Here is a 72,089-nt window from a genome sequence, read left to right on the forward strand (position 1 = left end):
GAGGACGAGTGCGTATGCGAGGTGGGCGACGAGGAGGAAGAGGAGGAGGAGGGCAAGAAAGAGGAAGAGGAGGACGAAGAGGAAGAAGAAGACAAAGAGTGGAAATATCTGATGAAATTCGAGCAACAGTCATAGACCATGTTCTTGTCCATGGACTGACAATGAGTGAAGCAGGACTTAGAGTGCAACCCAATTTGAGCCGATTTTCTGTGTCCACCATAGTAAGGACATTCAGAGAAGAGAACAGGCACAGTATACTACTGTATTTTTGTAATTGCAAATGTACTGTACTACACAATATGCAGCTGTTTCAATAGACATTTGTAAAGTTAATCACTGTATGTATTGTACTGCATGAATATGTTTTGTAACTGCACAACTACCTTTTGTAGAATTGCAAGGCTGCCACATGCAGGTGCAAGGACAGCTATATTCACTCGGGAGCAAGAGGCCGTTATAGTTGGCATGGTCCTTCAAGATAATGCAATACGACTCAGAGAAATCCAGGAACGAGTGATACAAGACAACACACACTTCCAGGGAATCGACAGTGTGAGCATTTCCACAATTGACCGTGTCCTCCATCGTAACACGATGCGAATGAAACAAGTATACAGAGTACCTTTTGAGCGCAACTCACCAAGGGTGAAATAACTGCAAGCTCAGTATGTGCAAGTAAGTGTACATTCAGAAACATTTACTGTAATCCAGATTGTCTACAGTACTAACACATACTATGTGAATGACATTACTCTTCAGTACATACAATGTATGTGAATCAGAAGTGCATACAGTAGGCCTAATTGTACTCTACAGTATAGCACTGTCTCTGTACGACTTACAAAATCCTACATACAGTATATTGTATTTCTACACAGACAATATTTGACTCCTGGAATCCTTGGACAGACCCCATGAGTTAATCTTTGTCGATGAAGCAGGCTTCAATCTAACAAAGAGGAGGAGAGGCCGAAACATGTTGAAGTCCCTGTTCAACGAGGTGGCAATGTCACAATCTGTGCTGCTATCAGCAACCATGGTGTTCTACATCACCATGTTACACTCGGGCCATATAACACCCAGCACCTTCTAAGATTTATTGCCAATCTAAGATATATTTTATTTGAGCAGCAGGTTCAAGAGCAGCAGGGTCAAGAGCTAAATGAGAATCCCATTCCCACCTATGTGATAGTGTGGGACAATGTCAGTTTCCACCGAGCTGCTCAGGTAAGGGAATGGTTTAACATCAATGGGCAGTTTATGAACTTGTACCTCCCTCCATACTCGCCTTTCCTCAATCCGATTGAGGAGTTTTTCTCCTCTTGGAGATGGAAAGTGTATGATAGACAACCATACACCAGAGTAAATCTGCTGCAAGCCATGGATTTAGCCTGTGGTGATATAGGTGAGGAATCATGTCAGGGCTGGATATAGCACACTAGAGGCTTCTTCCCCCGTTGCCTCAGGAGGGACAATATTGCTTGTGATGTCGACGAAGTGCTCTGGCCTGACCCAGCCCAAAGACAAGAAGAAGCACATTGATCGATTTTTGTCCCTTTTAGTATTGTATACTGTAATACAGTGCATTGTAGGCTGTATACTGTACAATGGACACATTTTATGGCCCTGAACATTGTGCTTTCCATTTGTTAACAGTACTGACTGCTCAATAGATTTTGACTGGTTGCAGGGTCATATCAACAAAGAACAAGAATTACAGTATCACAGAGACAAAGGACACGTTTGTGAGATGCAGGGTACAGTACTGTAAAAATAGGGGTACAAGGAGGAGGAAGAACAAAAAACAAAATTGCAAAGAGCAAAGCAGAGTAGTAATTTCTGATCAATTTTGAGCTACTATGATAGAACATGTTTTCGTTCATCAAAGACAATGACAGAAAAAATATGAATTTTTTTTTAGATTAAAAATGTACTTCTCCCTGAGAACTGTATGTTTTGAACAATGTGTTTTCTATTTTTCAGTGTATTGTTTACTGACTGCTTGAGAGTGTATATCATTTTGATCACTTTGTTTATGATTTGAGAGCAGTGTTTGATTTTGAACACAGGTAAAACTGTTTTGAGGCGAATGTTTCATTTTACGAGAGGAGTCAGAGCTTTTGTAAATAGCGCTTGAAGATGAGGTTTTGGTGTTTAATGTTTTCAGGAAATGGAGCAAGGTTTCAGAAATTGTGTTTTAGCGATTGAGAAAAACTGTAATATCTTCGGCTGTGAGTGATGAAAATATATTGGCCTCAGCGACAATAATTGGAATAATTCAATGGATATTTTGTGCATAAGATGATGACTAAAGTGTCTTATTAGGAATTTTCAAATCTGACTTTTCTATATGGCCATGTATGTATTTTTTTCTTTCTCACCCCAACCCAATTCCTCAAATCATAGCATCTTATAAAAATAAAAAAAACGTATCACCAAACTCCAAATTAGGTTACATATCATTATCAGGCCTAAAAAAAAAAATGTAGAGCCATACCAAAGAAGTGCTGTGTAGGTCAGTTCACTGAGCTGAGTTCTCTCAGCAGCTGCTGGAATGAACTCGCTCACAATTCTCTCTGAGAGAGAGAGAGAGAGAGAGAGAGAGAGAGAGAGAGAGAGAGAGAGAGAGAGAGAGAGAGAGAGAGAGAGAGAGAGAGAGGGAGAGGGAGAGAGAGAGAGAGAGAGAGAGAGAGAGAGAGAGAGAGAGAGAGAGAGAGAGAGAGAGAGAGAGAGAGAGAGAGAGAGAGAGAGGAGGAGAGAGGGGAGAGAGAGAGAGAGAGAGAGAGAGAGAGAGAGAGAGAGAGAGAGAGGGGGAGAGAGAGAGAGAGAGAGAGAGAGAGAGAGAGAGAGAGAGAGAGAGAGAGAGAGAGAGAGAGAGAGAGAGAGAGAGAGAGAGAGAGAGAGAGGAGAGAGAGAGAGAGAATATTTTCATCCTCTTTTTAATATTTGTTCAACAGTATTTATACTTTCCTGTAAGCCTACACCTGTTTTGCATACTTACAAGATAACAATAACAATTTATTACATTTGTAAAGCACTTTTCATTCTACAGAATAATCTCAAAGTGCATAACATAAAATAAAATTACAAATATTAACAAAATATACAAAAAAGAAAGCAAAAATGGACACATCTATCTGTAGATCTGCAAGGGGCAATCAATGACTGTATACCAATTGTTTTGGGGGGGGTTCCACAATCGTTGATGACGTGCAGCATGTAGCTTTGCACAAAGTGTCAGTGAGCATTACAGTAATATCACCCTGCTATACTCCCACTCCCTCCTGTGAGAGTGCAATGTTCTGGGACTACCATGCAAATGTGGAATATTTTGGAAATATCTCTAGGGCCTAGGAGGAGGTGCTCTAAATTCTACCAGACCGGACTAGAAGTTCACCTGTTAAATGGGAGGGATCACTTCTCCAATCAGAACATCCTGCAGAGGTAACTGTGAGATAACAGCAGGAGTCAATAGACAGCTCTGAGCAGCATCAGTAAAAAAAAGAGGCTAATCGTTCCAACTCATTGTATTTCATTGTTGTCATTCCTTGTTACTTTGCTCTTTTATCAGACAAGCGATGATAGAACATTTTCAGTAGCAGTTGTTTGCTGACGAAAAGGCTGGTAGAGGTAATTGGGGAAAGCTGAAGAGGTAATTGACGCAATTTCAGTGCAACACTTTTAACATAGGCTCCTATGGGGAAAACAGAGGACAGCTGACACAATGAGACTGTATGTCCTCTGCTGAGAACTGTGTTCAGAGAAATAGAGAGACAGATGGAGACAAGACATTGATATAACATCAGATCTGAGGAGCAATACGACTTAAGCCAAAGGGCTGGCCACCATTTGAACACAATCTGTCCCTACCAATCTGTTCGATAGTCAAACATTTGTCAAGGACTTTTTTCACATTTTGTTACTTTACAGCTTTATTCAAAAATTGGTTAAATTGTTTTTTTCCCTCATCAATCTACACACGATACCCCATAATGACAAAGCAAAAACAGGTTTTTAGAAATTGTAGCACATTTTTTTATACAAAAAAACTGAAATATCACGCTTACATAAGTATTCAGACCCTTTACTCAGTACTTTGTTGAAGCACCTTTAGCAGCGATTACAGCCTCGAGTCTTCTTGGGTATGACGCTACAAGCTTGGTACACCTGTATTTGGGGAGTTTCTCCCATTCTTTTCTGCAGATCCTCTCAAGCTCTGTCAGGTTGGATGGGGAGCGTCGCAGCACAGCTATTTTCAGGTCTCTCCAGAGATGTTAGATCGGGTTCAAGTCCGGGCTCTGGCTGGGCCGCTCAAGGACATTCAGAGACTTGTCCCGAAGCCACTCCTGCGTTGTCTTGGCTGTGTGCTTAGGGTCGTTGTCCTGTTGGAAGGTGAACCTTCACCCCAGTCTGAGGTCCTGAGTGCTCTGGATCAGGTTTTCATCAAGGATCTCTCTGTACTTTGCTTCATTCATCTTTGTCTCGATCCTGACTAGCCTCCCAGTCGCTGCCCCTGAAAAACATCCCCACAGCATGATGCTGCCACCACCGTGCTTCACCATAGGGATGGTGCCAAGTTTCCTCCAGACGTGACGCTTGGCATTCAGGCCAAAGAGTTCAATCTTGGTTTCATCAGACCAGAGAATCTTGTTTTTCATGGTCTGAGAGTCTTTAAGTGCCTTTTGGTAAACTCCAAGCGGGATGGTCTCCTGAGTGGTGCAGTGGTCTAAGGCACTGCATCGCAGTGCTAACTGTGCCACTAGAGATCCTGGTTTGAATCCAGGCTCTGTCGCAGCCGGCAGCGACCTGGAGACTCATGGGGCGGCGCACAATTGGCCCAGCGTCGTCCAGGGTAGGGGAGGGAATGGCCGGCAGGGATGTAGCTCAGTTGATAGAGCATGGCATTAGCAACACCAGGGTTGTGGGTTCGATTCCCACGGGGGGCCAGTATAAAAAAATATATATAAAAAAAATATGTATTCACTAACTGTAAGTCGCTCTGGATAAGAGCGTCTGCTAAATATGTAAAATGATGTCATGTGCCTTTTACTGAGGAGTGGCTTCCGTCTGGCCACTCTACAATAAAGGCCTGATTGGTGGAGTGCTGCAGATATGGTTGTCCTTCTGGAAGGTTCTCCCATCTCCACAGAGGAACTCTAGAGCTCTGTCAGAGTGACCATCGGGTTCTTGGTCACCTCCCTGACCAAGACCCTTCTCCCCTATTGCTCAGTTTGGTCGGGCGGCCAGCTCCTAGGGAGAGTCTTGGTGGTTCCAAACTTCTTCCATTTAAGAATGATGTAGGCCACTGTGTTCTTGGGGACCTTCAATGCTGCAGACATTTTTGGTACCCTTCCCCAGATCTGTGCCTCGACACAATCCTGTCTCTGAGCTTTACGGACAATTCCTTTGACCTCATGGCTTGGATTTTGCTCTGACATGCACTGTCAACTGTGGGACCTTATATAGACAGGTGTGTGCCTTTCCAAATCATGTCCAATCAATTGAATTTACCACAAGTAAACATCTCAAGGTTGATCAATGGAAACAGGATGCACCTGAGCTCAATTTCGAGTCTCATAGCAAAGGGTCTGAATGCTTATGTAAAAAAAAATCACTTTGTCATTATGGGGTATTTTGTGTAGATTGATGAGCAAAAAAAAAAAAAACATTTTTAGAATAAGTCTGTAACGTAACAAAATGTGGGAAAAGTCAAGGGGTCTGAATACTTTCCGAATGCACTGTACTTGCAAAGAAATTGAATAGTAAAATAAAAATGAAAGAATGAAAGAAGTATCTAAATAAAATAAATTGCGGGGAAGGGTTTAGGGTTGCTGTCTCTTGTAATCTCAGTTGTGGGGAAAGAGACGGAGAGGGAGCAGGAGAACCTCAATGACTAGACACCTATCCTCTCACTGAGGGGTTCGAACTCACACATCTCAAATGACAGGATCAGCTGAGAAGGTGAAAAACCAAACCGGCAAGCATCATGCACTGATTTCACACGCGCACTGTGAGGTGGTGGTGCCTTCTCTTTCAAGTATCAAGGCTTTGAGCATCCTGCCATATCTTCACATTAAAACGGAGAGTAAAGTTGAACTTTCCATATGAAGCTGCCTTGCAATTCGACAAAGTGGCAATTAGATCAAGCAAAGCGTGAGCCCTTCTATGTTTTGGAGCTGCATGCGCTGAAATTGACTCTTCTCCAGTAGTTATTGCATTATACTTAGGCTTAAATAGGCAATGCTTGCAATATAGTCTCGTGGAAAATGAGCTGGCATGAACATCTGTAAGGGGTGATCAAGAGTGTGACAAACCAAAGCTTTAAGGAAATAACGTTGCCTGCTTTTCTCCAAGACATCACAGCAATAGGGACATGGGATTCTATTTTTAGACACCAATGTTCCAACAATAAATTAACAACTTGTTCCTCAATGTGATCTGATAGTGTGCATTGCACCTGATCTTGAGTAGCGTACATCGCTGGAGAACATGGAAAGCGGTTTACCTTATTCCTTTTCTTCAAGGGTTGCAAAGTGATGAGTGGTTTGCCTTATGCTCTCCTAGAAAGCAACATGGGAGATATATAACTTTTGCACAATGGAATCCAGAACACTATTATCTGCTAATAGAGGTCGCTACTCCTGTGGGACTTTACGTAGTATTTTTGTCTTTGAAATATAATTTCACAGCAATTGTGTCTGTAAATTGCAAGTTGAGGAAAAGTGTGGACAAACAGAACTCCGACTAAATCCTTTCAACAATAAAAATTTCATCCTATCGAGACCAAATTTCCTGGGCTCTTATGGGAATTAAACACTCCTCCCGCTGTATGCTGCTCAGTGGGAAAATGGCGGAGTCTGAGAGAACTGAGGTAGGTGTGTAAGCTTCGATTAAATCATAGGCAAAGCTACACAACAATGTGAGTGATGCATAGGCTAGTCGCGAGTGCAATGCGCCGTCGCTGTAAGGTTAGATTCTAATTTCGAGCATGGAAAGCACAACGCGCACAAGTGTAGGCTGGTACCTATGCAATATATTTTCTGGTACTCTTTGGGTCCGCTTTTGTGCAACATAGCCTATGCCCTGTAAAATGTATATGCCAAATGGCACACTCTACTCATACAATATTATTCATCTAAGCATACTTCAAACTGTTCGTTGACCATTAGTTGAGTTCCGTAAACTTAATTGATTCGTGTGACACTCTGTTTAATAGTAGCTACCCTAATGATAGCCTACTCGTGTCTGCCACCAATAATTTTTCTGTCTGAGGCTTGTTCATAATCCAGAGAAAGGTCGCACTCGGTCAGTAACAGGTAAAGATTCAGAGAAACGTGATTTAGGGCGCGAAGCCCGCGGTTATAGCTCGTGCGCTGTCCTTGGTCCTGTAGCAACCTCAAACTGGAACGGCAATCTTGGCTTGCTCCCTTGAGTGGGCCACCCCGTGAAACGCATAGCCGTGGTTAGTAGGGGTGCTGAGGGTGCTGCAGCACCCCCTTGATAAATCACAATTAAAAAATAATTTATATACATATAAAACATTCCACCAAATTACTACACTAGGCCTTTATTACTCCTGAATGAAAAATACTCATCAGCAGAACAGGGAGTTTACTTTAGATGCAGTTAACATGAGAATTGTAGCATTTTCTGCTTGAGAGTACACGTTTGAGGAACAGAAAATAGGTGGAGAAAGAAATATTACTATGGGTACCCATATAGTTTTAATACAAAATACTTCCTTGTGATAATTAAGAATTGCGTAGATTTTTCGTTGTTGCATGTCTCAGTGTTTGTTTTTGCCCATCCTGTCTGTCCATCTGTGAAAGTAATGTTTGTTGCCATGTATCTTTCTGCTTACCCAGTATGTGAATAGAACAGGTTATTCTGTGTGAATGGAGCCAAGGTTTGGAGCTGCCTGTTGCTCAGCCCCCTGTTACCATCCCCATTACGAGGTAAAACAAGGACAATGACAAAGCTGCACAGTCAGAGTGGCTGCCGAGCACAAGACAGAGGAGAAGGACTGACTCTCGTTAACAAGGCCAGATCAATATCACTGACAGCCATGAGAGTGAAATCTAAATCTTAAGATATATGTGCACTGGGGAATAGAACAAGAAATTGATTGAGTTGAATGCTCACATTAATTTTTCCCCTTTTTCCTCTGTCTTGATAATATGTCCGGAAGGGAAGGAAATCCTGGATCCTTTTTCTTCCGCTGAGCTATGGGCTGATCAGACAGGCTTCTGTCTGTGCTCTCCCAGCGGGCATTGCAGGTGACAATTAGAGTTTTACAGGCACAACTTCTGTGTAGAATTCTGTATCTTCTGCTTTTCTCAGACAGACAGACATCCTGTCAATACTGTTAGTGTTGTCTCTAGACAAATACGCTCGGTCAACTCACCTCTGGGGCTCCATGGGAAAGACAATGACAGTTGAAAGAACAAATGAGAGAGGAAAATAGCAAAGAATATAAACTGCTGTAAGATCTGTTATTCCCGCAGATTGTGAGGTGAATGCAAAGAGTGTTGTGCTTTCACAGAATCAGTTCATTGGGTTTTTGAGTTTTATCATCATACAGTATGTCATTCACCCACTGTTTCTCTGTAGAAGACCTGACTTTTAGATATCTGCCCCCACCCCATGACGTCTTTATTGTGTGTTACCATTCTCTCCAACCCTTAGCAACAGCAGCAGCCGCAGCCAATCCGCATCATCCAATCTCAGCGCGTGCAGCCCACCTCGCTGCCAAAGCCTGTGCCCTCCGTCCACCATGTCCCGAGGCCGCCCCATACGCCCCACGCTGCCTCCCTGCCTAGCTGCCCTGGCCGGGGGAAGATGGCCAAGTTCCTCAACCCTGAGGAGATGACCTCAAGGGACTACTACTTTGACTCCTACGCTCACTTTGGAATCCATGAGGTAGGGCTGCCCAAGGGCTGTATGTATCAAGCCTCTCAAACTCAAAGTAGTAGTGCTGATCTAGGATCAGCATAAGATTAGACAGGGGATGCTTTGTAAATACAGACTCAGTTCTTACCTACTGTGTTCTTACAATGAATATATGTAAAGTTAGTTCCACTAAAGACCAGCCCATTTTAGACCACTTCACAATACTGCATCTCTTCCCGAGAGATATACTGTGTTCCACCTAGTTCCACTAAAGACCAGCCCACCAGCCCAACACTGCACAGTACTGCATCTCCTCCCCAAAGATGTACAACTGTTCTAGGGTATATGGGAGGAGGGTGTCAGAAGGGTAGAGAGCATATTTCAAGTAAGATCTGTGAGATGGGGTTTGTTCTGTGACATTTTCTGAAGGTACTAGGTCAGATGGGTTTTTATCATTTCTGCTCTGTGAATGTTCCTGACAGATAGAGAGAGAGAATGGTTGAAATGACTTAAGACGGATATGCAGGAACCCCCCACTGTTTTTCAATGTGGACCAGTGTGTCTAAAATGGAAGGGTGAGATTACAGTGACTGGCGGATTAATATTTAATATACATAGGCTGTCTACGTTCATATTGTCATGGAAATATGAACGTAGCTTAGTGGTTAAGAGCGTTGTGCCAGTAACCGAAAGGTTGCTAGTTCTAATCCCCGAGCCAACTAGGTGAAAAATCTGTCGATGTGCCCTTGAGCAAGGCACCTAACCCTAATTGCTCTTGTAAGTCGCTCTGGATAAGAGTGTCTGCTAAATCACTAAAATAATAATAATACAGCTTTGATTGAAAAACACCTTGTTTTTCACCTTGATACACTGTTGTAAGTGGTTTTGACATCTCCCACCCTGACACCATTAATTTGTCACTGAACAGGAGATGCTGAAGGACGAAGTGAGGACGCTCACCTACAGGAACTCCATGTACCACAACAAGCACGCCTTTAAGGACAAGATTGTCCTTGACGTGGGCAGCGGGACTGGCATCCTGTCCATGTTTGCAGCCAAGGCGGGAGCCAAACACGTGTACGGGGTACGAGAAGCTGCCTCACTCCCTGCTCCCTGTCTGGCCTCGGACTAGAATGTTATCAGGCAGAACCATCACAACCGACAGCATATGGAAATGCTGTGAAGCCTAGCCTGACAAGCTGCTTGCACGCCCCAGACAGTGTGCGTGCGTGCGAGTGTGTGTCTGTGTACTTGTATCTTTACATGTGTATACTATGCATATGTACATATATTTGTTTATGAATGAATGAGTTTGTCACGATGCAGACCTGGTTTACCTCAGGTGGTTATTGGCTGTCTGCTTGTCAGGCAGGTTGTCTGGATAAGCTCTCTCTATTTTAGAGCTCTCAGATGCTGAGTTGTGCATTGTGGAGCAGAAGTAATTGCCACTCTAGGCATATCTGAAAATGCATGCTGGATTTGGGCCAGTAGCTTGTTGATAACCCGGTGGTTCTCATTTTGTACATTGGTCTTGGACAGGGCTTTTGTCAGTTTGTGTAACTGTGTGCGTGCGTGCGCGCGTGCATGTGTATATTTTTTGTATTTTAAATTGTTCTGGCAATTCTCACAAAGAAACTTCATTGGGAGGAAGGCTGTTTGACATGCTTTTTACATTTGTATCACAAATTATATATATTTTTAATCATGACAATTTTAGGCCCTTTTTAGACCTACAGTATATATGCCTCCTTTAAGATGTTATGATCTGTGAACCGAACATTATACAGACAAAATCTTGTGTCAATTATATTCCTTATAATGTGGTCTAACATATGGAGTATGTCTAGATTCTGAAATACACATTTTCACATTAATTGATTAAACATTACAAATATGAAAATGAATATCTCAGAAGTACCCTTTTCATTATAAGACATATTGTTTGGAACAATATGCTCTACAAGTACATCACATTTCCAGAGTGGGCTCTCTGTTATTTCTTAAGTTCTGATCAATTTTATGAGCACCACCAACACAGTGAATGGTAAATGGATTCAATGGATTTGATCTCATGGATGGCCATTCCTTGCAGGGTTTTTTCTTTATAAAAAAGGGGCTTACAGTGCCTTCAGAAAGTACAGTGCCTACAGAAAGTACAGTGCCTTAAGAAAGTATTCACACCCCTTGACTTTTTCCACATTTTATTTTGTTACAGCCTGAATTTAAAATGGATTTAATTGAGATTTTGTGTCACTGACCTACCCCGTAATATCAAAGTGGAATTACATTTTTACAAATGAATTAAAACTGAAAAGCTGAAATGTCTTGAGTCAATAAGTATTCAACCACTTTGTTATGGCAAGCCTAAATAAGTTCAGGAGTAGAAATGTGCATAACAAGTCACATAATACGTTGCATAGACTCACTCTGTGTGCAATAATAGTGTTTAACATGATTTTTGAATGGCTACCTCATCTCTGTACCCCACACATACAATTTTCTGTAAGGTCCCTCAGTCGAGCAGAGAATTTAAACACAGATTCCACCACAAAGACCAAGGAGGTGTAGCTTTGCCTCTCTCATTCCTATTGGTAGATGGGTAAAAAAAAAGAAGCAGACATTGAATATCCGTTTGAGCACGGTGAAGTTATTAATTAGACTTTGGATGGTGTATCAATATACCCAGTCACTACACATACAGGCGTCCTTCCTAACTCAGTTGCTGGAGAGGAAGGAAGCCGCTCAGGGATTTCACCATGAGGCCAATGGTGACTTTAAAACAGTTACAGAGTTTAATGGCTGTGATAGGAGAAAACTGAGGATGGATCAACAACATTGTAGTTACTCCACAAGACTAACCTAAATGACAGAGTGAAAAGAAGGAAGCCTGTACAGAATAAAAATATGCATCCTGTTTGCAACAAGGCTCTAAAGTAAAACAAAAACATGTACTTTATGTTCTGAAAACAAGCAAATCCAACACACACAACACTGAGTACCACTCTTCATATTTTCAAGCATGGTGGTGGCTGCATCTTGTTATGGGTATGCTTGTCATCGGCAAGGACTAGGGAGTTTTTAGGATAAAAATAAATGGAATAGAGCTAAGCACAGGCAAAATCCTAGAGGAAAACATGGTTCAGTCTGCTTTCCAACAGACACTGGGAGACAAATGCACCTTTCCGCAGTACAATAACAAACCATAAAGCCAAATATGTACTGGAGTTGCTTACCAAGATGACATTGAATGTTCCTGAGTGGCCTAGTTACAGTTTTGACTTAAATTGGCATGAAAATATATGGCAAGACTTGAAAATAGCTGTCCAGCAATGATCAACAACCAATTTGACAGAGTTTTAAGAATATTTTAAAGAATAATGTGCAAATATTGTACAATCCAGGTGTGCAAAGCTCTTAGAGCCTTACCCAGAAAGACTCACAGCTGTAATCGCTGCCAATAGTTATTTTAACATGTATTGACTCAGCGGTGTGAATACTTCTATAAATTAGATATTTCTGTATTTCATTTTCAATTTGCAAAAATTTCTAAAAACGTGTTTTCACTTTGTCATTATGGGTATTGTGTGTAGATGGGTGAGAAAAAACAATATTTAATCCGTTTGAATTCAGGCTGTAACACAACAAATGTGGAATAAATCAAGGGGTATGAATACTTTCTGAAGGCACTGTAGCTAGGTGAGACAACCACATATCAGCGTCAAATATACAGGATACGAACATTCAATTTCAGCTAAAGAATTAATAAATAGCGTTTTGCAAAAACAACATATTTTAATTCACACCTAAAATCTATTAATAAAAAATCTGAGAACAGTGAAGGGACACACACATGAAGGTACCCATAAGCAACCATTTCTGATGAGAAAACACAAATGTGAAAATTTGGTCGATATAACGTTTTGGAAATAAACTCTTCAAATGTAAAAAGCATGTCAAACATCCTTCCTCCCAATTAAGTTTCTATGTGAGAATTGCCAGAACAATCTGAGATACCAAAAATATTTTCTGCATACGCTGGCGTGGAATCGCCTATGTGCAATTACACTGAGTGTACAAATATTAGGAACAGAAGTAAATGCAACTCTAGACATAGACTGACCAGGTGAACGCTATGATCCCTTATTGATGTCACCTTCACCTTAAATCCACTTCAATTATTGTAGATGAAGGGGAGAAGACAAGTTAAAGGATGTTTAACTCTTGAAACAATTGAGACATGGATTGTGTATGTGTGCCATTCAGAGGGTGATTGGGCAAGACAAAATATTTGAGTGCCTTTGAATGGGGTATGGTAGGAGGTGCCAGGCGCACCGGTTTGAGTGTGTCAAGAACTGCAATGCTGCTGTCAAGAACTGCAACGCTGTGTGTCAAGAATGGTCCACCACCCAAAGGACATCCAGCCAATGTGACACAACTGTGGGAAGCATTGGAGTCAACATGGGCCAGCATCCCTGTGGAACGCTTTCGACACCTTGTAAAGTCCATGCCCCGACGAATTGAGGCTGTTCTGAGGGCAAAAGGGGGTGCAACTCAATATCAGGAAGGTGTTCCTAATGTTTTGTACACTCTGTGTATATAATAGTGTTTATGTATGTGGATCATCTGGTCAAATTACTGCTCTGCCAATACCAATACTGTGCAACACTTTTTTGTGCCTGCAAGTTGCAACTATATCTTTCCATCGTCATTATGTTTTAATCTAAATGCAGTTTCCCACATTTGCTTTATTATGCTCTCTCTGTGAGCTCTGAGACCATGCCATTTTCAGATCCATCACTTAGACTCCACCAGAGAGACAAACCTCAGAGGACAGATCTGGGCTCAAGGCCAACTCTGAACTCTCCCATACAGAACATCACCCTGTCAGAGAGATGTAATCACACACAGGGAAAATCCGACAGTAATATTAGAAAATACAGATAAAATACCTTTTGTGCTGAAATACAAAGCAGACATCCCAGTATCAAAGTGGAGGATCATTCTTAAGCAGCGGCAGATGTAACCTTGGCCTCTCTAAATCACTAGTGCTGACGTTACTAAGGTACAGTCGTCATAAGCCACAGCCTATGAGTCTTAACAGGTAAATCACAACCATCTACAGCAGTGATGACATCCATGCTACTGTACAGTAAGTCTCTCACACTGAATAACTTAACCGTCTGTATGCAGATATTTACCTGCCTTTAAGCAAACCTGGTGGAATTTATTCCTTAGAGGTAGGTATGTGACAATGGGAGACTGTCTCCAGGGAGGAGGTGTTGTGTGACTGCCTGTGGGTGACAGATAGAGTGCCTTCTGGCACCATTGGGAGCTGAGAGGCAATGTGAGGGGCATACAGATCTCTGTGGGTGAGAGCGCCCACTCAGGCATGGCAATGAAGGTATATGCTGGATCTGTCCCTGTCTTCGGCAAGGGAGAAATCAGTGCCAATTATTGTGGGCTGATATACCCCACACACACAAATTCGCATGCACACACACACGCACGCACACGTAGGCTGCACATCATCGATGGCCTACTCTCCCCCACATGCCATATTACAGCAGGTCAGGCCTGGGGGAACAGATGTGTGTGGCCAGTGGTGGCAGGCTGGCAGCTGACTGATTACCATGGGCACTGCTACTAATGGGCTGTAGAGGGCCAGCTGTGCCCTAGGTGACAGCTCCAGAACAGCAATGCACGGAGAAGGCAGGCCACAGCTAGGTCCCCTGGCTTTACCAAGGGCTCCAGCATTAGCCAGCTTCCCCATGTCACCCTGTCCTCTCTGTTTTCCAGAGAACAAACGGGTGGTGTAGAGCATGAATCACCTCGTACACCTCAGAGATACTTGCAGAGTTGGGGAGTAACTGATTACATGTCATCGATCACATGTAATCTGGTTACAAAAAAACTTTAATAAATTACACTACCAGCAAAAATATTGTAATCAGATTAAAGATACTTTTGAAAAACAAGCTGATTACTTGGATCACTTTTAAATTCAGAAATGATTATTTCCAAAATATGCATTATTACACCTTTCTGTTTTCTCAACGACATTCAATTCAGCATTGAGAAAAGGCGCAAGTTTAAGTTTGTTCCACCTGAGCGAGTCTGACCACAAGTCAGAGACCACTATGATGACACACCAAATGATGACCACCAATCAGAGACCACTATGACGACACACCAAATGCGTTTGATGGATCCTTTAGGTCTTCTTCTAATGCCTCTAAAGGGGGAAGTAATCAAAAAGTAACTGAAAGTAATCTGATTACGTTACTGAGTTTGGGCCATCCAAAAGTTACGTTACTGATTACAATTTTGGACAGGTAACTAGTAACTGTAACAGATTACATTTAGAAAGTAACCTACCTAACCCTGGATTCACGCCCATAGTGGGAGTTGTGGAGTGCACATGGGAGTAGAAATCTATACCCGCAGAATCCTGACCATTTCTAGGTTCAATATTGATCGGTATGACTGTATCCTTGCTTTATTCATGTGAAGGCTTTCAATTGAATTCTCTAAGGTTGAGTGCCTTTATTGTATAAAAACATATTTATTGTATAAAACCTCTCTATTTTTGTCAGTTCAATAAATCAAGCACATTGAAAGGGCAGATGGCGCAGTTGGGCGCTCATGGTGGGGTTCCGGTCTATGGGCCCCGGGCCCCCTACAGTGTGGCCATTGTGAAATCCAGACAGGAAGGCAGAGTACCACTAACACGGGGAGAGCTGTTTTTTATACAGGCAGAGATCAAGCTGTGCAAATGTGGCCTTTTACTTGAGAGTATGTATGTTCATGTGTCAGTGTGCCATGTGAGTGTGTCTGTGTTAAAGGGAGAGAAAAGAGAGGGTGAGTGGGCCTTCAGGTCCTGCTTCCCATTACCTGAAGTACACAGCTCTGACAGCTGAGCACAGGGAGGGACAGACTGTTCTATTCTTTGTTTCTTTAGCTCTACTAACTACCATCTCAGACCCCATCTGGTTGGACATAGTTAGAGAGTGGCATAGTCCACCATTATCATCCAAACATTATCCACATCTGATGCACAGTAGTATCTTAAGCCTTTAACAGTCCCGTAATGAGTTGAAGCATTTTTTGCCTTGGTGATTTTACATTTTAGTCATTTAGCAGACGCTCTTATCCAAAGCAACTTACAGTAGTGAGAGCATACATTTTTCATACTGGCCCCCCGTGGGAATCAAACCCACAACCCTGGCGTTGCAAGTGCCATGCTCTACCAACTGAGCTACAGGAGGTATTAGTGTCAAAATGTTTTAAGTGATTTTTGTTTTGCTTTTTTCACAGATTGAATGTTCCAGTATATCGGAGTACTCTGAGAAAATCATCAAGTCTAACCACCTGGACAGTGGTAAGAGCTGAAGGTCTTTCTTATTCACTGTGCCTATTCACTATTCTCCTCAGAGATGCAGTACAACAGGGATGTGTGGTGGAGTGTGACTGTCATTGTCTGAAAAGGGAGGATTCACCAAGAATGTGGAAAGTTGTCCTTCTGTGTGCAATAGGTTAATTTAAAACATAATATGAAAGTAACCTCTATTCTCACTTATCTGTAGTACAGTAATATTTTATAGAGGAACAACAACACATTAATGCAAAATGGTCACTCAGCTAACAGCTAAGCTGTGATTTAAGCCCTAACAAAATAATAACAGCATAAACAATGTGGCACCAGCAAAATCGATCTTTCCAAATCTCTGCCTATAAAATATGGATGGGGTAATTGAGTGGACCAGCTCATTTGGAACCTCCAGTTTGTTTTCGAAAGCTTTTGGCAAGCCAAGGACAGAGTGCAAATACTTCCTTTCTTGGAGAAACTGTATTCAATAACTTCCAGTAGAAGGAGAACAAGCGATTGTCGCCAACTCATCTCAGCCAGAGTGAGTTTCCACTCGTTTTCTTTAACCTCCAGCTGAGCTGATTTACATGAGAACACTAAGGGCTGGCTGTGTGGCTCTGCATAGGGATAGCTGGCACTGGGATACCATAATGTGGTATATTATGCTCACCACTGAGTGCTCACCACTGAAAGTGTGTCCGAGATCTTTTGTCAGTGTTTGTATGTGACAAAATGGCGTCACGGCCCAATAATAGAGTGATACATAGGTAACACTTTACTTAAAGAGGGTATACATAAAACATTCATAACATCTTTATGAAACCAGTCATACAGTGAGGGAAAAAAGTATTTGATCCCCTGCTGATTTTGTACGTTTGCCCACTGACAAAGACATGATCAGTCTATAATTTTAATGGTAGGACTAGTTGAACAGTGAGAGACAGAATAACAACAAAAAAATCCAGAAAAACGCATGTCAAAAATGTTATAAATTGATTTGCATTTTAATGAGGGAAATAAGTATTTGACCCCTCTGCAAAACATGACTTAATACTTGGTGGCAAAACCCTTGTTGGCAATCACAGAGGTCAGACGTTTCTTGTAGTTGGCCACCAGGTTTGCACACATCTCAGGAGGGATTTTGTTCCACTCCTCTTTGCAGATCTTCTCCAAGTCATTAAGGTTTCGAGGCTGACGTTTGGCAACTAGAACCTTCAGCTCCCTCCACATATTTTCTACGGGATTAAGGTCTGGAGACTGGCAGGCCACTCCAGGACCTTAATGTGCTTCTTCTTGAGCCACTCCTTTGTTGCCTTGGCCGTGTGTTTTGGGTCATTGTCATGCTGGAATACCCATCCATGACCCATTTTCAATGACCTGGCTGAGGGAAGGAGGTTCTCACCCAAGATTTGACGGTACATGGCCCCATCCATCGTCCCTTTGATGCGGTGAAGTTGTCCTGTCCCCTTAGCAGAAAAACACCCCCAAAGCATAATGTTTCCACCTCCATGTTTGACGGTGGGGATGGTGTTCCTGGGGTCATAGGCAGCATTCCTCCTCCTCCAAACACGGTGAGTTGAGTTGATGCCAAAGAGCTCGATTTTGGTCTCATCTGACCACAACACTTTCACCCAGTTCTCCTCTGAATCATTCAGATGTTCATTGGCAAACTTCAGACGGCCTTGTATATGTGCTTTCTTGAGCAGGGGGACCTTGCGGGCGCTGCAGGATTTCAGTCCTTCACGGCGTAGTGTGTTACCAATTGTTTTCTTGGTGACTATGGTCCCAGCTGCCTTCAGATCATTGACAAGATCCTCCTGTGTAGTTCTGGGCTGATTCCTCACCGTTCTCATGATCATTGCAACTCCACGAGGTGAGATCTTGCATGGAGCCCCAGGCCGAGGGAGATTGACAAGTCTTTTGTGTTTCTTCCATTTGCGAATAATCACACCAACTGTTGTCACCTTCTCACCAAGCTGCTTGGTGGTGGTCTTGTAGCCCATTCCAGCCTTGTGTAGGTCTACAATCTTGTCCCTGACATCCTTGGAGAGGTCTTTGGTCTTGGCCATGGTGGAGAGTTTGGAATCTGATTGATTGATTGCTTCTGTGGACAGGTGTCTTTTATACAGGTAACAAGCTGAGATTAGGAGCACTCCCTTTAAGAGTGTGCTCCTAATCTCAGCTCGTTACCTGTATAAAAGACACCTGGGAGCCAGAAATCTTTCTGATTGAGAGGGGGTCAAATACTTATTTCCCTCATTAAAATGCAAATCAATTTATAACATTTTTGACATGCGTTTTTCTGGATTTTTTTGTTGTTATTCTGTCTCTCACTGTTCAAATAAACCTACCATTAAAATTATAGACTGATCATTTCTTTGTCAGTGGGCAAACGTACAAAATCAGCAGGGGATCAAATACTTTTTTCCCTCACTGTAACACCTTTGAGTGCGGCAGTATCAGTATCACTTGAAACCCCACCTCTTTAAGGAATACCTGGGATAGGATAAAGTAATCCTTCTACCCCCCCTTACCCCCACAAAAAAAAAAAAAAACATATTGTAAAGTGTTTATCCCACTGGCTATAAGGTGAATGCACCAATTTGTAAGTCGCTCTGGATAAGAGCATCTGCTAAATGACATAAATGTAAATGTAAATGTATCATTCATTATAATGTGGTGCTTACTGTATGTGTAGACAGAGCGCTGGAAAGGGGACTTAAAATGTGACTTAAAATGTGAAAAAAATTCAAGAAGAGGTAAGTGTTTGCGGTTTTGCTTTAGAGCCCAGTCTTCAGTCATCATTTTAGCTAAAAGTCTGATTTGATCTGAATGATAGAAATAGCTTGTAGTGTAAAGTGAATAGAGTGGTTGAATCTCTGTGCTGTAGCCAGGGTAACCTAGTTTTCCATTATACACTAAACTCCTTGTCATTATTGCATTACACTGTTTTGGTCTTTACCAGACATCAAACATACTGAGAAACTCATGGAATCAAAGCATACCCAAAAGCACTTCAGCCCAGCTTGATCAAAAAGGGGAATCATTAGCTCAACTGAGGGACTTGATAATCCAAAAAAAGCTTTCCTAACCACCTAATCAACAGGTGACTATGCCAGCAGCATACCACTCTGCATTCCACTGCTGGCTTGCCTCTGAAGCTAAGCAGGATCGGTCCTGGTCAGTCCCTGGATGGGAGCCCCGATGCTGCTGGAAGTGGTGTTGTAAATGGTGTTGAAGTGGTGTTGAAATTCCAATCCCAATATCCTAGGGCATTGATGGGGACATCGCCCGTCTTTCGGATGGGATGTTAAACGGGTGTACTGACTCTGTGGTCACAAAAAATCCCATAGAATTTATCGTAAGAGTAGGGGTGTTATCCCCGGTGTCCTGACTAAATTCCCAACCTGGCCCCATTTCCATGGCCACCTAATCATCCCCCTCATTCCTAATTGGCATATATCACACCTCACTTCTCTAGCTGATGTGTAGAGCATTCTGTTGCAAATTGGTTGCCACCCAAGTGGGTGTTATACATTGGTGGTGGATGAGGTGAGCTTCTCCCTTAATATGTAAAGCGCTTTAGGTGTCTAGAAAAGCGCTATAGAAGTCCAATTAATTATGGCAGAGAAAAGAAAAGGAGCACTCAGTGTCTGCATAGATCTTTGTGTATTCATGATACAAACAGACAGACTTGCATTTCAGTAAGAGGCCTTCATGAGAGAACGATAGAGTAATTGCTTTGAACAGCGCTAACAAGCTTGTATTTGTCTTTGTGTCATTTGTAAGGTCAAGCACACTTACTGTGCTGCTGATCTCGGGTAAACGTGTGAAAAAAGCCAGATGGTTCTTTTGTTGTTTGTCAACTGCTGCGATACGTTTTGGACAGTGCGCAAGAGTCGTTTGTCTCTGTGTAAAAGTGAGTTGGGGTATATAACTTAGGGGTAGAGGGTAAGGGTCAGAGGGTATGGTTAGAAGGTTTGGGGAAAAGGGTTAGAGCAGCGTTTCCTAAACTCAGTCCTCTGGACCCCATGGGGTGCACGTTTTGTTTTTTGCCCTAACACTACACAGCTTTATCAAAGCTTGATGATTAGTTTATTATTTTAATCAGCTGTGTAGTGCTAGGGCAAAAACCAAAACGTGCACCCCTTGGGGTCCTGAGGACAGAGTTTGGGAAACCCTGGGTTAGAGTTATGGTTGGGATTAGGGTTTAGGGTTTAGGGCAGGGTTGGGGTCAATTCCTTTTCAATTCAGTCAATTCAGGAAGTAAACTGAAATTCCAATATCAATTCCAATTTTCCTCATTGCCAACTATGAGAAAAAAATCAGAATTGGAATTTCAGTTTACTTCCTACATTGAAATGGAATTGACCCCTACCCTGGGTTAGGGTTAGAGGTTTAGGGTTAAGGTTTATTGTTAAGGTTTAGGGTTAAGGGTTAGGGTTTAGAAGCGACCGGTATAGCTCCCCCTGCAGGAGCAGTTCCCATGGGTGTTCCTGCAGGCCCAAACCATGGGGGACCGGTGGGAAGAGGGCCTTGTTGAAGATGGGCACATGACCATGGGCACAATGATCTGAAACAAACACAGAAATTACATTGGGGTGAATAATAGGGTCACAAGTAAAGCATGTGAGTTACTAGTCAGTATCAGGGTTTGAGTTAGGGCTGGAGACCATGGGCGTTTAATTGAATAATCGACCTATGACTTACCCAGATCATACTGATCAGATCATACAATACACAGTATAAGCACGAATAGAAGGGAGTGATGTACAAAAAGTACTAAAAATCATGGAATCTTCAGCTAACAGTTAACATCTAGAACATTTTAACCTGCTTTTTGGAAAATGATGTTTGGGATAAGTTGAGAGACTTGGTGTATAAATTGCCTGATGACTCAAACTGAATTATTTCGCTGCTCTATGTTCGCTACATACTTAATTGTGAGACTGCCATCATTGAAGTCATTTGTGGTGACCTCAAAATGAGGGGTGTTGTACAAAACAAAGTCATCAGCACTGGATCATTTCTAACCAATCAGAGTATCAAAGCCAATGACACATTTTCTAAACACCGCTTTACCCAAGTGTGTTCTGGATCTGGCCCAAACCATCGGTTTTTGGGACCAATCAGAACGGTTAGAATGTGTTTGCATTCTAGAAGTTGTCGGGAGGTACTCAGATCCAGACTCATTGTGGACAAGAAACGAACGTCCGTGGGCGTGGTGTAGTGTTTGGCCCGGAGCAAGGAGTTTGGGTAGCCAGGCATGTGTATAAATGCTACACCATTATAATAAAATGTACCTCCTTCCACAATTTAAGCAGTGATTTTTCTGCCTTCTCCCCTTCTCTCAGGAGAGTCTTTAGAGACAAAAACAATGATTGATGATCAGGGTGGTTAAAGAGCACTGATTAAATCAAAAGGGCTTTTTGACAATTAAATGGTGCATTTGCAGGGTATTTAGAAAGTGCATGGTACAACAGAAACTGTTTCTGTAACTAAGTGTGTATGTTGACTATGTTGGCTGCCATATGCTGATAAAGTATGTGCTGCTCTACGCCAAGAACCTAGATGTGTAGGCTTAGTATTACTTTTTTTGTGCTATGTGATAAATGGCACAGAAGTGTCATGACACCAAAAAAGTGTCAGTCAATCAGTCATTCATATAGATGATTTGTTGTGCAGTTTCCCTTACCTTGACCTCAAGCTCCAGCTGGGCTTTTCTGGCCTTGGCCTTCTCCTCCTTCCTGGCTTCCTCCTGGGCCATCTCCCTGCCCTTACAAATGTTGAAGAGCGCAGTTTCGGCCTCCTCCCCTTCTCTCAGGAGAGCCTTTAGAGACAAACACAATTAATGATGTGGTTACAGGACACTGATTAAATCAAAATGGCTTTTGACCTCGAGTACGTTTATATGCACACTAATCATTTGATATTAAACTGATTATGGCAGTAGGCCATGGTATGGCATTAGTCATGTAAACACCTTATTTTGCTTATCTTAATCGGCATAAGGTCATAATTGAAGTAAGCATATGCCAATTAAAACACCTGAGCTGTGTTCGAATACTCATACTAACATACTATATAATACATACTTAATGAGTAATAAATAATAATAATATGCCATTTAGCAGACGCTTTTATCCAAAGCGACTTACAGTCATGTGTGCATACATTTTTACGTATGGGTGGTCCCGGGGATCGAACCCACTACCCTGGCGTTACAAGTGCCATGCTCTACCAATTGAGCTACAGAGGACCACATATATACTACATACTATATACTATTAGTTCATTTTAGTATACTGTAAATGAATGGTATCCTTTCAGTTGAGTGTACTAGTGCTTCGCATGTCTACCGGAAGTTGATGCTGTTGCTATGCAACTTCTTGCTAGCTTGTTAGCATAACAAATTACTACCTAGACATCTTACGACTTCATTAACAAAGTAAATTGAGAACGCACAACGACTATACCATTTAGCTAAGCTAAGAATGACGTGAATAATCAAGTCAATAAATGAATCCAGGCTCTGTCGCAGCCGGCCGCGACCGGGAGACTCATGGACGGCGCACAATTGGCACAGCGTCGTCCAGGGTAGGGGAGGGAATGGCCGGCAGGGATGTAGCTCAGTTGATAGAGCATGGCGTTTGCAACGCCAGGGTTGTGGGTTCGATTCCCACGGGGGGCCAGTATAAAAAAATTAATAAAAAATATGTATTCACTAACTGTAAGTCGCTCTGGATAAGAGCGTCTGCTAAATGACGTAAATGTATACTTCGAAATTTGGCGAATTTAGTATGACATCCGGGAACTTTTGGCATACTAACTATATCCACACTATACTACATACTCAATTTACATCACAAATATTATGGTTAGTGCGGTTGGTATTGTATTCAAACACAGCTCTGGTTTTCTGAGCAATCTTTCAAATTATTAGGACATGTACATGCCTTAATCAGAGTTACAGTGGTGTTTTTGATCTGTGCATGTGCTAGCATGAGCAGCGCAAACTTCTTTATTTTTGTCACGATCGTCGGTAAGAGATGAGGACCAAGGCGCAGCGTTGCAGACGAACATACTCTTTATTTATGATACACGATCAAAAAACAACAAAACGATAACGTGACAGTCAATGGTCAAACACAAACCAACACGAACAAGATCCCACAACCACTGTGGGCAAACAGCCTGTTTAAATGTGGTTCCCAATCAGAGACAACCAGCCACAGCTGACATTCGTTGCCTCTGATTGAGAACCACACTGGCCAACATAGAAATGGAATACATAGATCTACACACCCTGGCTCAACATAACAGTGTCCCCAGAGCCAGGGCGTGACAATTTTGCGCGAGTGAAGTGAGTTCTGAAAAACTGAAAGTATGAATCTTAGAAATACTGTACAAACTTTATATGTCTCAGAATCAAATAGGCTTCACAAAAATAACATGATCGCTGTGGTAGAAAGTTGATGTTAATTGCCGATTTTCTGCATTTATGAAAGTCCCAACAAGTAGCCTGATTTCAGATGTGTCATGTAAACATGATTATTAGGGAAATTGTTATTTTTGCAAAGCATGTAAACGCTTGAATCAAACTATTATATTAATCTGACTATTCACAATAATCGTATTATTGTGTGCATTTAACCATACTCACTAAAACCTATGCATTTACTGGGTATTTAGAAGTGCATGGTGTAAGATGTAAGATCTTAATTTGAGCCAGTTTGCTACAGCAGGAAAAGGATGTGAATTATTATGTGGATTATAATTAATGGATATTTCTGTAGGGTTTGAAAAAACTTTTGTTAGGGAAAATCATGTCTGAAATTTCAAAGTGGCCATTTCAAAACTCAAATACACTACAAATTCTCAGCAACAACAGAGTGATCAAATTAAGATCCTACATCTGTACAACAGAAAGTGGGTAATAGCTAGGTTTCCATCCAATTGTCAACAGATTTCCAATGCGAATATTCAAAAATCTGCATAAAGAAAAGATGCGCATTTTCCCACCAGTAGTGTATTTCCTCCAAACTGACTTGTTGCGGATAAAAATCAGTGCGTTATGTTTTCATGTACCGAATAAAAATCTAAAGTTCAATGTGTTTCCATCACATTTTCAACTCTACCGATAGTTTTGTCACAACTGTTGTGTTAAATAGCAAATGTGCCTACTCTGGTCTTGGCAGGTGCACTCAACAGCTCGCAGATACAAAGTGGGTATGTGCTGGTAGGCTACTCTACATGATGATATTATTATGGATAACAGTAAGAATATTTGTGTTTGTTAAACTGCAGTCAAGCATCAAGCATATTGGAAAGGAGCATCAAGATCACCCTGTGAAGTTCATCATAACTCATCTGTAGCCTAATAAACTGCATGGCTTCCCGAGTCGTAGTGGGAGAGCCACACAACATGTCATCGTGTGACTCTAAGTTTACTTCGATATGATGGTTATTATATTGTGAGAGATTTATTATTTTTATAATTGATGGGATGACTAACTTAGAAAGAATGCATTCTTGACTGGGCTAATGTAGGCTGTGACACCTGGCAAGCTGTGATTGATGTGAAGAGCTGTTTTAGGGGGTAAAGTGAGATAGGGATTTGTGTCTTCAGATGCTGGAATATACTGGTTCTTTGTGATCTGTGAACCTTCCTTGGACGTAGGAATGGTGTCTAAGGGAGCTGGCTCTTCTCACTATGACAGGTTGTTATGATATGGACATATGCCTGGTAACAGAGATGAATCAACGGATTGGCTGAGTAAAGTTTAAACCACACTCAGTCCTTTACTCTGATTGGCCAACAGAGAGGTGGGAAACTCTCTCTGTCAGAGTATTTGAGCAACAATCTGAAACAATGGATTTAGTTCTCTGGGGTGCCCTGCGAGGTATTTCAGAGAGCCTGTATATACGAAACATCATATTTACCATTGAAGGTTTTTGCATTAATTAAAATAACTAGTATATCTTAGAAGTCGTGTTGACCTCTTTTGTTCCTAATACCAGATTTGAATTGACGCGACTTTGACAATATCAATATTAGCGCATAAAGGAGTTTCCACCAACATTTCTCGCATAATACATTTTACAGACACAAAAAGATCCCACCATGTCGAACAAACAAATGATCTGTCGGCATTTATACAATTGTACTGAAACTTCCTGCTTCCATCACAGCTGTCGTGATTTTTTTAAATACAGTATCACTTTACTCACATAAAAACTGTGGATGGAAACGTGGTTAATGATTAGAATCTTTCTGTATGAATGTATCTTCCCAGCTAGCACATAAGATTCTGAGAACCATATGTTTCTTACATCTTGTTGAGAGCATGTTGTTCTTTGGTTATTTTGCATACAACCTTCCCACAACTTTATGGATTAAAGTAAAATAAAATTGGTAATGTTCTAGGAACGTTCTCCAAATGGTTTTACATTGGGAATGTTCTCAAATTGTTCAGAACACGTTAAGAAAGTAAGTTGAGACCCTGAGTTAGAAGCAGAGCTTAAGTGTTCTGTGCTGTGATGTTAACCTCCTATGTACTCTTCACAGAGACCTAATATGATTTGCTCCATGGTAATGGTGTGTTATGGTATGTCTTGCAGTTATCACCATCTTCAGGGGCAAGGTGGAGGAAGTGGAGCTGCCAGTGGAGAAGGTTGACATCATCATCTCAGAGTGGATGGGCTACTGTCTCTTCTATGAGTCCATGCTTAATACCGTCATCTTTGCACGGGACAAGTGGCTGGTACGCATGTTTGTGTGTGTGTGTCTGTGTGTGTGTGTGTGTGTGTGTGTGTGTGTGTACATATGTGCGTTCATATGTTTTTTTTTTTTTTTTTTTTCACCTTTATTTAACCAGGTAAACCAGTTGAGAACAAGTTCTCATTTACAACTGCGACCTGGCCAAGATAAAGCAAAGCAGTGCGATAAAAACAACAACACAGAGTTACATATGGGGTAAAACAAAACAAAGTCAAAAATACAACAGAAATACATATATATACAGTGTGTGCAAATGTAGCAAGGTATGGAGGTAAGGCAATAAAATAGGCTATAGTGCAAAATAATTACAATTAGTATTAACACTGGAATGATAGATGTGCAAGAGATGATGTGCAAATAGAGATACTGGGGTACAAATGAACAAAATAAATAACAATATAGGGATGAGGTAGTTGGGCGGGCTAATTTCAGATGGGCTGTGTACAGGTGCAGTGATCGGTAAGGTGCTCTGACAACTGATGCTTAAAGTTAGTGAGGGAGATAAGTGTCTCCAGCTTCAGAGATTTTTGCAATTTGTTCCAGTCATTGGCAGCAGAGAACTGGAAGGAATTGCGGCCAAAGGAGGTGTTGGCTTTGGGGATGACCAGTGAGATATACCCGCTGGAGCGCAGACTACGGGTGGGTGTTGCTATGGTGACCAATGAGCTAAGATAAGGCGGGGATTTGCCTAGCAGTGATTTATAGATGGCCTGGAGCCAGTGGGTTTGGCGACGAATATGTAGTGAGGACCAGCCAACAAGAGCGTACAGGTCACAGTGGTGGGTATTATATGGGGCTTTGGAGACAAAACGGATGGCACTGTGATAGACTACATCCAATTTGCTGAGTAGAGTGTTGGAGGCTATTTTGTAAATTACATCGCCGAAGTCAAGGATCGGTAGGATAGTCAGTTTTACGAGGGCATGTTTGGCAGCATGAGTGAAGGAGGCTTTGTTGCGAAATAGGAAACCGATTCTAGATTTAACTTTGGATTGGAGATTCTTAATGTGAGTCTGGAAGGAGCGTTTACAGTCTAACCAGACACCTAGATATTTGTAGTTGTCCACATACTCTAGGTCAGACCCGTCGAGAGGAGTGATTCTAGTCGGGTGGGCGGGTGCAAGCAGCGTTCGGTTGAAGAGCATGCATTTAGTTTTACTAGTGTTTAAGAGCAGTTGGAGGCTACTGAAGGAGTGTGCGTGTGTGTGCACATGCACTAACCGGACATGCTAGCAGAACGAACAATGCTCTAACCTCATGGACTTAACCAGGGATGAAAACCATAACCTGGCCCGGTGTTTGGTTCTTCTCACATGCAGCACAGCTGAGAAATGACATGTCTTGTGGGCAGGATTGATTGCAGGGTCTTTTTTCCTCCCCGTATTTTACACAGAAACCCGGCGGACTGATGTTTCCAGACCGTGCTGCGCTGTATGTGGTGGCCATCGAGGACAGGCAGTACAAGGACTTCAAAATCCACTGTGAGTGTGATTGTGTGTGTGTGTTTAGTTGGCCCTGTGCCCTCCCATAAATCCTGCTGCCCCTGACTCGCTCTCTATTCCCAGGGTGGATCTTACCTGGCTTGTGTTTCTGCTTTGCTAATAGACCGTGAATGTAGAACAACCAATTGCAGCACATGCACAAAATACACACACACACACACACACTTAAGCACACACACACACAATTGCACAGACACACACACACACAAACACACACACACACACACACATTAGTGTTGGTGCATTTGAACTTTTCAAAGGCATAAGTGATGATCGATCTGATATTACAAGTCAACAAGCCTCTCCATCTCTGTGCTAGCCCACACTAATGCTCTCCTGGAGGATTTGGTGGAATTCTTCATTCTTCATCTCAGCACAGAGACCAGAGACCAGAGACCAGAGCCATGGCAGTAGAACAGAGGACAAGAAGCAGAACCAACACACGCACCCACTCCCCATACACACCTCCACAACTAGGGAATTACACACCGTGAGACAGTGAGCTCCTTAGGCTTACAGAAACCCAGGCCACATGACTGAGCACTAGTGCTGTTTCTCTCTCTGCCGTGTGCAGAGGGAGGTTTTAGGGAAAGCTTTGAGAAGAGATAGAAAACGATTGGGTCACCTTGTCCATATTGGGCCCAGTCTGGTTCCAACAAACAGATGCTTATACTGTGGATGCCTTTTGAGAAGGGATGGCATGCTGGATCTCTTAGTGCTCTAAAATAATGTTCTGTCGTCATGAGAGAAGGGCTGTATTCATTAGGGCATACCATAGCAAACAGAAGATGGAAATTAGCATTTCTTATCAGTCCATTTTCTTACGTTTGATGCTTAAGGAATACGACCTAGGACTGGGCTACTTCAGTTTTAGGGCCTAAGAATGCACATCAACAGCTGAGGTGCGACCTGCTCATTATTCCCTCCTCCTCCTGTCGTTACACTTAAGTGGTTCCACTTTAATGGGACACAATAGAGATGCTTACAAGCACACTATCTTAAAGATGCACTTCGGGATCTGAAATTATGCAAACGTTTGACAGTGCATCTTTAAGTACTGTAGCCATGCATAATCCATGATCAGTTAACCTGAGGAGAAAATATATTAGGGAAGAGAAGGAGAATCTCTCTGTTTACTGCCATTCACTGCACTGCAGTGATGGTTAGCCGGCAAAGTGCAACAGAGTCTAAGGAAGCTGTCTACCCAACCCTATAGAAGGGCAATGAAATACTGTAAATCAGCCCTAGAGAGGGAGGAATACAATGTCTGTTTCTGAAATGGCCCTCAATTCCCTATTTAGTCCACTACTTTTGACCAGAGTCCTTGGGCCCTGGTCAACTACATAGGGATTAGGGTGCCATATCGGATACACACAATGTATTCCTCCCTCTCTAGGGAAGATTTATTTAATATTCCACCTTTATTCCACAAAGGTGTTCCATAATGTGCTGTGTTTCCACAGGGTGGGAGAACGTGTATGGCTTTGACATGACTTGCATCCGTAACGTGGCCATAAAGGAGCCCCTGGTGGACATGGTGGACCCCAAACAGGTGGTCACCAACTCTTGCCTGATCAAGGTCAGCTATGTCTTTACTTCACGTGTGTGTGTGTGCGTAAGTGTACATGTGTGGGTGTAGGACTGTTTTGCATGTCTGTGTGTGTGACATGCTTCAAGTTGCACCGTCCGCAACCGCAGGGCTCTCCAGAGGGTGGTGCGGTCAGCCCAACGCATCACCGGGGGACACTGCTTGCCCTCCAGGACATCTACAGCATCCGGTGACACATTTTAAATTCAGGCTGTAACACAGCAAAATTCTGGACTCTGATTATGTCTCATTCTGATATTTTTGGATTTGTGTGTATTGTTTTGTATTGTTAGGTATTACTGCACTGTTGGAGCTAGAAACATAAGCATTTCGCTGCACCTGCGATAACATCTGCAAATGTTGTGTACGCGACCAATAAAATTTGATTTGATTTGTAAATGTGGGTAGGATTTGGGGAGGCCCAGCAGTGTGAAAGCCCACAGTTGAATCACAAAGCATTGACTCAGCGTTGTCTCTGGGCTCATGCAGTGTGGGATTTACATAACCAGTGTTACTGTTATTATTATAATGGTCCACCAGACGATATCTTGATCTGTTAATTAGAATGGGGAACATAGCTGCTAAACTCCAGGTTTTGGACAGCTGTGGTGTGTACTTCGTATCCACATGCCTCAACGTAACTTGGCAATGTTGGAAACACACCGATTATAACCTAATTCGTGGTCACTTTCTGAGTCAAAATGCAGGCTGAGATCTACCCCACAGAAGAAAAGAAAATAACATAAGCCTATGCAACATTAACCTATTAAAACCCATTCTGTATCAATGAGGATTGTGCAGTAGGCTATAGGATGAATACATTATTATTGCATATTGGCTATACTTGAATTGCCCTGCCAATGTTGTTCATCTCACACCATTTAAAAATTAAATGGTAATAGATCAGTTATTGTATTACTTCTTGTGAGGCATAAATTGAAATAATTTGCATTTCTTTATTTTACTGGACTGATGGTGTCTGTATCTGATGGTCAGTCTCAGTGGATGGAGAGAGAGAGGGAGATATAGTGTGTGTGAGAGAGAGAAGCCCTTTAAATTAAAATTAAAATTGAAATTGAAATTGAGAGAGAGCAGCGGATAGGCTGCCTCTCACCGTCCCTCAATTCTTCCTCCCTCCTCTGACTGACCAAAAAGGGGACACCGTCTTCCATTTGATGGCGAAATTCAAGTCAGACTTAATTTCTGACTCATGCACCAATTCGTATTGTTACTCGTATGACCAGGGAACGTGAATTACTCCTCGATATTAGAAAGACACAAGCCGCTAATAACAACGCAAGTCTATCGATACACTTTGTAACGCGAGTGGATAGGGGAGAGCGTTTTATATCTTATAAAAGTGTTGAATAAAGTGACAGTGCTTAATAAAATCTTAAACATGAACTCAATCATAAAAACAGCAGATCTCTGCGGTATTCATTGACAGTCTCTCTCTAGTTATGGTTTTTAAAGTTTCGAAATCAAATCTCACACATTAGAGTCGACTAATGAAGCTGCAGACAAAGTGATCTGAGTGATCTGATTGGCCAGCTGTAGGCCTGTTTGCACTTGATTTGCTCTTGTACCTTCAGACATGTACCTTCAGACATGAAATGGTTGGAAATGGGAAAACTTTGATTAACCGGCGCGCAGGGCAGCTGAATCAAGTACAAATAAAAAATTAGGAACGCAAAGCTTTATCGATGGGCTTTTTACAGAAATGCTTGGCGATTGACTAGGAAAGCCACAGAGATCGCGATCGACCGGTTGGTGACCACTGGGTTACAGTAAAGGGACAGTAAACAATCCACATACCAATCACAATTCAGAGGCGTCCTCAGCTGTAAATGGACAATATGTTACCCTAATGTGATCCTTCGATCTGAGCCTTCTGGCCATGCTGATAAAGTCCTTCACTACTAGGTACAGGGATTGTGCCATGCATGATGCCATGCATCTATTCCCATGTCTAGACTGCTGATTGTGCAGTTTGTCGAGGAGCCCTTCTAGTTTATTGATTCTGCTTTTCTCAGTTCAGATGTTAAATACCTAAAGTGTTTCAATTGCTGCTGTCTAAAGCCATTAGACTGTAATAATAGGAAGCAGGGGAAATAATCTTCAAGATTTTGTCCATGCGCCTGTAAGATGAAACCCCTTTGAAAATGACAACCCACTCACAAGCTGTTGCATGTCTCTAAATGGATTACAGGATGAATCATATCATTAATCTTATACACAGACAGTGTGCAAAGGAGCTTAGGCTGTTAAAAATATAAAATGAGTGCCTCATGTTCAAAACTTTACCTTTGCTGTGAGTGAGAGAGAGCCGAATTGAATTGTTGTCCTCCACTATAAAAATATGACTTTCAGGAGTTTGTGGTGCATGACTAAAATAAACAGTTTTTACTCTTATGGAAGCTGGGAGTTGTTTGCGAAAGATAGCAGGGGAGCTTGACTTTGAATTACGCTTTTTTGTTTTTACTGCTGATCGCCCGATACATAAAAGTCATATTTTTCCACTACAAATATGTGGGCCTCACCAGAACAGAGAGCTGTGTTCCACCACCATATGCTCTCCTCTCTCCTCTCTCTCCTCTCTCTCCTCTCTCCTCTCTCTCCTCTCTCTCCTCTCTCCTCTCTCTCCTCTCTCTCCTCTCTCTCCTCTCTCCTCTCTCTCCTCTCTCCTCTCTCTCCTCTCTCTCCTCTCTCTCCTCTCTCCTCTCTCTCCTCTCTCTCCTCTCTCTCCTCTCTCCTCTCTCTCCTCTCTCTCCTCTCTCTCCTCTCTCTCCTCTCTCCCACTGCAGAATCAGTGACATCAGATACCCTGTTAAAATATGGCATATAAAGGAGCAGGACACCACCACAATGCTACCCTGACAACAGTTGCTGCCTTGGTTCTCCGGCCAAATTACCCCATCTTCTCCTCGTTCTCCCCCCTATAGTGGGGTTTCCTTGGCTAGTCCCTCTGGGGGGAGGGGGTAGTGGGGTTTGGTTTCAGCTCCGTGAACCTTGAACCCAAAAGGAGAAGTTGGAGCAGAGTAGCAGAAAGCAGAGGCCTCATCCCTGACAGAGAGAATAAGGGGCTCAGGGATAACACAGGACACAATGCTCAGAGGCACCGCCACACAGCTCATATGACACGCATATAAGACCTGCACCTGGACACACTCACACCTCTCAGCTCCTTACAAGACTTAAGACTTGGCCAGCCTCCCATGGCAGGCTGCTTAATGGCCACCCACAGAGGAAGAGTTAGGCCTACAGATGTAGAATCTTAATTTGACCTGTATTGTCGCAGCAAAATAATCCTGCAGCAACATGATTTTAACGTTTAGTCCCTAATGTTGCTTGATCAGTGGTTAGGCTATTAGCTGGTCCAAATGAGGGTACATGAAAAGTGGAATACTGTTAATATAACTGTGTGATTAGTACGGGTTTTAAGTGAATTTATGTCAATCACGAAGCTCATTTGCATTTCCTGTGGCACAGGAAAATTCTCAGCATCAAAAGAGTGATCCTACATCTGTACATGTACATGAACAATGGTGTGAATAGAACCCCAATCACTATGGATTCTGTATGTGATTAGCATTAACAATGCTAGCTGTAGATGTAACAGAGCAGTGTGGTTATTCTCACTCTTCAACAGGAGGTGAACATCTACACAGTGAAGACTGAGGACTTATCCTTCACTTCAGCCTTCTGCCTTCAGATCCAGAGGAACGACTACATCCACGCCCTGGTCACCTACTTCAACATTGAGTTCACCAAGTGTCACAAGAAGACTGGCTTCTCCACCGGTACGTCCTCAACTCTCTTTCTCTTCTCAGTCTCGGTCTCTCTCTCTCCCCCCCCCCCCCCTCTCTCTCTCTCTCTCTCACTCACTCACTCACTCACTCACTCTCTCATTGATTTTTCACACAGGCTTATATACTATAGTATACTACGGTATAAATACTATAGTATTCACTGTAGTGTTTTTGCTGATTTTACTGTAGTATTCATTGTAGTATACTGTATTTTTTTACAGTTAACTATAGTCGAAATACTATAGTAACATAACTGTAGTATACTGTAGTATTTACTGTAGAGTTCTTGTGGATATTACTGTATTATTTACTATAGTGTTTTTTAAAAATTATCTTTGACATAGAAGTGGAGGCTTTCTCCATGAGGAAACCTACTGGACAAATACTAAAATAGCAAATTGTCCACAACCTGTAGGTAGGTAGGTAGGTAGGTAGGTAGGTAGTTCTGGTGTCTGAACGGATAGTTCAGCATTCCACTCTTTTGTATAACCTGTATGGAACAAAATATGATCTATACTTGGCATGTAGGTTTCTCACTTATGGGTGGCACAAATTGGGATATGGGGAAGGGTAATGAGCAGGGTACTGTATATGCAAATTAAATACTGAAGTATTTACTATAGTTAACAAACTGTAGTGTTTTTGCGGACTTTTATGTTTTTGCGGACATTACTGTAGTATTTACTACAGTGTTGTTTTGTGGATCATGCGGTAGTATTTACTATAGTATTCTACAACATTCTATAGTAAGTACTATACATGTTCAAGGGATACTACAGTGTGTAGTGTAGTGTTCTACAGTATACTACAGTTTACAATAGAATTCTATAGTAAGTACTGTAGTATTCTATAGTAAACTGTAGTATTTGTTCATGTGGGAGGCTCATAAGCACTCTTGTACAGTTCACTGTGTTGTTATCAGACCAACTCCTGACAGACCTAGGGGTTTATCCTTTTGATTGGCGGCAGCAGCAGCAGATTATAGGCTAGGAGAGTCCTGCTGCTCCCTGACAGGTCAGCTAGAGTTCCAGCTCCCTGCCCACCATCCTCCCATCCTCCCTGTGGGTTCAATCCCAATCCGTATTCACAGACAAAGACCCGCCTTTAATGAGCTCTTTGATAGAAAGGCCTAGACTACAACAGCAAACGCTGATATGACTGGAAATTAGAAGAGCTTTGAGTCCCCAGTTGATTTGCATGATCCAGAGAACTTGTGTGATGGCAAGAATCGTGTTTGTCAGTAAGCGACCTCTAGTGGTGGTGTGATGTTATCGATCCTCTTTGATTATACATCATGTCTACAGTAGTTCGCCTTCATCAGAGTTTGTGATGCAAATAGGAGACTTTAAACTGTGACTTTCTGTGGCTTGCATTATGCATGCATTATGCAGAGGCAAGATTACCATGTGTTGTCACTTTGAAAAGTGGACAATGTCTTACTTTTGACCTCCAATCATATGCAGCTCTTCCAGCTCCTTTAGTATTGATTTGAGCCTGTCCATCAAACCAAATCACCTTAGCCAACGCTAAACCCTGCTAGGCTCACTGAACCCCTGATACACATCTAAATGCGCACATGGAGGCCTATGTCCTCTATTGCCATTGATTTCCTATATCCTATATAATAGGACAGGTATTTCTAGTTTCAACGTTTATTCGCCACGTGCACAGGAGATAACAGATGTAAAACAGTACACTAACATTCTTACCCTGAGAGCTCTTTCCCAACAATGCAGTGATTATAATAATAATGTAGATAATAATAGAAAATATATATTTTTTAAACAACAACACAAGAAGTATGATGTATGAAGAAGCACGAGAATTCAATTATATACAGGTCAGTGCCAGTACCTAATTCAATGTACAGGGGTACTGGAGTGGTTGAGATGGGTTTATACATAAAAAGTGACTGGTAGTAGGATATACTGTACATGTAAACAGGGCTGAAAAGTGACTGGTAGTAGGAATATACTGTATAAATACTTATGGTAATATACTAATGGTAATATATACAGTACATGGAAAAAGAGCACACAGAGACACTCGGACATATACTGTATGCTGCTGGAAAATATCACCAATTAAACTACCATAACAAATATAGCCTTATCTATTCTGTTTAGGTTCCCACTGCGTACAGCTTTCAAACTGTAATCTGTGTGTGTGTGTGTGTGTTCATGCAGCAGCCATGCTGATCAGCAACTCCTTTTATCCATGAGCCCTCAAACGGCGTGCCTTTAAAGTCTGAGGTACAAAGTTACCCCAAGACAGCCGGCTGAAATTCGATTAAAGTTGTGTTGACCTTTGAGCCTTGGCCAAGCGATAGTTTAACAGTGCAGGCACAGGTGGGCGCACATTGTTGTTTTGGGCGGGGGTATCGGTTATCAGCAGTGTGCAGCTGGAGATAAGCTGAGACACACAAATACAAACACACACATGCATGCGCGCATATTGTTTATATGAAAAAAAAACTAAGTCGCTCTGGATAAGAGCGTCTGCTAAATGACTAAAATGTAAAATGTAAATACACACACACATAAACACACATGTACAGTCAGGTCCAAAATTATTGGCACCCTTGATAAAGATGAGCAAAAAATACTGTATAAAATAAATATGACAAATACTTAGCTATATTGTAGGCTCCCTACATCATTTTAAAATGATATTATTTTATAATACAATTGATCAGAGATATAGATTTTGTTTAACAAGTTTGTTTGTTTTCAATACATTTCAATACCTCACCTTACAAGGATAACAGCACTGAGCCTTTTTCTAAAATGTTTTATGAGGAGAACACATAGGGAGGGATCTTAGACCATTCCTCCATACATCCTTCGTCTGCTCTTATGGACTGCCCTCTTCAATTAAAACCACAGGTTTTCAATGGGGTTCCAGTCCAGAGACTGAGATGGTCATTGCAAAATTATGATTTTGGGGTTAAATAATCATTTCTTTTTGGATTTTGATGTGTGCTTGGGGTCATTTTCTTGGTGGAAGATCCACATGAGCATATACACACGAGCACACATACGCATGCACAAACACACACACACAGTCTTGTACAGCTAACCTTGTGGGGACACACAATTCAGTCCCATTCAAAATCCTGTTTTCCCAAACCCCTAGCCCTAAACCTAACCCTAACCCTAACCCGTACTCTTACCCTCCTAACCCTAACACTAAAACTAACTCTAGCTTCTAACCCTAACTAATTCAAACCTTAACCCCCTAGAAATAGCATTTAGCATCGTGGGGACTAACAAAATGTTCCCAGTTGGTCAAATTTGTGTTTGTTTACTATTCTTGTGGGGACTTCAGGTCCCCACAAGAATAGTTAAAAATGTCCACACACACACACACACACACACACACACACACACACACACACACACACACACACACACACACACACACTTCAAGTAGCAGAATGCATGTGGGCGGGGTAATGGGAGAAATGGAGATTGACAAGGACAAACATCAGTAGGGAGGGTCAACCCAATCAGTTCCTCTTATCTATTATATCAACATTTGATATCCTGATTTGAACCAGCATTTTAGCATGACAGATCCTCAGTGCTGTATCTACGCTTGTAAATAGCATTATGATATAGTGAATCACATACATTCACGGTCAGAACCATGGGCAGCACTTTTCAGAACCAAGAGATACAAAACGAGAAGAAAAATACGAATGTTACAAAAGTTGTGTCTTGGTGGCTAATAAGTGCATGAGAGGTCCAATGTCAAAGGTAAAAGGTTACATTTATGTTAGTTTTTGTTGGTGGTCAAAACTTTGGCTCATGATTGTTTTGGTTTTAAGGGTCAGGTGTCATTTCCACTCTAAAAGCCAAATTAACTTCGCACTTCACTTGAGTTTCTGAACAAATCTCTCATTGACAATAACGCGTTATTTACGTGAAAATATGAGTTAAGCGCACAGATCTGAAGTTAAGATTTGGCCCTAACTGCATGCCTGTCTTCCTACAGCCCCTGATGCTCCGTTCACACACTGGAAACAGACAGTCTTCTACCTGGAGGACTACCTGACCGTAAGGAGGGGCGAGGAGATCATTGGCAGCATCAACATGAAGCCCAACGAGAAGAACATAGTGAGTGTCTGAAATCTAAGACCAGTAAAAAGTCATTCACTTTGAGATAGAAGTTACACTTTCAGGGGCGGTTTCCTGGACACAGATTAAGTCTAGTCTTGGACTAAAAAGCAAGGTTCAGTGGAGAATCTCCAGTGCTTTGTAGTCCAGGAATAGTGTTAATAGTGTTCGGTAAACTGCCCCATCTAGGGACCAGAGTTTTTCTTAGTCTGGTCAAATTATTAGAAAAAAGGTCCTGGGGCCTCATTTATCAACTGTGCATACATTTCATACTAAATTCTGGCGTACGTGGAGATTCTAGAATTTTCATGTGCAACAAAAAAATTGGGATTTATCAAACTGTCGCATTGATAAATCCGTCCCATACTATATATGAGCATTACAACCCTGCCTGGAAAACGCCCTCAATTTACCTTTTGTGGTAGCAAAAACGTCATAATTTGCTGTATGATTTGGAAATGTTGGAACTGGGCCATCACTGTTTCTAAAAGAAACACAATGGCAAATTTGATGACATTTCTGTAGAGGTGTGGGCAGAATGTTTGAATATTTTGCAGTGACTTTTTCAAACAAAAAATGCATGCCACCTATAGCAATTGCCAAGCACTGGCCGCACATTCTGCAAGATTGATTGTCTATTCAAACAATTTTAAAGTAAATGCTACAGCCCACACTTCTATGCAAAATAAAAATTGTTCTTCAATAATTTGTTTATCAATAGATGATTGTATTTTTATCTCCTGTCGTGGTATAGGCTTTGAGATTAAATAGGCTATGATGTCCCGCTCCTATCGCACAGCAATACTGTAGCCTACCCATACTGTCAAATAGTTTAAATAGGGTACCAGTCTATTTATTTTCAAGCATGCTTGGCTATTGAATGAGCGATGGATGAATGGTAGCCTAATATGTGTTGTGTAGCGAGAATAAACAAGTCATGTCAGAAAAGGAGAGACATGTCCTGCAATATGATTATGATTTAGGCCTATTTAATAACATTTAAAGAAACATAAGCCTACCTACATGCTGCTATGTGATCTCCTTACCAACGGCAAATGCATCTGTTTTTGTCACGGTTCAGACAGACGACAAGAGGACCACAATTGCGTCACACCAGAAAGTTTATTAAAACTTAAGGGAAAAGGGAAGTAGGGAGTGAGTGAAGGCTCCAGGGGTTATCCCGTCCAATGTGCTGGGTCTGTGCCCCCCCCCAGTGGCAGCGGTGCGTCCGATGACGCCGGTGGTTGGTGGTCCAGAAGTCCTGGGGGAGGAAACACAGACACAACGGGCGGATGAAACAAGGCAGAAGTACAGTTCAAGGGGAAATCCAAATACGTTGTAGCAAGGCAGAAGGCTGGTCAGAGTTACCGGGGTCGAAGAGTAGTCAGGAGTCGTAATGGCAGAAAGCAGGTCTGGTTTTCCTGGGGCAGAAGAGTATCCAAGAATCAGGCAGGTCGGGGTCACAAAACAAGGGTGAGCCAGAAGCGCGAGCACACAGGTTCGGGTGTGAGCTTTGCAGACGATCTGACAAAGGAGAGCTGAGAGACGGGACTTTAAATACTGGGGAGAGGTTAGTGGGTAATGCAGCGCAGCTGGCAGAGTAATTAGAGCCGAGCAGAGCAGGGACAGGTGGAGCTCGTTAGGCTGAGTGAGAGAGAGAGATGAGCAGAGTGGAAGATAGTGGAAACACATTAAGGTGGTAACCCGGTGGAGTGAGAGGGCTCATGACAGAACCCCCAAAGGGACGGCCCCAGAAGTCCCAAGAGCAACACCACGCCGGGCGGGAGGGAGGAGCCGGAGGAGGGCTAGAACTCCTCCGAACGGTCCCGAGCGAACGCCCTCATCCTCGGAGGAAGCCGGAGGGCCGTGGTCGGGAGATGGGACAGGTCCCGAGACAGGATCAGGCACAGGACAGGGAAGCCGAGCGGGCAGGACGGTTAGGGATCCCTCTGGGGCGGCCCCTACAGATTGCAGGTTGATCAGGATGCCGTTGGTGGAAGGCGGTGATGAGTCCTATCCACAATCCGACTAGCTGGCACCCAGGTCCTTTCCTCAGGTCCATAGCCCTCCCAGTCAATGAGGTACTGGAGACCCCTACCCCTCCGTCTGGACCCGAAGCAGGCGGCGGACGGTGTAAACCAGACCACCATCGGCGAGCCGTGGAGGAGGAGGACAAGGCGCAGCAGGGACCAGCGGACTCTCATGAATGGGCTTAATCTTAGACACATGGAAAGTGGGGTGCACCCTCATGGAATTAGGCAGTTGGAGCCGGACAGCAGTTGGGCTAATCACTCTTATGATAGGGAATGGGCCAATGAACCGAGGTGCCAACTTCTGCGACTCCACCCTGAGTGGCAGGTTCCTTGACGACAACCACACCCTTTGACCAACATGGTAGGTGGGAGCAGGGATTCTCCGACAGGTTGGCCCGGTAGTGTAGCTGGCAACGGATCCGAGAAGTGTGGCTCGGGCCTGTGACCAGGTGCGGCGACATCGACGGGCAAACGCAAGTGCAGATGGGCAAGTAACCTCCCCTTCCTGACTGGCAAATAGAGGAGGCTGGTATCCATAAACACATTGGAAAGGGGACATACCGATGGCAGAGCAGGTCAGAGAATTGTGTGCGTACTCCACCCATGTCAATTGCTGCGACCAGGAGTGGGGGTTGCGTGAAGTCATGCATCGCAGTGCCTTCTCGAGCTCCTGATTTGCCCGCTCTGACTGCCCATTGGATTGGGGATGGAATCCGGAAGTCAGACTGACTGTGGCTCCCAGCAGGTGACAGAACTCCTTCCAAAAAGCGGAGGAGAATTGTGGACCACGGTCAGAAACTACATCCTTTGGCAGTCCGTGGATCCGGAAGACGTGTTCCAGGACCACCTGGGCGGTCTCCTTAGCGGTTGGGAGCTTGGGGAGGGAATGAAGTGTGCCATCTTGCTGAATCGGTCAACTATGGTGAGAATGACGGTCTTGCCCCTTGAAGGGGGCAGCCCCGTGACAAAGTCAAGGGCGATGTGAGACCAGGGACGTCTGGGCACAGGCAGGGGCTGCAGCAATCCGGCTGAGGGCTGGCAGGACGACTTGTGTTGGTTGCAGATGGGGCAGGCTTGGGACGAATTCCCCGTACATCCTTTCTCAGAGCGGGCCACCAGAACCTCTGGGCGAGCAGGTTGTAAGTGCGCGGTGGAGCCAGGGTGACAAGCTAGGCGGGAGTCATGTCCCCACTGAACGACCTGGGGCCTTAGGTTTTCGGGGACAAAAGGCGGTCAGCTGGGCAAGTGCTGGGACCGGGCTGGTTACGGAGAGCTTCCAGCACCTGTTCCTCAACAGCCCAGGTCAGAGCTGCTACGATGCAGGGACTTGGCAGAATCGACACAGGATCCTTGGAGTGGGTTGTCATCCTTCTGGAATTGACGGGAGAGGGCGTCTGGCTTGGTGTTGCGTGATCCAGGCCGGTATGACAGAGTGAAATTAAACCTGGTGAAGAACAGGGCCCAGCGGGACTGCCTGGATTCAACCGTTTTGGCCGGCGGATGTACTCCAAGTTCTTGCGATCGGTCCAAACGGAAATGGAGTGGTGGACCCTCCAGCCAGTGACGCCACTCCTCCAAGGCAAGCTTCACAGCCAGCAGCTCTCGGTTCCCTATGTCGTAATTGCACTCAGAGGGGGACAACCGACGTGAGAAAAAGGCACAGGGATGGAGCTTCCTATCCTCCGCAGCCCACTGAGAAATCACAGCACCAACTCCCACATCCGAGGCGTCCACCTCCACAATGAATTGCCGGTCCACGTCAGGCATCTGGAGGATGGGAGCGGAGGTGAACCTTACCTTGAGGGTACTGAAGGCCTTGTCGGCTGCTGGGGTCCAGGTGAAGGGGTTGCTTGGTGCTGGTTAGAGCAGTGAGAGGGCAGCAACGGTACTGTAGTTCCGGATAAACTTTCTATAGAAGTTAGCAAACCCAGAAACTGTTGCAGCTTCTTTCTGTTCTCCGGAACTGGCCACTGACGTGACTGCTGATACTTTGGCAGGATCCATTTGGATACTTCCCTCTGCCACTATGTACCCCAGGAAGGCCACTGTCTTGGCGTGAAACTCACACTTCTCTGCCTTGGCGTGAGGGAATTCTCCAGAAGACGATTAAGGACTTGTGGACATGGCGGGTGTGTTCAGACAGGTTGTTTTGTCATTACGTTTTAATGTTTTTATTAGCCTACCATTGTGTGTAAAACACAAATTCCCCCAAAATAACAATATTTGATTGCAATACAATTTTCCAACCACTAGAAGTTGTGCGTACGCATGGTCTGAGCTGTGCGTGGAGATGCACACTTTCCATGTTCAAAATGTATAAATACCAACCTTTGTGGGAAGACTGGAGCTGCAAGCTTTAGTCTTTTTTGTGCACACACAACTTTTATAAATGAGGACCCTGTCCCCTACCTACTGTATGATAACTACAGACACTGGCCCAACAGGGATAGGTACAGGTTATACACACAACATCTATACTTGTCTAGAAAATTAAGTCATAAGGTCAAATAAAGTCATTTCAGGCAGGTAAGGCATTTAAACCAACATTATATGGCTAGAAAGAAACTCAATTCCACTACTACCTCTCCACAATAGACTGCTTGTTTGTACTTCAATCATAATCTTTGTGATAGAGGTCAAAGGAGAGAGAGCACTAATCACTCCCAGACTAAACAGCAGATGAGGATACCAACAGTGTCAGTGCCCTCTCCTGCCAGAGGATTGAAGAGATGGAGTCCTGGAGTTCTCCTCCTTTCCTCATCTGTAGAAATTGCCTGTATGAGAGCTCTCAGTCAAGCCCATGTTCAGGTGATTGGCCTGAAATGAGAAAAGTCTGAACACTCACTTAGATTTTCCTCTCTCTTTTTTCCCCTGGTGAATTCTCTCTCTCTCTCTCTCTCTCTCTCTCTCTCTCTCTCTCTCTCTCTCTCTCTCTCTCTCTCTCTCTCTCTCTCTCTCTCTCTCTCTCTCTCTCTCTCTCTCTCTCTCTCTCTCTCTCTCTCTCTCTCTCTCTCTCAGCGTGACTTGGACTTCACCTTTGAGCTGGATTTCAAAGGACAGATATGTGAGGCAGCCATCTCCCACGACTACAAGATGCGCTAGATAGGTGTCCAATAGGGAGAAGCCGGTGTGCAGTGCTGCCTGCAGCCCCACAAATACACAGAGGGAAGGAAGAGGCACTCCCATTGAGATAATAAGGAGAGAGGGTGGGATGGAGGGAGGAGAGAGGGTGCAATGGAGGGATTAGAGAGGGTGGGATGGAGGGAGGGAGGGAGGATATGGAAGGATGAGAGAGAGTGGGATGGAGGGAGGAGATGGAGGGATTAGAGAGGTGGGATGGAGGGAGGAGAGAAATTGGGATGGAGGGAGGAGATGGAGGGATTAGAGAGGTGGGATGGAGGGAGGAGAGAAATTGGGATGGAGGGAGGAGATGGAGGGATTAGAGAGGTGGGATGGAGGGAGGAGAGAAGTTGGGATGGAGGGAGGAGATGGAGAGATTAGAGAGGTGGGATGGAGGGAGGAGAGAAGTTGGGATGGAGGGAGGGAGGAGATGGAAGGATGAGAGAGGGTGGGATGGAGGGAGGAGAGAAGTTGGGATGGAGGGAGGAGATGGAGGGATTAGAGAGGGTGGGATGGAGGGAGGAGAGAAGTTGGGATGGAGGGAGGAGATGGAGGGATTAGAGAGGGTGGGATGGAGGGAGGAGAGAAGTTGGGATGGAGGGAGGAGAGAAGTTGGGATGGAGGGAGGAGATGGAGGGATTAGAGAGGGTGGGATGGAGGGAGGAGAGAAGTTGGGATGGAGGGAGGGAGGAGATGGAAGGATGAGAGAGGGTGGTATGGAGGGAGGAGATGGAGGGATTAGAGAGGGTGGGATGGAGGGATTAGAGAGGGTGGGATGGAGGGAGGAGAGAAATTGGGATGGAGGGAGGAGATGGAGGGATTAGAGAGGTGGGATGGAGGGAGGAGAGAAATTGGGATGGAGGGATGAGATGGAGGGATTAGAGAGGGTGGGATGCAGGAATCAGAGAGCAGATAGAGAGAATAGATGAAGAAGGGATGAGAGAGGATGGATGGAGAGAAATGGAAGGATAGGCTAGATCAGAGGAGGCAGGTTAGGATAAGAGAAGATCATCAGTGCAGGGGTAGCACTCCAAGCAATATCAACATGCCCACATCGACACCTCTAACCGGCACTTTACTGTTAGGCCAACTGTTCAGAGGACAACTTTGAATGTAACACCTTATGAATTCAAGAATGTTCTATTCATTATGAATGTTATTGATTGATCTATACAGTATGGCAACCAATGTTATCTTGATTTTGTTCTTACAAAATAATCAGGCCATAGGATATAGAGATTATTTTTGCACCGTTTTAAAAAATAGTATTTTTTTTATTATTTTTTGGGGGGGGGATATTATTCTACATCCTACAGTCTACAGCCAGTAGTTATGATTTGTCTTCAAATAGGCTTTTAAATTACCCAAATTTGCATGTTTTTAATTAAATATATATAGGAAATTCAGTGCTGCAAACGGCAAGGAAAATTCAGTGCTGCATACTGTATGTGTAATGATGTGAAAGATAGTGTGTATTTGCAATCAGGCGACGTACTGTAGCTTTTTAGGTGCATGCAAAATAACAGTACGAGAGCTCACACATTTGTGCAGCTTGCACTCCAAAGTGTGGTCTGTGGTTTCTGTTAGAGCTGTGATGTCGACGTTGTAATCAGTGTAATCTGGGGCCCTTGTCTAGATGCCTGCAAAAGCTCATGGCTACAAAGCCTACATTTCTCCAATCATCCCTAACTATATTCTATAGGGCTGTATTTTTCTCATACTATAGATAGTTAATTAGGTAATAACGATTTTATAATAACCATGATCTCTTAAGTTCTGTAAGATGGTTGATGTGGAGACACAATGTGAGGCCCCGCCCACTGAATGCTGCAGCACACGCACCACTTCCTGGGGAAGATCTCAATTGCATAATTATTGTGTCCTCTTGCCTTGTCTCCTTCTCAAAACGCATTGGATGAGACAGCCAGAGGTCCCTCCCCTCTGACCATCTCCTCCACTGGGTTTTGAGACGCAGACGAGGAGAGGACGCGGGATTATGCAATTGAGATCCTCCCCAGGAAGTGGCGAGTGTGCTGCAGCATTCAGTGGGCAAGGCCTCACATTGTTACCATATTTGCACTGGCTCCGCTGATGTCGGGCCTGTCCTCAGAGCCTAGCAGCTCACAGCAGTTAGTCCTGTCCTTAGATCAGTGCTTGAGTTTATGGACTCTCAGACAGCAGCTCCTTCCCTTAACCTGTGCTCTTACTAAATTCATCACCAATGCAACAACTGGAGTTGTTGCATTGTCCAACTTTGACCTCCCCTCACAGTTGTGTAGTACTGTTACCAGAGGTGTCAAACTCATTCCACGGAGGGCCGTGTGTCTGCAGGTTTTTGGTTTCTTTCAATTAAGGACCCAGACAACCAGGTGAGGGGAGTTCCTTACTAATTAGTGACCTTATTTCATCAATCAAGTACAAGGTTGGATCGAAAACCTGCAGACACTCGGCCCTCCGTGGAATGAGTTTGACACGTGCGTTACACCATCCTTCCTTTCCAAATACATTCTATCTGCAGCCAAGATACAGACTCACTCACAGTCCCCTTGCTCTTCCATGCCTTTCTGTGAAGATCATCAGCACAACACTTATGACTGTTCAGAAGATGTAAGACATGCCATGTATGAATAGACCAGTGGCTAGTAATGAGTGGGTGACATTTGACAGATGTACAATCCATTCAGTAAAGGGTCTGACTATGTTCAGTAAGGGCAGGGACAGGTAGTTTCATGTTGAGAGCTTACTTGTGAGCTCATAGATTCTTTTCATAGTTTATAATATTCTATTGCTTGTTTTATTCTATTTTACATGCTGTGCTATACATACAGTAGATTAACAATAAACCAACCTGCAGATAAACAAGTTGATACTGGATCAAAATAAGACTAACTTAAATAGAATCCAATAAATAGACTATTTACAATAGCATGCATACAACACTTGTCTTTGGAATTAAGTCAGTGATTTAAGCTGACTTACTTTAAGGTTTAGCCTTCAGCAGATCTAACACATGACTAGTGTTATGTACTGTTAAAACGCTGGGCAGAATCCCACACAGCACTTTACTTAGTCCCCTGTAGCTCAGTTGGTAGAGCATGGCACTTGCAACGCCAGGGTTGTGGGTTTGTTTCCCACGGGGGGCCAGTATGAAAATGTATGCAGTCGCTCTGGATAATGAGTCTGCTAAATGACTAAAATGTAAATGTAGTGTTATTCCGGTTTACCACTCATGGCATTCAGTTGGTTATTTACACCAAGTACTAAAACATGGTTGCCACTATTTCATGTCAGCTACTGAAATTGTGCTATTTATGTTAATTTGGTATGACAATTCTGAATTGAAAAATAGCACTATTCAAGCTTTGTATTGTATTGTTAATTGTACCTCCTGTCATGTAACAGTTCAATAAAATGTAACGCTCAAGACCAACATTGTCCACTAGGTGGCATCTGAAATTCGAGTTTCATTACTGCAACCACTGTGCTACTTCAAGGAAATTGTGTTTTTATTTTTGTTCGATTATTTCATTCACAAGATCACTGAAATAAATATACAATATCTATTTATTATTCAGAGAAACCATACAACATTTTTAATATTTACATTTTCACATACATTATTGTGCAAGAACACAGGCACAGTAGCGTGGGTTCATTTAGAGTAGTCATGGTGCTATGGCACACTGTCAAATACACAAGGAATTCTCTCTATACTGGAGGGCTCCAAATGATGACTTCTCAGTAACCTTCAACATCACAGAAAATACACATACAGTAGGTATCTAATGATACCTCCAGTGTCTCATACGTATCTATCGGTATCTGAGGTACTTTACAGGTGAAGTGATGGTATCCATTGCAATATGTTTTATTTCAAACAGGATTTGTAAAACTAGAACATTTGTTCAAGGATACTTGGTGCTATATCAACTTTTATGGAATTATTAGGATAAATGTTTTAGTGCGCCCACAAACAAATACCTCTAAGAGAAGGCAAATAACTTGGAAAAACTGAGCAAACAACTACAGTACAACAACAGAACTCCTTCATAGAAATAACACTGCGCAAATTACATAAAAAAGCCAAATAGTGGTGACTGTTTATATGCAAACGCTTTGATAAAGGTACAGTATGGTCAGAGCTTTACTACCTTCCATTGTCATTGCAAAGTGTAAAACTAACATTTATGTGTAAAAGGAGAAGCTGCCAGTTAGACTTTCTAGACACATACAGATGTAGGATCTTCACTTGATCACCGTTGTTGCTGAGAATTTTCCTGCGCTCCAGGATTTACATAGATTCACTGAAAACTCACACTAAAATATTATATTAACAGTATTGTACTTTTCATGTAGCCCAATAGCCTAACCATGAATTAGCAACATTACATCGGCAGAAAAGTGTGAATGGTGTAAATGTTCAAATCCTGTTGCTGCAGGATTATTTTGCTGGGACAATCCTGGTCAAATTAAGATCCTACATCTGTAGTTGACTTCTGGTAAATCGTCCCAACATTACATATACAACACAGTAAACCTTATTACAGTTGAGGGATAGGCTCATCTATTAATCAAAATGATCTGAGATAAAGTAGTAACTGAGATAAAGTCCAAATCTGACAAATGTTTTTACCCTTTACTACTGGAAAATGTTAAATTGGTGCGAACGAAATTCAGATTTCACGAAGCCTAACCCAACTATAAACAAGGTTGACTTTTCTTTTTTCAGTACATTTGTCAGATAATGTAAACTGTACTGAATTAAATATAAAAGTAGTCTAGTTATTGGTTTTGCCTTAGCTAGTTGAAAATACATTTTCATTAAAAATAAGTTGTCATTAGGGAAATCTATATTTTATTATAGTAGTGCAAGACTGTATTTTTAAAAATGCCCTTTCATTTTTTTAAAGAGGTGTTTTTAAAAAACCACAGATTCAAGAAACAGGTGTACACACCGCAGGTGGACTGAGTGACAGTGAGAGGTATTGTGCTGTAGATCTTTGAGTTCTTAAGGAACCCTAGTCAGAATATACTGTACATCTAATTAGGTGAGTTCACCATCACCTTGTGTGTTGAGAAGATAGAAGCTAGCTAGTAGCCTTCTTGTTGCTAGCAGCAGGACCTCTTCTTCTGTGAAGAGCTGTTTACCAGTTGGATCGTCTTCTCTTTCTCTCTGTCCTCCTGCTCTTTCAGAACTCTAGGAGACACAGGAGAAGAGATCTTACTCAGAAATTAGCCAAAGTCACATACTGTAGTGTAGGTTAACTGTTTATTATTGAGAGTGAGAACCCAACCTCAATTACAGTGCAATAGACTTGACTAGAGAAATCTCACACAATATTGGATTCTGATACTATTATTGAAGTTGGGAGCATTTCAAGTGTTAGGATAAAGTTGTCTGACACATTTGGCTTAAAGTGAGTTGTCAGATTTCACTGCAGACCGCATAAAGCCTAGCTTGGACAAAGTCCAAGCAGACAGTTATTACATTTTTGGCCTGACAGTATTAAGCTTGTTTTCCATTCGTATAGCCTTGTTAATTAATGGCCAAAATCGAAATGACAAATAGTCGTGTTAAGACAATAGTAATGTGGAAGAAGTAAGACTTATGTCCTGTTAAAACGCTGGGCAGAATCCCACACAGCACTTTACTTAACTCACCTTGCCAAATGTACCATAGAGTCTACAACCTTTTGTCCGGAACAAGCACTGCACTCATAGAAAATCAACTGGCAGTCCTGCAAAGGAGATTTGATAACTGTCATTCTCAGATGAAAAACAGGAAAGTCAATGGGATGTACAGTACAGTGCTGCGATTGGAACCGGCTGTAGTAGGTCGATCATGCTCTCCTCTCCCACACAGCCTCCCACTCAGGCCTCTTTAGTAACATTAAGGTAAAGTTGTCTGGACTAATGGCCATAGGAGAGAAATGAAAAAGAAGAGCAGCTCTTGACTGATCTAAGGCACTTAGCAATTATCTATCACCATAGAAACTACAAACCCAAAGAAAAAAAAGAGGGATGTCGGAAATCGGAAAAACAACTCCTGGACCATTTTGAGGCCCACTCACACATCGTTAAAACCCCCACATTTTGTTGCTTTTACTTATTCAGTGAGAAGATGGCCCACCACTTTGTGGCTGTGGGCACTGAAGCCTGTGGGTTGAAGACTGGGCCATTAACACAACACCCAGGGAATAGCTGATAGACAGACCTTGGCTAATTTCTCGCCTACTCTCGTCTGAACCTCCCGCTCGCTCTCCTTGTCCGTTTTGTTTCCCAGCAGCATGATGGGAATATCGTCGCCGGCCCCCTCCTGTGAAGAGAGACTGAGATGATGGGCACTGATGCACTCCATTAGGGCTAGAACCTCAGCGGTCCCTTTCATATCCCCAGTGGGTGAGCAGCATTCAGCATCGCAGGTGTTTAACATCAGTGTTACACTGAGCAAGATCACAGACAAATCTATATTCACTACATGTTGTGTACAGATAGTACGTGGCACACAATCCATAACGATAATGGATGGTAACATGTATCGTGCATCTTTACAAATATCCAGTAAGAATAACAATAATTTGCGCATTTGATCTGATAGTGTATATAAATGTTATGTCGGCCTACATTGAATGTGCTATTGAGCAGGAGGAGACCCTCAGTATTACCTACATGTGTAGGCCTGCTATTTCAGAGGTGAGCAGTGAAGTGTTAGGGCTTGTCTTACCTGTACACTGGTCAGCCACTGTCTCACCGCAGTGAAGCTCTGCTCAGCAGTGATGTCATACATGACTACCACACCGTCAGCCTTGCGGAAGAACTGCTTGGTGATGCTGCGATACCTGAAGGAGTGGAGAAGGAAAACTGATCATTCCTCCATTTGTACTTTATCCTCATGTATATAGTTTCATTAAGATACTATTTTCAAGTATCATGTGCAACATGGTCTCATTAGAAAATACTGTCAAGAATACTGACATTTAAGCATTGTAGTAATATGTCCCTTCACTGACATTATCTATGTGCCATAGAGCACAACTGCATGTAGCAAAACAAAAGCTGCTGAGGTAAAAATTTGAACGTGTGTAAATTCCCTTAGTAGAGTCATGTTTCCCACCTCTCCTGTCCTGCTGTATCCCACATCTGCAGTGCCACCTGGCTGTTGTCCACTGTTATCGTTTTCACACTGTAGTCTATGCCTGTTGATGCAGGATGGACAAGATATCACTTAAGTCATTTACTATATTTTGCATTCCAATAATATTTTTTCCCTGTAATTTTCTGTCCGTATTCTTTTTAGAAGTGCTGGGTTCGTAGCAAGATAGGAAAAGGTTAAACAATGACGAAAGGAAACAACAATTGATTTCCGGGCTAAATCTGGATAGAACAAGGAACTTCAAAGGATATTTGTCCTTCTGAGTTTCTGAAATGTTACTCATCCATTGATGGTTGCAATCAACTATAGTTGTTCCCAGTGCTCAAATAGAAAAGGAGAAACAACATGTTTTTTGTCAATGACTGCATCACAATTGCATCAACAAGAGTTGAGAGTATATTGCCTATTGTTCTAGAGGGACCATACAATTCAAAATCCATCTGAGTTTCTCCTAAAAATTACTATTTTCAGAATCAAATAATTTTTGTGTTCTTCCAAACAGGGCCTAAATAGAGAGGAGATTAGAGATCTGGAGCTGTTCGTACCAGGCTGCAGAATGACAGGAAAGGAACACTGACTTCACAAGCCGTCTCATGTGATGCTGTGTGGGTTGGGACATGACGTAATTCAGTATGCTCGCAGTCAGTCAAAGAACAAACTAGGTTTGGGTGTGTAACATTAACCTACTGAAGAACAGAAAGGCCAGTATCCAGTCATGGTCAGTATCCAGTCACCTACTGTACAACAGAAAGGCCAGTATCCAGTCATGGCCAGTATCCAGTCACCTACTGTACAACAGAAAGGCCAGTATCCAGTCATGGTCTGTGTGAATACAAGTCAGTCAATACAACAGCACCACAATATGGTTTATCTGCTTAGGCTGTTGCCTATGTAGTGCAAGATCAACACAACATAGTCGGCTTTCCACAGTGTAAGCAATCAGCATTTAAAAGAGCTTAATGAGTAAAGCTGTTGTGAGAGGGAGGGTGAGGTCAGCCAGCCACAGGTCTGGGGGCTCAGCTCTGCCCTGGGTCATGTTGATTAGGACACACCATATCAAAACAGTTTGCAACATAAAACAAAAACTAGATTCCTATTCAAGTCCAGGTAGTTCCACCCAGTTTCAGTCCGTTGTGTTCCGTTGGTGCCTAATGAAAACCCTAATCTGCTCTAGAAAAGGAACCCTGGAGAGGCCACTCACTACTCACCCACGGTGGCAGAGGTGCCTGGGTAGAAGCAGTCATCACAGAACCTCCTGAGGAGGGAGGTCTTCCCCACGCTAGAGTTCCCTACCAGCACGATCTTAAACAGGCGGTCCGGGGGTGATGCTGCACCCTCCTGGAAACAACACAGAGAGATGAAGCAGAGGGAAGAGGTCATTCTATAGGTTTCATTACATTTTTCCAAACTCCATTTTGTGCTTCAGTCAACTTTTCCTCAAGTAATTATCAAGATATATGCAAATGTATTCAAAATAAAAAAAAGAAATACTTTATTTACATACTTTTTCAGACCGTTTGCTATGAGACTCAAAATTGAGCTCTGGCGCATCCTGTTCCATTGATCATCCTTGAGATGTTTCTACAACTTAATTGGAGTGGTAAATTCAATTGATTGGACATGATTTGGAAAGGCACACACCTGTCTATATAAGGTCCCACAGGTGACTGTGCATGTCAGAGCAAAAACCAAGCCATGAGGTCGAAGGAATTGTCCGTAGAGCTCCGCGACAGGATTGTGTCGAGGCACAGATCTGGGGAAGGATTCCAAAAAAATTTCTGCCGCATTGAAGGTCCCCAAGAACACTGTGGCCTCCCATCATTCTTAATGGAAGAAGTTTGGAACCACCAAGACTCTTCCTAGAGCTGGCCGCCCGGCCAAACTGAGCAATCGGGGGAGAAGGGCCTTGGTCAGGGAGGTGACCAAGAACCCGGTAGTCACTCTGACAGAGCTCCAGAGTTCCTCTGTGGAGATGGGAGAACCTTCCAGAAGAACAACCATCTCTGCAGCACTCCACCAAATCAGGCCTTTATGGTAGAGTGGCCAGACAGAAGCCACTCCTCAGTAAAAGGCACGATAGCCAGCTTGGAGTTTGCCAAAAGGCACCTAAAGGACTCTGACCATGAGTAGCAAGATTCTCAGGTCTGATGAAACCAAGATTGAACTCTTTGGCCTGAATGCCAAGCGTCACGCCTGGAGGAAACCTGCCACCATCCCTACGGTGAAGCATGGTGGTGGCAGCATCATGCTGTGGGGATGTTTTTCAGCAGCAGGGACTGGGAGACTTGTCATGATCGAGGGAAAGATGAACAGCGCAAAGTACAGAGAGATCCTTGATGAAAACCTGCTCCAGAGCACTCAGGTCCTCAGACTGGGGCGAAGGTTCACCTTCCAGCAGGACAACGTCCCTAAGCACACAGCCAAGACAACGCAGGAGTGGCTTCGGGACAAGTCTGATTGGCCTAACCAGAGCCCGGACTTGAACCCGATCTAACATCTCTGGAGAGACCTGGAAATAGGTGTGCAGCGATGCTCCCCAGCCAACCTGACAGAGCTTGAGAGGATCTGCAGAGAAGAATGGTACCCAAGAAGACTCGAGGCTGTAATCGCTGCCAAAGGTGCTTCAACAAAGTACTGAGTAAAGGATCTAAAAACGTATGTAAATGTAATATTTCAGTTTGTTCCATTTTATTACATTTGCAAAAATCTGTTTTTGCTTTGTCATTATGGGCTATTGTGTATAGATTGATGAGGGGAAAAAAACGATTTAATCAATTTTAGAATAAGGCTGTAATGTAACAAAATGTGTTAAAAGTCAAGGGGTCTGAATACTTTCCGTATGCACTGTAGAGTAAGTTCCTAGATGACAGTAAACCATGGAAACTTCCTGAAACACTCATTCAACACACACAAGTAGCTAAACCTGTTGCCAGGGTAACTGTGGGGTCAAGTCACTCAAAGAGAGAAACCCAACCCCTGTGACTGCTGTTGTCCTATCGCAGGTCTGCTCAGACAGAAAAACAGGGCTTTGTGAACACATTGTGCTGTACATCCACCCCTCTTGCACCCCTCTTTATACGGGGTAAGAACCAACAAAAACACACTGACCTATACACAACCCTGAAGGACTAAAGAGGAAGGCAAGGTTATTTTAAAGGGGAGGTTACTTGGCCAACTGACACCTTCTCATGTTCTATTGATTAGAGACAAAACAAAGTCTGTCCACATTAGGACCAATCAACCTTGTATCTCTGAGCATACAAGTCTTACATTCACCACGGTCTCCTTGCCGACAGGCTGGCCCCTGGGGGACGTAGGCGTCTCTGTCTCTCTGGTGTCAGCTGGCTGCTGCTCCCTAGTCGGAAGAGAACTAGGAGGATATATTGATTTCATCTGCAGCTCTATGTGCTCTGCCTCCTCCCCTTCTTCCTCCGCCTCCTCGCTCCACTCGCAGAGCTGGGCATGGTAGTCGTCCTGTAGGAGCTGGGGTAGGTGGTCCTCCTCTATGGAGATGATCCTCTGGAGGGGTCTGTGGGGGGGGTTGGAGTCTACCACATAATCCAGGCTGTAGCCATTTACTCCCCCTGGGCTCTTCCTCTTAGAGTGGGGGAGCCCTCCCTCCTCTTCCTCACTGGAGAGACAGGGATGAGCTGATAATTAGAGGGACACATGTGAATTGGCTCACAATTGCTTTTTTTGGAACATAACGGTATGGCTGTAGAATGTGAATTGACTAAGCATTTGCATTTTCAGAACAATGTAAATACAGTACAGACATGTTCTGCACAGAGCTACAACTGTAGCCCTATTGAACAGCTTTCTGTCCTACATTTGAATTCTGTGTCATGTGCTTTGTTCTACTTTGTGTAATGCCATCTACTTAGAAAATATGAATCATTCACCATTAATAACTACTCAAGCTACAGTCATACTGAAGAAGTGTATATTGTAGGTGAATTGAACATTTGTATAAATTAAGGCCTCCACAACTGCATGAGACAGTATTCATTCATTTCAGAGCAAACGGTGTACCATTTAAAGGCCTTTTTGTCAAAGGGATTCAGAGTATGTGATCCAGGCCTCGGGTTCCAAGTAGGATTTTCAACAGTATTCCTTGGTTTCTGCAAAACAACAACAAATGTAATCTACAGTTTGATTGCAATTGGATTTGATAGAAAATGTTTTCTAGGTTCCATGCTTTTCAAGGAATCATGTTTTTAGGATAGGATCTATCAAACATATCATACAGACAGACAGGATTTCACAAATGGACAAAAAAAAAATTCATGTGAATACTTACTTGATAAGAGGACATATCGTGTTCATCTCGTAAGTGTTTGTTCATTTCCCTGGAGACAATATAACAAGGAATGGGTTCATAGCAAAAAATAAAAACACATTTTCTAAGAACTAGTGTGAAACAGCTTCGAGGAGTTTGCCTGAGGTCAATACTATGCTATCTGCTCGATGGATGCGTGGCCTTGGTTTGTAGTGAATATAACATTGTACACTATTGTACAGTATGTTAATTGCTCCTTGATTTGGAGAACAGTGGCCCTGAACTGATATAACCCACTGCCTCTCTCCTAGTGTGTGTCTGTCTCCTCTCCTCTCCTACCTCAGGAGGTCAAGTTGTTTCAGCAGGCTTGCTCGCTCTCTCTGCAATCCCTCTGTGACCTGGTACATTTCCCTGTGTTGGAAAACAAATCCACATAATCATGTACTGTGGACTCACAAGGAGACCCAAACAGTCAGCTAGCCAACCAGTCGGATACAAACAGGCAGACTTACATCTCCCTCTCCTTGTGCAGGCGTGAGGACTGTTCCTGCAGAAGGCCCAGCTGCTCCTGTGCCAGGGTCAGCTCCTGACTGGTGTGCTCCAGCTCCTGGGCCAGATCCTCATTCGTCTGCTTCAGCTTCACGTTCTCCACCTTGGTCACGTGCTGCTCGCTGTGCAGCTCCCGGCACTGACATTCCAACTGGGGAGGGGACACAGGGGAGAGGGGCCACAGTCACAGAGGAGACACACAAAACAACACTACAGCCAAAAGCAGACACCCTACAATATACACTTTCATTTCATTTATCTGATCATATGCAGCTTGAAAAACACAATTTCCCAGACACTTCTATGCAGTAACAATCATAGTCTGGAGTCTAGACACTATGATTGCTAAGGATGATCAATGTGTGTTTGCTATGATACACCAAGCATTGATGAACAGAAATCTTCTAAACTTGCATAACACATACTGGCCTGGTCTGACCCACACACATCCATTAAAGCCAGGGGTTGTGTGAGGACACACAGATAAGGATGTTGTTTGACTGTAGCCTCAAACGCTACTATCACTGTTCTAAATATATAAGCCCAAGTGCTACAACAGCGGATCCAAAACAACAAGATACTTTATCTAGCGACACTGCAATGAGGCTAGCCAGCATAGCGTCTGGATGCCTGCTTTACAGCATAGAAATAGAATCTCTAGAACGGACATTCCCATTCGAGTCAATGTTCTGCCATTCTATTTCCATGGTTGGCAGAGAGGAACATGGAATGTGAATTACAGACATAATAATTAGAGGTGCCAGGGAGCTCTGAGAGAAGGCCTTGGTGACTTGGGTACAGTAGGAACTAAGGCCTTGTTCCCCTTTGTAAAGCAAAGTAAGAAGTGCTGGTAAGACTAATTGTTATCGATTAGTTTACTCCAATTAGGGGTGGGGTGGTAGGGGAAAATAATAAAGGAAATATATGTAATAAATAAATAAATAAATATATATATATATATATATATATATATACACACAAAACAGTATATTGGGATTGGAAATGATGCAGACAATTACAATGATGGAAGCCACAATCTGCAATATTAAAGCTGATCCACCCCCCAAATTAGTCTTAAAAGCTTCAGTGGAGTTCTGTTTGTGAGAGTGTGACGGTTGCGCATGATCATCTCTTAATTTCCATTACAGAATAAGCTGCAGACACTCAGCAACAGCTCTTAGAGTACTAATTCATAATAGCTGGTGACAATTCTGTTGATATCAATCAGTTGATATCTCACATTGTTCAAAAACACTTTCACCAAAATTAGATTTAATCAAAAATAATATTAAGTTCTGTACAGTGCAAATCTACCCATCAGTGTGATGCCTGTGATAATCAATGACTCATCATTCTTGTCCCTACTCACCCTCCTCTGTTTCTGGAAGATCTGATCTAGCTCCCTCTCCTTACTGGACAGCTGATGCTCTAGATCCTGACTCCTAGACAGGAAGCGCTCAGAGTCCTGCAGGAGGGAGAAAGAGAGTGAGGGAGAAAGAGAGTGAGGGAGAAAGAGAGTGAGGGAGAACGAGGAAAGGAGAACGAGGAAAGGAGAACGAGAGAGCAAGAGCATCTTTCAGAAAACTGAAGTTACTAACAAGTCTGGTGTATGCAGTGGGAGATCTCTCCTTTACCTGCAGGAGGATCCTGTCCTTCTCATTTTTGATTTGCTGCTCCATTTCTTCATATAAGCGCTGGATCTCATCGTCATGTGTTGCTGCTTTTCTGTTCGGATTTAGAAAATGTTTTTGTTTTGTTAATGCTAATAAAGCATTTTCCACATAATAAAATGGGCCACTCAAGTGTTGTTATCAAATGTTTAAATAAGCTTTCAGTCTAGCATTTCAATCATACAGTAGGTAATTGTAAGCTATTATGACGCATTCCAAACAGGCACAGCAACAAATAGATTTTCAGATGAGTACCAGAAAAAATGTGCACTTATTATCAGTGTACAGTGGGGGAAAAAAATATTTAGTCAGCCACCAATTGTGCAAGTTCTCCCACTTAAAAAGATGAGAGAGGCCTGTAATTTTCATCATAGGTACACGTCAACTATGACAGACAAAATGAGAAAAAAAATTGCAGAAAATCACATTGTAGGATTTTTAATGAATTTATTTGCAAATTATGGTGGAAAATAAGTATTTGGTCAATAACAAAAGTTTCTCAAAAGTTTCTTACTTTGTTATATACCCTTTGTTGGCAATGACACAGGTCAAATGTTTTCTGTAAGTCTTCACAAGGTTTTCACACACGGTTGCTGGTATTTTGGCCCATTCCTCCATGCAGATCTCCTCTAGAGCAGTGATGTTTTGGGGCTGTCGCTGGGCAACACAGACTTTCAACTCCCTCCAAAGATTTTCTATGGGGTTGAGATCTGGAGACTGGCTAGGCCACTCCAGGACCTTGAAATGCTTCTTACGAAGCCACTCCTTCGTTGCCCGGCCGGTGTGTTTGGGATCATTGTCATGCTGAAAGACCCAGCCACGTTTCATCTTCAATGCCCTTGCTGATGGAAGGAGGTTTTCTCTCAAAATCTCACGATACATGGCCCCATTCATTCTTTCCTTTACACGGATCAGTCGTCCTGGTCCCTTTGCAGAAAAACAGCCCCAAAGCATGATGTTTCCACCCCCATGCTTCACAGTAGGTATGGTGTTCTTTGGATGCAACTCACCATTCTTTGTCCTCCAAACACGACGAGATGTGTTTTTACCAAAAAGTTCTATTTTGGTTTCATCTGACCATATGACATTCTCCCAATCCTCTTCTGGATCATCCAAATGCACTCCAGAAAACTTCAGACGGGCCTGGACATGTACTGGCTTAAGCAGGGGGACACGTCTGGCACTGCAGGATTTGAGTCCCTGGCGGCGTAGTGTGTTACTGATGGTAGGCTTTGTTACTTTGGTCCCAGCTCTCTGCAGGTCATTCACTAGGTCCCCCCGTGTGGTTCTGGGATTTTTGCTCACCGTTCTTGTGATCATTTTGACCCCACGGGGTGAGATCTTGCGTGGAGCCCCAGTTCGAGGGAGATTATCAGTGGTCTTGTATGTCTTCCATTTCCTAATAATTGCTCCCACAGTTGATTTCTTCAAACCAAGCTGCTTACCTATTGCAGATTCAATCTTCCCAGCCTGGTGCAGGTCTACAATTTTGTTTCTGGTGTCCTTTGACAGCTCTTTGGTCTTGGCCATAGTGGAGTTTGGAGTGTGACTGTGAGGTTGTGGACAGGTGTCTTTTATACTGATAACAAGTTCAAACAGGTGCCATTAATACAGGTAACGAGTGGAGGACAGAGGAGCCTCTTAAAGAAGAAGTTACAGGTCTGTGAGAGCCAGAAATCTTGCTTGTTTGTAGGTGACCAAATACTTATTTTGCAAATAAATTCATTAAAAATCCTACAATGTGATTTTCTGGAGAGAAAAAAATCTCAATTTGTCTGTCATAGTTGACGTGTACCTATGATGAAAATTACAGGCCTCATCTTTTTAAGTGGGAGAACTTGCACAATTGGTGGCTGACTAAATACTTTTTTCCCCCCTGTATAGTGTCATTCACATCTGAAAAATCAAAAGGGATAACTATAATTACTTAACCATTCAAGGCCTAACCACTCCGGTCAGCTTTAATCAAACCCCTGTGTCTCTACAGCTCTGAATACAGCAAGAAAGACATTCACACGTTTTGAAACAGCTGCAAAGTGTGAGCCACTTGTCATAAAACCCAACCATAGCAGCCTCATCCAACATTTGCATTCCTTTCACTCAGAAACGGACTCAAAAACTGGTTGCTCTTCAACTATGTGAAACTGTGTGATAATGCACCACTATGGTACAAAAGCTAAGCGGTGCTCAGTTGAAACATGACATAATAAACCCTGTGTAGCTCAGTTGGTAGAGCATGGCACTTGCAATGCCAGGGTTGTGAGTTCGATTCTCACGGGGGGCCAGTATGAAAATAAATAAATAAATGTATGCACTCACTAACTGTAAGTCGCTCTGGATAAGAGCATCTGCTAAATGACTAAAAATGTAAAATGTAAACAAGTAGGTAGAGATTGTCAAGTAGTATTCCTTTGCGTAAAATTGCCATGAACATTGTCTGACACAATTTGGAGAAAGTGGGAGTTTAGGGAGCACATTCACAAGCACTTAATATTGCTTTGGAGCTGGAAGGTTAGCCACATCCCAACAGTTGAGTAAATGTGTCTCTTGAAATAAAAGTTTGTTCCACCCACACTGTAAAACTTTAACACTTCTCTCCTCCCAAGGCAGCACTAGCGCTTAATGTGTGGAATTTAGCAGGCTTAACTAAGGACTACAAATCTGTCAGTCAGAAAAAGTTATACTTTTAGTACAAAAAATAATAAAAAGGGAAATAAACACAGAAAAAAACAGATATATAACTGGGGACGATCATTCTACAGATGCCCTAATGCAAAAAAGGTTGAAATGACATTCATATCGTAGCAAGCAGTAGGCTAGTTTGCCCTTCGTTACTCAGGCAGAGGTTATCTGTAAAGGAACATTGAGCTAGCCTGGTCCCAGATCTGTTTGTACCGTCTTGCCAGTGACCATAGGAGTTGGCAAGACATCACAAACAGATCTGGTACCAGGCTACAGTGAGCTACTAATTGCACAAATTCTACATGGGTACCAATACCTGATGATATGCGATATTTCTACCTTTTAAGGGCGCTCTCCATCTCCCTCTTCTCCTGGTTGACCTCTTTGATCTGGAAGGTGACCCTGGCCAGAAACTCCTCAAAGTTGGACAGGAGATGCGGCTCATCTCTCCTCAGCTGGGCCCACAGACTACGCACCTCACCAGGGCTGATGGAAAGGGGGTCAGAACAAAGATTAGTCTGAATGACAAGACCTGGAATACGGTCTGTATTCTGTAGTCAGGTTTCTGTGTAGAACAACTGTGCTGAGGTACTTCTTGGTGAAAAAATGTGTGTACTTGAAGTTGAATTACACTTGAAGGTCAATGTGAACAATTAGGGCAATGTAGGCAGGCAGTGGGTAGCTGTGGGCTGCTTGCAGCCGTGCTTACATATTTGCGCAAAATTGACATTTGGTCAAGATGATCTTAGCCTAGAAAATCCCATTTCCTGTTAGTAGAAAATAGAGCTATTTTGATACAACAGTTTAAATGCAATCTTTGTCTGTGCCATGGTCTTCACGTCAGTGTTCAGATAATGACTGGAATAATGTATTTATAAAACATTTTTGGCAGGGCAATATGTGGAAAGACCAATTGAGAAAATTATCTCATACAATGCATGTTTGATGTATCTCTGTTCATTGAAATTAGGACTGATTGATCAGACTAGCAGGCCTCTGGATACTCCTAAACAAATATGGAAACTTTCCAATCCTCACAGTAGAGTTCTATGCCATGTCAACTTCAGGAAAACACACCAGAGGTTGAAGCAAACTGATCTGATCTAAATTGTCAGCATTCCTTTCTGGTTCTAACCCAGGTTTACAGACAGTCAATAGGATGTACTTATCAATTTGACATCCTCACCTACTACCGTTTACTTTTATTGAGCCACACTTGTTTGCTAAAGGTGAGTTTAGTCATGCATTATGCGAGGCCCGGCTTTCTCGTTTCTCTCCTCTGAACGCCTAGAGTTCAGAAGGCCAAAAACATGAATGTCAGTGACTATAATGATTTGTGCAAGGTTAAATAACCCAACTCAATTTAGATTAACTTTTCCTTTGTCTGAGGTTTTTGGGGTAGATGACAGTGACTTCAGGTATTTAATCTGTTTTCTACTTATACATGTCTGTAGACTTTATGCTTGTTTGTTAAGCTTATAGAATTTTCGGAGAAATATCAAAGCAAGCCGATTGAAACAGAATGGTTAGCACTACTGTTGTTTTGCACAGCTGACTTCAATCAATCTAACCATTCTAAAGGAATAGACTGGTTATTGTTGAGGGATGGACAAAGGATTTCCCAGTATGGACGTCATAGACAAAAACAAACACTGACTCCTCAAAGACGTTGCTGGCGCCCAAGCTCTCCATGAGCATGCAGAAGTGCCTCTCCTCCTCATCCTCGCTGCCCGTCAGCCTCTCCTCCCACTGGGTCTGATACAGGGAGTCTGGGGGGCCCTGGGTGGCTTCCTTGGCAATGGGGTTGGCCTCCGCCATCCCCTCTGTTAAAGGGATCCTCCGGCCAAACAGGAACTCACCTGGAGAAATAAGAGTCCAGGAGATGATTTATAATATCCTTTACTCCCTCTCTATGTACCTGCACCTACTCAGCGCTGCATACTCTGCTTGCACAGTGCACTAGCACGGTTAATGTTTTTATTTATTTTATTTTATTTAACCTTTATTTAACCAGGAAGGGCTCATTGAGATTTAAAATCTCTTTTTCAAGAGCGTCCTAGCCAAGATAGGCAGCACCAAGTCATTACAAAAAATTACAGACAGACAACATGAAAAACTACAAGTAATCTAGTAAAAAACCATTCATGAATTCACAAGAGTATAACAATATCAAAAACAGCAAATTAAAAACATTGACAGGTCAGGGAATCAGCCTCAAAATCCTTCATCAGAGATTTAAAAACACCAATCGGGACAAGTTCTTCCAGTTTAAAATTATTTTGTAAGGTGTTCCAAGACGATGGCGCAGAGTACATAAAAGACCTTTTACCAAATTCAGTTCGGACATTTGGAACAGTTAGCAGGATAAAGTCCAGTGAACGAAGAGAGTACCCACCACATTTCTGAACAATAAAAATGCCCAAATAAAAGGTAGTAAACCCAAAATGGCTTTGTAAATAAAAGTATACCAGTGACTGAGCCTACGAGTGACTAGAGAAGGCCAGCCAACCCTGGTATACAAAGTACAGTGGTGCGTAAGGGTTTTGCAGTTTAAAATAAATCTCAAAGTACCATGGTAAAGAGTGTCAATTGATCTCAAACACTGAGCGGAAGCATTCATATATAAAATATCCCCATAGTCTAGTAAAGGCATAAATGTAGCTGATACTAGCCTCCTTCTGGCTTCAAAAGAAAAACAGGCCTTATTCCTAAAATAAAATCCCAATTTCAGCTTCAATTTTTTTGTAAGTTGTTGAATATGCAATTTAAAAGAGAGGCCGTCATCAATTAGAATTCCAAGATATTTATATGAGGTTACAACCTCAATCTCCTTGCCCTGACAGGTAGTAACAGGTGAAAGGTTCAGAGGTCTATTTCTTGCATTAGAAAACACCATTAGTTTAGTTTTGTCAGTATTGAGGATAAGCTTCAATGTTATGTGGAAATGGAAGATACATCAAATCAAACTACATCACTTTTTCAAAACAATCACAGCACATCAACATACATTGGACAGTAGAAAGTGAGAAGAGAACATAGTCAACGCACTGAACCCCGAGGAGAACTCCTGCAAGGTGAGGTATCCGTTGCCGTCAGAGTCCAGGGTGTCGAAGACATTCTCCAGCTCCTCTGCACTGAGGGGCAGCTGTCCATGCAGCCTCTGTGGAGCAGGACACACAACACAATCAGGCGCCATTGACACAACTGGGGACCTGAAGGACTCGGAGTCTCTACGTTAACAATCACAGGCGGCCGGCGGGACCTTAATTGGGGAGGACAGGCTCATAGTAATGGCTGGAACAGAATGAATGGAATGGTATCAAACACAAAAAACACATGGTTTCCATGTGTTTCATGGCATTTCATTCACTAAATTCCAGCCATATTATGAGCTGTCCTCCCTTAGAATCCTACTGTGCCAACAATAGAGTATGGTTCAACAGCTGCCAGCCAAGCACAAACACCTGGCAAAACACTCAACAGTATCATAAGCATCAGAAGAGATGGTCATGTATCCAAGTACAGGACTGCATATGTACTTCATGTTCATAAAGTGTAGGATCGTGTATTATTAGCACTCACACAACCGATGTGATGGATGTAATGTGAGTTCATGATGAAAGAATCGTTAATTACTAGGATAGGCTGTTTCATAAAATGTTTATATTAATAAACTTGTGACATTAATTAATTCAGATTGAACTCAAACATTACAGAAATGAACAATTCTGCCCAAAGTCAACAAAAACATCTAAAAACAGTCAACATTAGCCTTGACAACATAAACCCAAACCACCATTTACACGCCAAGGCCAAGCAGTGTGAAAGCAAACAGAGACTAAATACACTCTGAAACCCTGAAAATAAGCAGTAAAGACCACAATGATCCAGAAAAGCCAACCGCTGCCACACCTCTGTGAGCTGGGCATGTCTATGTTTACACTGAAACCACTTGTGAAATTCATAGTATGAACTCCTTGTAAACTCTGTTATCTGGGCTGAACACATCCCTTATGTCAGCAGACAGAGTTCACAGCCTGAGACACCCCTGGCACTCTATTGGTCATGGTGTGAAAAACATTGTAAGGCTGTTTGTGCATCAGCAGAAAATGATACATGTGCACATATATGGCAATGCTGGCAGTTGCTAGAATACATCATGAAGTGTAAAATTTTTTACAGTGCCTTTGGAAAGTATTCAGCCATTTTGTTACGTTACAGCCTTATTCTAAAATTGATTAAATATTATTTTTTTCTCAACAATCTACACACAATACCCTATAATGACAAACCGAACAGGTTTTTCGATTCTTTTGCAAATGCATAAAAAATACAAAACAGAAATACCATATTTACATAAGTATTCAGACCCCTGTTTCCATTGATTAACCTTGAGATGTTTCTTCAACTTGATTGGAGTCCACCTGTGGTAAATTCAATTGATTGGACATGACTTGGAAAGGCACACACCTGTCTATATAAGGTCCCACAATTGACAGTGCATGTCTGAGCAAAAACCAAGCCATGAGGTCGAAGGAATTGTGCGTAGAGCTCCGAGACAGGATTGTGTCGAGGCACAGATCTGGGGAAGGGTACCAAAACATTTCTGCAGCATTGAAGATCCCCAAAAACACAGTGGCCATCATTCTTAAATGGAAGAAGTTTGCAACACCAAGACTCTTCCTAGAGCTGGACGCCCGGCCATACTGAGCAATCGGGGGAGAAGGGCCTTGGTCAGGGAGGTGACCAAGAACCCGATGGTCACTCTGACAGAGCTCTAGAATTCCTCTGTGGAGATGGGAGAACCTTCCAGAAGGACAACCATCTCTGCAGCACTCTACCAATCAGGCCTTTATGGTAGTGGCCAGACGGAAGCCACTCCTCAGTAAAAGGCACCATAGTGCCCTCAAAGCTCATCACTAAGCTAAGGACCCTGGGACTAAACACCTCCTTCTGCAACTGGATCCTGGACTTTCTGACGGGCCACCCCCAGGTGGTAAGGGTAGGTAACAACACATCTGCCACGCTGATCCTCAAAACGGGGGCCCTTCAGAGGTGCGTGCTCAGCCCCCTCCTGTACTCCCTGTTCACTCATGACTGCATGGCCAGGCACGACTCCAACACCATCATTAAGTTTGCCGACGACACTACAGTGGTAGGCCTGATCACTGACAACGATGAGACAGCCTATATGGAGGAGGTCAGAGACCTGGCCATGTGGTGCCAGGATAACAACCTCTCCCTATTTTTTAAACTGCATTGTTGGTTAAGGGCTTGTACGTAAGCATTTCACTGTAAAGTCTACACCGGTTGTGTTCGCCACATGTGGCAAATACAATTTGATTCGTCAGCCCACTTGGAATTGGCCAAAAGGCACCCAAAGACTCTCAGACCATGAGAAACATGGTTGGACTCTTTGGCCTGAATGCCAAGCGTCACGTCTGGAGGAAACTTGGCACCATTCCTACAGTGAAGCATGGTGGTGGCAGCATCATGCTGTGGGGATGTTTTCAGCAGCAGGGACAGGGACACTAGTCAGGATCGAGGCAAAGGTGAATGGAGCAAAGTACAGATAGATCCTTGATGAAAACCTGCTCCAGAGCACTCAGGACCTCAGACTGGGGTGAAGGTTCACCTTCCAACAGGACAACGACCCTAAGCACACAGCCAGGACAACGCAGGAGTGGCTTGGCTCAATGTCCTTGAGTGGCCCAGCCAGAGCCTGGACTTCTACCCGATCTAACATCTCTGGAGAGACCTGAAAATAGCTGTGCATCAACACTCCCGATCCAACCTGACAGAGCTTGAGAGGATCTGCAGAGAAGAAATGGGAGAAACTCCCCAAATACAGGTGTGCCAAGCGTGTAGCGTCATAAACCAAGAAGACTCGATGCCATAATCGCTGCCAAAGATGCTTCAACAAAGTAAATGGTCTGAATACTTATGTAAATGTGATATTTCCGTTTGTTTTATTTTTATGAATTAGTAAAAATTCTGAAAACCTGTTTTTGCTTTGTCATTATGGGGTATTGTGTGTAGATTGAGGAGGAAAAAAACAATTTTATCAATTTTAGAATAAGGCTGTAACGTAACAAAAATGTGGGAAAAGTCAAGGGGTCTGAATACTTTCCGAAGGCACTGTATAATAGGTGTTCATAACTTTGCCAAATAAATTACTTGTGTATCTGCTTTGTCCTTATGGATAAACAAGGTAAGCCTAATCAGACGTAGTAAATAACCGACTATATCAAAAACCATCTTGCTTATGGCAGAGAAATACATTTTCTGTTCTATCTACTCAGGATTTCTAATAATAGACCAGCAGAAATGCATTTCAGTTGCATAACACTTATATTGATAGACTAGGTTAACTAGACTAATTTACACAGACAATTGTAATGAATTATACAGGAGTGCACACGGTTATGCATTGACGTTATTACAAAATAGGCTGATTTCATTACTTTCACAACTCATAATGAACACGGGGAGCGGGTCTAGGGAAATTGTTTTGTATATTTCCATAAACATTGGATCAAAGGGATCTATTCTATTGAGAGACCCTGGTCACGGCGTGGGCTCACAAGTGCTCGATCAAAGGAATATTCTGCCATTGATGAATATGTAAGAGGCGTTTGGATCTGCACAGTAATGCAGATGAAGTTGCTGTATGACAAAGCATGGCTCTGTGTGGCTCTTTGCAGCCCATGTGTGTCGTGGGTTCATGTCACTCTTTTCACATGCTCTCCTGAATTAGAAAGATACAGGCTATGTCCTCAGAATCATCTCTAATGAGCACACCACAGAGATATAAAAGTTATCCATTTAATTCTATGGAGCACACGCAGTCCCTGTCCTCCACATGCAGCCTTGTGAAATGACCAGATTGTTGTCTCCAAATCCAACAAAGGTCTATGGAGGATTTGTTGCAGTTGTTAGGTTTGGCATTATTTCCTCATTATTTAGCCTAATGTATGCTATTGTTAACAGCAGTCATTCAGATGCCCTAACAAAAGCCTAAATTACAACAATAATGAGCTATGGGAGCTGGTGCATAGGTTAGGATACATCCACAGAGTAATCCACAGAGTATCATGTGTTCTCTATCACAGTAGTTCAAAGGAAACAATTATGCTAGCACTAGGCTGGGACAATTATTACTGGTTCCTCAGGGTAAAGAGGCTAACAGGAAATATGTATTATTCTTCTGAATTAAGCATCCAGTCCACAGGGAAAAAAGTCTCAAATGCTACTGAATGCAACTCCAACAAACCCACCACAACTCATGATTATTTTGATCATTCAGAGCAAGAATCACAGTTCAAAACACAACTATAACAACTTGCACTGTAAATCAATATCAAAAGTCGGCAGTTTAAAATATGTGTTACTCTGACATAATAACATAAAAGTAACATCTAGGCTATACATGACTAGGTAACTAATATATACACAGTACTAAGGATGGGAACATGCATAATTCACATCTGGTGTAGCCTAAACATTTCAATAACTTCTCATGGGACGGTTTGGTCAGACTCAGTGAACCCATATACAGTAGGTGATCTCACCTGCATGTCCCGGTGGGTGATGAAGCCCTTGTCCTCGATGTCACAGATCTGGAAGAAGTCATGGGTCTTCTCCAGCATGGTGCTGTGTCCTGTAGATCTCTCACCGCCTCCAGCCTCCCAGTCCTTCCAGTCACACTCTGCTGGGCTCTGCTCCCAGTCTCTGTGCCGAGGAGCACTCCTGGAACTCACTTTGGGGGTACTGGTGAAAGCTGCCATGGTGTGTGTGTGGTGTGGCTCCTCTCACTTCCTCTACTCCTTCACATGGGTCAGGTGCACTCAGGTCTAGACAGGGGTTGAGAAAAGAGACCCAGAGTAGAGATTCTGGTTCAGGCTGCAGCACAGAGGCTCTCAGCAGCGATGTCACCGCTTGTCATCTCTTAGCAACCGCCTCTTTAATTAGTCGATGAAGCCCAGGCTCTGAGCGAGAGAGAGAAAGGTAAAATAGATCCCTTCAAATAACCCTCTCTCTGAATGAAGGAGCATGAGACATGTCAGACTATGGTCTTTCTTCACATAGCATTTTATGTTGTTCATTTTGTTTTGATAACATAACCTAGGTCTTATTACAATATAATGACTTGTAGTCTAATAATGCAGCCAACTAAAAAACACAGTACAACAAGCCTAGGAAAGATGCAAAACTCAAATCTCACAAGGAGAGAGTTAGCCTACTTTGAACACATCAACAAAGAATGGTGCTAAAGAGAAGTGATGATAAACAGTGAAGACAACACTTGGGCTGACTACTGGGACAAAGAGGAGTGTGCAACTAGATATTAGGCACATCTTAGAGAAACCCATTAAGTAAATTCACAGAGCAGACGGCAGATGTTCCAAGTATGAGCTTAGTTCCCTCCCCTATCAGTGGGAAGTATCATGTTCTCTATCACAGTAGTTCAAAGGAAACAATTATGCTAGCACTAGGCAGGGACAATTCTTACTGGTTCCTCAGGGTAAAGAGGCTAACAGGAAAGAGACATTCTTCTGAATTAAGCATCCAGTCCACAGGGGCAAAAGCCTCAAATGGTATGGAATCCTACAATTCTTACAGCACAGTATCATGCAATGCATCAACATAGGAGATTGTTGAACACTCAATCCAACAAGGTTGACTGGTGTATCCACAAAAGACTACAGTACTACTGCGCTCTTCGTATGGCACACATTGTGACCAAAGCATGTATGAGTGATGGGATTGATGATCAGTGACAAGTTGAGAGCTGGAGGAGTACTTTGGCCTGTCTGGAAGGGCCGTGCCTCGAAATATTGACTGGTAAAGCCACACGGTGGTTAGGCCTATATGGGCTCCTGTGTGCACTGGTATGGAAGACTGCCTTAAAGGGGCTGTCCCCCTCGCCTGTAAGCTGCAGGCTGAGTCACTGTAGGGCAGGCAGAGAACAGACAGCTCACCAAAAACACATGCACGCCGAGTCAGACATACAGTGGGGGGAAAAAAGTATTTAGTCAGCCACCAATTGTGCAAGTTCTCCCACTTAAAAAGATGAGAGGCGCCTGTAATTTTCATCATTTGTACACGTCAACTATGACAGACAAAATGAGGAAAAAAAATCCAGAAAATCACATTGTAGGATTTTTAATGAATTTATTTGCAAATTATGGTGGAAAATAAGTATTTGGTCAATAACAAAAGTTTCTCAATACTTTGTTATATACCCTTTGTTGGCAATGACACAGGTCAAACGTTTTCTGTAAGTCTTCACAAGGTTTTCACACACTGTTGCTGGTATTTTGGCCCATTCCTCCATGCAGATCTCCTCTAGAGCAGTGATGTTTTGGGGCTGTCGCTGGGCAACACGGACTTTCAACTCCCTCCAAAGATTTTCTATGGGGTTGAGATCTGGAGACTGGCTAGGCCACTCCAGGACCTTGAAATGCTTCTTACGAAGCCACTCCTTCGTTGCCCGTGCGGTGTGTTTGGGATCATTGTCAAGCTGAAAGACCAAGCCACGTTTCATCTTCAATGCCCTTGCTGATGGAAGGAGGTTTTCACTCAAAATCTCACGATACATGGCCCCATTCATTCTTTCCTTTACACGGATCAGTCGTCCTTGTCCCTTTGCAGAAAAACAGCCCCAAAGCATGATGTTTCCACCCCCATGCTTCACAGTAGGTATGGTGTTCTTTGGATGCAACTCAGCATTCTTTGTCCTCCAAACATGACGAGTTGAGTTTTACCAAAAAGTTATATTTTGGTTTCATCTGACCATATGACATTCTCCCAATCCTCTTCTGGATCATCCAAATGCACTCTAGCAAACTTCAGACGGGCCTGGACATGTACTGGCTTAAGCAGGGGGACACGTCTTGCACTGCAGGATTTGAGTCCCTGGCGGCGTAGTGTGTTACTGATGGTAGGCTTTGTTACTTTGGTCCCAGCTCTCTGCAGGTCATTCACTAGGTCCCCCCATGTGGTTCTGGGATTTTTGCTCACCGTTCTTGTGATCATTTTGACCCCACGGGGTGAGATCTTGCGTGGAGCCCCAGATCGAGGGAGATTATCAGTCTTGTATGTCTTCCATTTCCTAATAATTGCTCCCACAGTTGATTTCTTCAAACCAAGCTGCTTACCTATTGCAGATTCAGTCTTCCCAGCCTGGTGCTGGTCTACAATTTTGTTTCTGGTGTCCTTTGACAGCTCTTTGGTCTTGGCCATAGTGGAGTTTGGAGTGTGACTGTTTGAGGTTGTGGACAGGTGTCTTTTATACTGATAACAAGTTCAAACAGGTGCCATTAATACAGGTAACGAGTGGAGGACAGAGGAGCCTCTTAAAGAAGAAGTTACAGGTCTGTGAGAGCCAGAAATCTTGCTTGTTTGTAGGTGACCAAATACTTATTTTCCACCATAATTTGCAAATAAATTCATTAAAAATCCTACAATGTGATTTTCTGGATTTTTTTTCTCATTTTGTCTGTCATAGTTGACGTGTACCTATGATGAAAATTACAGGCCTCTCTCATCTTTTTAAGTGGGAGAACTTGCACAATTGGTGGCTGACTAAATTATTTTCTGTCTGCGGCTGGCATACACACACTCCCTATTCCACCTCATGCTCCATCTAGCCACATTTCTGATGCTCCGCTTTGCCATTTTTGGATGGTTATTTTGTTGACAAAAAATAGCTCACTCCAAAGTAAGAGAAAAGCTTGTAGGATAAACCCTGAAAGCTGAACCAGGAGATCCTGAACACTATTAAATATAATTATTCACTAAAGATCTGAAGTTGACACTTTTCTTTTGCAGAGGACCAGTAATCCTATCATTTTATCGTGTGACAACACGGCTATCATGAATAGACCTACTCAGTTTATGATCTTGAATGAGAATCTCATCATCCTGAATGTATCTCGAGCCAGGGATCAGACAATATTTGACACCGAGGTTGAAGACTGTGATGAGATCTTATATAGTCTTAACAATCCACATGGCATGATGACACGTCGCCAACTCAAACACATAGGCTATTTACAATGCAATGAATGACAAATGGTACACCCACTGTTGAATGCAATAAGAGACTGTGCGTCTTAGCTATGAGTCTATGACCTACAACGTACGCTAATGAGAGAAGTAGAACAGAGTAGCCTATGCCTTGTGCAGTTTCCAGAACAATTGCATTTCAAACAGTCTAAGCTAAATGTTGGAGTAAGCTATTGGCTTGTTTCAATGGTCAACTTAGGAAAATAACCTGCTGTACTACTTTGCATACAGTTAGCTAACTTATCTTCCAAGTTGCTGCATCAAACCAGAAGTAATTCAGGGAGACAACATAAGGCCTACAATGTATGACATTTTTTGACACTTTTTGATTAAGCTAGATTTTAAAAAATATATATAGACTACACTAAATCAAAATAGGGAAGCAACAAATGTGTAAAGCGAGACATTGATTAAAGTTTTTTTTTTTTTAACACTGCACTAAGTTCAACAGAAAATTGTGGTTTCCTACAAATAGGCTGCCTATCAAAAAGTGACTCATCTCTGGAGCAGAACTCTTACTAGGCTGTCTCTGAAGCACTCAGACGCTGTGCTATCCGCTACTCTACTTCCTTTGTTTGAACTATGACGAAAAGAGCCACTTGCCGTAAAAAAATACAACTTCTCCTGGGTGTGCTGGTTCACCAGCAGGTCACAGTCATACTGGAGCTTATGACCACAGGTAAAGTTATTGAAGAGTACCTGAATGAACAGTCTGCAACCCCTTTGACCACTTAAGTAGGTTTAGCATAATCAGCAAGTGTTTGGATGTTGGCAAGTGGAGTGCAAGAAAATAGCAAGAGCCAACCTATTCAAGAGAAAAAAAAGTCACAAAGCAAACTTATTAGTAAGAAAATTACTGGATTGCGGAAACAGGATGAATGTGATAACTGAACATTATTCTGCCTCCTACCACCGCAATTCATACATCAGAGTTTGAAAAGTGCAGAATGGGTATATTGCCATTTGCCAATGACTTTTCACTATGACATAAGTAACTAGGTCAATGTGTGGTAACTAAACCACTTCCTGTCTTGATGTGTGACAATCTTAGTTCTTGGGACTGTACAAACAAACCCTGGCCTGCCTATCAGGCCATGTGTCAGTCAGATGTTTCAGCACATCCTACCTGGTCAGAGGTTTTTCAAATTTACCCAGTCAGACAACTGGCAATTGAAACTCACTTCCTGGTTGAGGCCACTTCTCTGTTTAACCATCATGGATAGTGAAAAATGATAAAATTACAACATAGTGTCGTGCAATTGTCTAACTAACATGCCTGCAATGTAATATTGTGATGCAATGGCAAAGCAGTGTTGCAGGTTATCATAAAAGTAATGACTGGATGAAAAATGAGGTTCTAATCTGCATTTCTAAAGATGTAGGCTAACCTTTTTGGTGAACTTTAGTGATAACCCATTCCTGTAGAAAATCTAATCAACATGTTCTGGCTGGCACAGTGCCCAGCACACCCTATGAGACAGACAGATGCCAAAAGTCATTGAAGATTATGTTGATTTATTTTACATCTAACAGATCATCAAGCCAGAAGCCAGGGGCATACTCATTTGCGTACAGCAAATGAACGAAACGTAGAGGGACCCATCTGAATTTGTCCAATAGAAAATCATTTTAGTAGCAAAAAAATATGTTCGGATTAATTATTAGGCCTACACCCCAGGGCATGTGAAACTTCCAGTTTACAACACGTTAAAGAAATGTGACCAACACCACTACCTGTAGGCTACCTGATGCCGCATTCAAAACAACTGTGAACTCGGAAATCTCGACTTCCGACTTTGGAATTCCAAGTCGGAAACTCGGGCATCTTTCTAGTTCCGACTTAAGATCACTGACGTTGTAAATTGACGTAGTTGTTTAAGTTCCCAGGTGTCTTGAAAGCACCAACAATAAATATAGTTGTATTGGTCGCATACACATTTAGCAAATGTTATCGTAAGTGTAGCGACATGTTTCTAAAACTGACAAGAATACTTTGTCTTGTGTCACTTCAGCCAATAATAACATATTTATGTCTAAGGTAAAACCGCAATGAAAGAGTTGCGGACAAAGTTAACAAAGAGTGATCCTTCTCAAACTGCTAACGTTACCCGCCACTTGAACCAGAATCTAGGAGGAGAACGTCTCCTGTAAACCCAGATTCTGGTTCACCCGTCACTGCAGATAGTTGTCCAACTAGCTAGCTAAAGTAGCCTACTTTCTAAAATAGTAAGCGAAAGTAAAGTAATACGTTACCATGTGTTACTGGAAGGCACTAAAGATAGTCATAGACGACTTCAAACGTTTATCTGTCACAACTTCAAAAAGCTGTATTTCTCTTCCTCTGTTTACAACATAACAGTGGAGGAATTTCACAGACCTGACTGCGGGGAAGGACTCAAGAAAGCCGATTCGCATCTGATTCGCGTCTGTAGTTATAGGACAATTCAAAGGTAACAGTGTGACACTGAGACTCAGATTAT

At 42.8% G+C, this 72,089-nt stretch overlaps 2 protein-coding genes and 1 non-coding gene across 4 annotated transcripts in view; 1 reads left to right on the forward strand and 2 right to left on the reverse strand.

The window, feature by feature from the left end:
- Nucleotides 1-6,496: 6,496 nt before the first annotated feature.
- LOC121577344 (protein arginine N-methyltransferase 8-B-like) lies at nucleotides 6,497-42,281 on the forward strand. Its single transcript, XM_041891104.2, has 10 exons — nucleotides 6,497-6,871; nucleotides 8,686-8,919; nucleotides 9,818-9,973; nucleotides 16,204-16,267; nucleotides 25,877-26,019; nucleotides 27,430-27,517; nucleotides 29,002-29,117; nucleotides 32,776-32,926; nucleotides 36,932-37,053; nucleotides 42,105-42,281. The coding sequence occupies exons 1-10, from the start codon at nucleotides 6,803-6,805 to the stop codon at nucleotides 42,186-42,188; spliced, it is 1,227 nt and encodes a 408-aa protein (XP_041747038.2). The 5' UTR covers nucleotides 6,497-6,802; the 3' UTR covers nucleotides 42,189-42,281.
- Nucleotides 33,284-33,338, reverse strand: LOC121577478. The gene has a single exon (XR_006002629.1). It is a non-coding gene; the product is annotated as a U7 small nuclear RNA (small nuclear RNA).
- A 3,413-nt stretch (nucleotides 42,282-45,694) lies between the features above and the next one.
- cracr2aa (calcium release activated channel regulator 2Aa) overlaps nucleotides 45,695-72,089 on the reverse strand; it is a 26,438-nt gene continuing 43 nt past the window's right edge. Inside the window, exons 1-18 of one of the 2 annotated variants that reach the window (XM_041890595.2) lie at nucleotides 71,863-72,089; nucleotides 66,111-66,392; nucleotides 61,588-61,699; nucleotides 60,197-60,398; nucleotides 58,879-59,025; nucleotides 55,822-55,912; nucleotides 55,557-55,652; nucleotides 54,151-54,338; nucleotides 53,978-54,049; nucleotides 53,660-53,708; nucleotides 53,392-53,480; nucleotides 52,630-52,990; nucleotides 50,568-50,697; nucleotides 49,321-49,402; nucleotides 48,931-49,045; nucleotides 48,421-48,522; nucleotides 47,868-47,944; nucleotides 45,695-47,403 (exon numbers count right to left, since the gene is read on the reverse strand). The exon at nucleotides 71,863-72,089 is cut by the window's right edge and continues 43 nt beyond it. In XM_041890595.2, the coding sequence (XP_041746529.2) occupies nucleotides 47,316-47,403; nucleotides 47,868-47,944; nucleotides 48,421-48,522; nucleotides 48,931-49,045; nucleotides 49,321-49,402; nucleotides 50,568-50,697; nucleotides 52,630-52,990; nucleotides 53,392-53,480; nucleotides 53,660-53,708; nucleotides 53,978-54,049; nucleotides 54,151-54,338; nucleotides 55,557-55,652; nucleotides 55,822-55,912; nucleotides 58,879-59,025; nucleotides 60,197-60,398; nucleotides 61,588-61,699; nucleotides 66,111-66,326 (2,217 nt within the window). In that variant the 5' untranslated portion in view covers nucleotides 66,327-66,392; nucleotides 71,863-72,089 and the 3' untranslated portion in view covers nucleotides 45,695-47,315. Of the gene's footprint in view, nucleotides 47,404-47,867; nucleotides 47,945-48,420; nucleotides 48,523-48,930; nucleotides 49,046-49,320; nucleotides 49,403-50,567; nucleotides 50,698-52,629; nucleotides 52,991-53,391; nucleotides 53,481-53,659; nucleotides 53,709-53,977; nucleotides 54,050-54,150; nucleotides 54,339-55,556; nucleotides 55,653-55,821; nucleotides 55,913-58,878; nucleotides 59,026-60,196; nucleotides 60,399-61,587; nucleotides 61,700-66,110; nucleotides 66,393-71,862 lie in introns of those variants that run through there. The other variant, XM_045223425.1, reaches the window with a different exon arrangement.

This window comes from Coregonus clupeaformis, chromosome 11 (assembly GCF_020615455.1).
Source record: "Coregonus clupeaformis isolate EN_2021a chromosome 11, ASM2061545v1, whole genome shotgun sequence".
Lineage (NCBI taxonomy): Eukaryota > Metazoa > Chordata > Actinopteri > Salmoniformes > Salmonidae > Coregonus > Coregonus clupeaformis.

Bases quoted from the DNA above. Each gene is read 5' to 3' on its own strand.
- LOC121577344 (XM_041891104.2), top strand. From the start codon at position 6,803: ATGGGAATTAAACACTCCTCCCGCTGTATGCTGCTCAGTGGGAAAATG. The intron at 29,118-32,775 runs GTCAGCTATGTC...ACTCTTCAACAG, and splicing joins CCAACTCTTGCCTGATCAAG to GAGGTGAACATCTACACAGT. The intron at 32,927-36,931 runs GTACGTCCTCAA...GTCTTCCTACAG, and splicing joins GAAGACTGGCTTCTCCACCG to CCCCTGATGCTCCGTTCACA.